The following is a 72,089-nucleotide window of genomic DNA, read 5'->3' on the forward strand; positions in this document are numbered from 1 at the left end:
CCCCCACTTTTTGCTGCTGTTTCACTGTTTTTCGACCTTAGTCTGGCTGTGGCCCTGCTAATCAGGACCACAGCCTAGCTGCTTCCTCTAGCCCCTAGTATATGGTATACTATGTACCTGGGGCATAGGTACCTCAGAGGCCTACCAAGGGCTGAAGCATGTATCATGCCACCCATGGGAAGCACTCCCAAATGGCACCACAGGTAGGCGACTGCAGCCTGGGTAAGGGTGTGCTTGCACCCCTTACTGTGGTATAGGCTACCTATATCACTACTATTATACAGACGCATATAAACCTATAAGCCACTCCTATGGCAGGACTTGACAATCCTGAAGGCAGAGTGCTTGGTTTTATGTGAGAGGGTGCCCAAGCGGGAGCTGAGCCCCTCTGCAGCTTTTGGAAATACCTCCTTAAGGCTGTTCTGTGATACAGCCATACCATATACTCTTAAGTGCATTATGACCTCGCGGTAAATGCTAACTTAGGAATGTCTGCCTCAAAACATGTTGTGTTTTGTGTCAAACGCTTTGGAATACTATCCCCCCCGCAAGCTCTGGCGGCGGGGGTAGCATTCCACCATTCGAGAGGGAGAGACATGTTCACACTGGCTAAACCTGGTAGGACCTTCCTGAGCCCTGGCATCACAAAATGGATTCCTCTGCCACAGACACGGATCTGGCCTCCTCCTGCTCACCAAAACTCCGGCAGGGGAGGCCTGGACAATAGCTTTCCTGTTGAGGGGAGGTGTGATCACCTCCCCAGACAGGCAGGTGTGTTTTGGGGCTGAGAGGGAGCACTCTCTGGTGCTTTGAAGTCCTGCCCTGGGTGCACGTTTGCTGTCCCTGTACATAGGCCACTTCAAACCGGTTGCAGGGGTTACCTGCCCCTGCTCTGGCACGAAACTGGACAAAGGAAATGGGTGTAACCACCCCTCTCTCCAAGACCACCCATAGGTGGGTCCTTACAGTTAGTCCATCCCCTAAACTCACTATAAGTATAGGAATCTAGTCCCTAGGACTTTAGATTACCCTGGACGAAACTCTGCAACATATATCCTTGACCTTCGCTGTTCTACTTTAACTAGAAGACGGAAGAAACCTCCCTTGGGGTCCAGGAGTGACTCCCCAGCTTGGCAGGCAACAAAGAAGCAACTGACCGGTCTGCTTCGCTGAAGCTCCCGCCGGATGCCGAAGTCTTTGCATCACCAGAGGTGGATTACCAGACTTCCCCAAGGCTACCCTGAGTCCACAGCAAAGGTGAGGCCCGTGGGTGATGTGGAACTGTGACCCCTGGACCCCATGATCTTTTGCAGCAACAGCAACTTCCTGGTCCTCCTCGAATTTGTGCTTTGGGCTCCGAGTAGCCCCAGCCTTGAGCACCTTCTGCACCGAAGATTGCTGGCCTCCACTCCATGAGGGACCCGTGTGCCAGCTTAAAGTGCGACCGCTTGATGCTCCTTCGCAAACACTAGCCTGTTGGCTAGCAGGTCCCCACAAAGGCAACTCATTTTATAATTTGGCTTTCCTGGTTCCTCCAGAGATGCCCTGACTTACCCTCGCTGGGTGAGTCCCTCAGACCTTGCAGGTCTGCACCGCAGCCCCTTCTCTAAATTCCAGTGACTTGCCTTTGCCAATGCTTGTTGGGTCCATTCTGGTTGCCCACAATGCAGCACTCGACAGACTTTGTGGGACAGCTCGAATCTGACTCATGGACTTCTTCAACGCCTCCTGGACATCGTGGATGAAGATTGAAGACAACCATCAATTCACATGAAGCACCCGACATCTGTGGGCATTGTTCCATCTTGCCCTAGGTCACTGGCAAGTGACCCAGACTCTGTCTACTCTGCTTTCCGTTTCCTTACATCATAGAACCAGGCTTGGATCTCTCCAGACACTTCTCCTCTTCACGCCAGCAGCACTTTTTGCAGGCTTCCATTGAAATGGATGACGCGACCCGACACCAAAACACACCTATGCACCCGGATTCCCTGGGTGAGGTAACTCGAGTACTCTGGTGCTCATGTGTGTGCTAGCCCTAGAACTTCTTAAGTCCAAAAGGTTTTGGTCCTGACTTGATTACAAGCTTCCCTAATCTTCAAATTTACAACCGCTACATCGCCCATAGAAGATAACGGGAACCTGTGGTTGTGTTCTCACACTGCATACAGTCCCCGTGGGTCCCCTGTGTCACTGCCTTGGGTGGTCCCTTGGGGTCCCAGAGATTCTACAGGCTCTAGGCCTTGTGTCTAGTTCAGTTGTGGTTCGTATATACCTTTTTTGGTATATGTTTTGGTACGCCCCTAGGGCCCAAACGTGTATTTGTGCTATCACTGATGACTGCTATCTTGTAACTTAAGTACTTTGAACTCCAGTCCCATAAAGAGACTAGAGGGGTGTGTGTTAACCTAAATACATATATCTCAAATATATACCTGGTGTGTTTGTCCTTTCATGTGATCATTCAAGACATCATACACTGGGAAAACAATCTGCTTTACAGTCCTTCAAAAAATCGCCTGAAGTCTGCTCTCCATACCTACCACTAGGATAGCTTTCAATAAAGGTTGTCTTTAACCTATCATCATAAGGGGTTTTTTGGACTGATACAAGGTGCCCAGTAGAACTAGTGGACAGCATATATCAGGCCACCGTCTCACAGGGAGCATTGGGGATTTGATGCCCTGTGAGGTACTGGGGCCAGGCCAATACATTCTGCATGATAACCAATGTTAGTTGCATAGCCCTCATTGTAGGTTGACTCATAGGCTAAGTTACACACAGTTGATGCAAGAATACCTCTTGCTGAATAAATTGATTACATTTTTGGCAAATGTGTTTTTTTATCACTCATTGCTTGCCAATGGTGTGATTAGTAATGCTTTCGTAGCAGTATTCCTGGCAGTCTTTATTGAGTACAACTGCAAATCTTGCCACGTCACAGTGTATTGTAAGAACTTGAGGAACAGTGTGTCCTTAGTGGGTTATAGGCTGCCACAAAAAAAACTTATGCTAACTAGTGTGTGTTGTAGTTGGCACCCATGGCCCGTAATGTTGCAAAAAAGTGCAGGGACACATCTCATTAGTTTGTTTTTAATGGAGGACAACACCCTTGAATCACACACAAATGTACACTTGCAGTGATGCCCTGAAATGGTACTTACCACTAAGAGCAACATTACCATTGTGGTGTAAGTACACAGGTCAGCATCAATGCATACCAATTACCAGCAAGACTAATGTAACAATAAGTGGTGCTTTGTCCATTCAGTGGCTCTGAGTCTAAAGTATCAGTCTGCCTAAGGACATAGATAGCTTGAATGTGCCACAAAGATCACCTTTGAAAATACACATGTGATGCCTCTCACAAAACATCTATACAATTGAACATGCAAACCCTACTAACAGATTTGCCCCTTATTTTTCAGAGAATGCTGCTTCCACATCTCAAGAGGTGGATGACAGCAATCTGTTGGATGATATGGATGACAAACCTCCCTCCATTGACAATGGCACACTGGAGGAGCTAATAGCAACTCTCCGGTCATCTACACCACCTCCAGAGCATGACAACAGTGTGATTGCTGCTCAAGAGGAACCCCCAGCCCCACCCCCACCAGAATCAGCCGCCACAAACATGAGCACAGAGTGGGAGAACACACAGCGCGAGTTCCAAAGAACCGCTGTATCTCTACAGCGGGAGCTACTCAACGAGGTACATGTTGCAGTGGTGAGTATGGGTGGCATAATGCAAGCCATACTACGAAGCATAAATCCGGATATGGCTAACATCAGCCCTAGGCAAGCCAGCTCCACCCAAACACCGGGACTAGCTCAATCACTGGCAAACATCTCTAATATCATGAGTCAGAGGCATGTGCAAATGCCACCACAAAGTGCCACCAGGGATGTAGCCCAGCACCTACAAAGCATTGACAACAGAATGAGAGACATGCAGCAACGTCAAGACCACTACATGTCAACCCTCACAGCCTTTCATGGTGAGTTGCTGACTGTGATAAAATATCAGCAACTGATGCTGAATGCCCTAATGGTTAACGTAATCTCCCCTGAACATGTGTTCCCTCACACATCCTCTGCCACTGCTGGTGGTAGCAGTGGGACAACATGCCCTGCAGAAAACAAAGCCAACAAGCCACACTCTGATGACTCGGACAATGAATTTGCAACCCACTTACAGAGGAAGACTGGTAAATAAATGACAGTACGTCACAGGTGTCGTATGACAACCCCCAAAAAGTCACTTCAATGGGAACAATGTCCGGCAGACAAGAGTATCCTGAAAAATTGTATAACTGTGCCACACTACCTATTTTCATTTTCAAAAACTGAAGTCAAATACATTGTGACTTTAACAATGTATCAATCAACAACCTCCGTTTCAAATCAAATATCTTGTTCCCAGCACTCTCAAACATGTCAACGAGTGCTGTTTCTTCACTTGAGTGTCAAGGACAATGTGCCCTTGTGTCCGGTTTGTACCATTCCACATTATCACTGTGTATAATGTATGATGTCAAATCCAGACACACGTGGAATAGTGGCTAGGTACAATATAAATGTTTGTAAGTATGACTAATTAAATGTGAAAATACATGCTGTCACATGTAGCAATTAGTGAATGTTACTCATGAATGTGCTGCAGCGTATCACCACAAGCCCCTCCTCAACACAGAAATGCCACACATATTCAATGTAAAATCTGCATTCCTGTGCTCTCCCCTGTGCTGGTGCTGAAACCTCTGCCATATGCCGGTGTATGCACCCTAGCAGCATTCCTGCGTCATGGTGGGGTGATTATTTGTGCATGAATGTGCACCTCTACACACAAAAATTCTCTCAATTGGCTTTTGGTGAAATGCATGCTGTACACTGCAGCAAAACTTCTAAATCAAAGAAACGTGCAGAAAGTCAAAGCATAGTCATCAATGTGCCCCTATCTGCCACACCTAGTCAGGCGTAGCATGCTGATGCATTAGCAGGATTAGGATTCCTTGTAAATCTGGAATGCCGTCTCCTTCCAGTGTTTTGAGGTGTGAACACCCACAGTAACCCACATGGGACACAACTTTCACAAATACAGCTTTGCAAAAAATGGATGGAGTGACAAGTGCAGCATTGGATGATGTACGTATTGTGGCACTGGTCCCATGTGATCTTTGTGCTGCATTCGACAGGGTCTCCAAACAGATCTCACTGCAAAGGTTGGAGTAGGCAGCCAAAGTGGCCATTGCACTGGACTGGTTCAGCTCTTGACCTCCTGAGAGGAGCTTCCATGGAATGGATCCCCCTTACACCTCCATGCCTCACACTATTAAAGAGGGTGTGCCACAGGGCTCAGCTCTGAGCCCAACACTTCTTGATCCATATGTCCAACCATTAGCTGCGCTGTCCATTTTGTGAGAGTTCACAGTAGTATCACATGCAGATGATACGCACTTGCACTTTCCAATAACTGGGTGCCGGATGGCCACAATTTTGGGATAAGTTTTGCTGATGTTGCTGGGTGGATGACTGCCAACTGCCTCTAGCTCCATGCCAGCAAGTCTGAGGTGTTGCTGGTGAGTAAAGATCATAAGCTGTGGAGTGAATGCTGGTGGCCTTCAACCTTTGTTTGTGCACTCACACATAAACAGGTGGTGAAAGACCTGTGTGTCTGGGTTGGCTCTGCTGGCATCATCCAGGTCCAGACTAACAAAGTGGCTGGAAGGTGTCTTTGTATACTAAGGGGGTTCACACTGCTGTTGGTAGTTATTTTTGTCAAGCCATACATCAGTCAGTTTATTGTCCAGGACTCTTTTTTTCAGAAAAAGTATTACTGCACCTTTCTCCAGCTGGGGGCAAACAATTCTGAGATTGTGAGACTGGCGAGGGTCCCATACAGCTGCCAGGACTCTACTTGGTCCCTATAGAACCTGCTCCAACACCAGCGCCAGTTGTTGGCTTCACTGGCTGGCGGTAGCCAGAGTAGTGAGTACAAGCCTCTCTGCATTGCGTCTAAGGTTTTTAATCCATCCTCTCCTGGCATCTTGCCCTACATGCTGTCACAATACACCACCACTCGCCAACTCTGAGCAATAGGTCAACAGCTAGTGGTTGTCGCACGTGTAAGGAAGGTGTGAGCTGTTGTGTGCTCCTTCTGCACAATAGCAGCTCAACTCTTGAACTCATTTACTACACACATTTGCAGCATGGAGTATTCTCTGTGCTTTTGTGAGCTTAGGTTATCAAGATTCACCTCTTCACTTAAATGTAGGCCTCCTTCTGTCACCTGCCACCTGTTGTGTCTGCTACCAGTGCTGGGAGGGCCCTTTGCTGGGAGAGCTGTGCGCAACATAAGACGTCTACACAGAACATAACATAACAAAGTCTACACATGGTGGATGGGTGAGTCGCTGTAAGAATGGGGCTGAGAAAAGCTCTGCCAGTGTGTCACAAAAAGTCACTTACTGGCTGCGCAAGACGATTTAGATTCTGCACATACACCATTGATGACGTTGTGTCCAAATATATTATTGTTATGCCTTCAACAAGATGGGCTGAATTTTTCACCTGGGTACTTCATACACCATCCTTAAAACGTAAATACGCCTGTATACAGACACTGTGTTGTCCAGTCATATGAACTACCCACTTGTAACACAATGACTACTTTTACATGAACATGGTGTAGCTATTACAACACCGAGGGAGATGCTGTGTGGGGCGTACATTCTGTACATCTGTGTAAGAGGCAAGCAATATTTTACTTACATATATCAACATCGTATCCAGCAGAGACTGAATATTGATAGATACACATGCAGAGGTTGTCCGAAGACTCATAATTAGAATTCCAAACGTATGTATGTGTCAGACCACTATTGGCTACCAAAAAAGCAAAGCACAGATGTTGCATGAACATGTACATCTAGTCAGACATGTAGCAGCAACCTACCAGTATGTACTAATATGATGCACTCAAACATGAACTGGTGGTCACAGTCCATGTGCCCATTAACTCACACATACAACATAGTAAATGCTGAACATCAAAGAATATAGTCCAATGTAGGTAAATAAAGTGTTGATATATAAAAAAAAGGTTGAAGAAAAATATACATAAATAACACCCACTCTAAAATAGCTTAAAAACTAATCTAATTTCCTAAACCTATCTAAACTAACTAACCTTACACTACCTAACTTAACTTAATGTACCTAAGCTAAACTATGATCACGCAGACAACTAAACATCAACCCCCACCCCCTTAACACATCAATGCACAATAGACATACACATACTTAACCTACAGATAAATTAACTATTATTGTATTTAAAAACAAATACATATATTTTTTTTATACACTATCAATACACATAACATGACCCCCACCCCAAAAAGTTATTAAAATCCCCTATGATTAAAAAATGGAATAAGGTATCAAAAATCTACAACTAACAAACCTAACTAATCTAACTATGTCTACATATATTAACTACTATAAAATTACTAAGAAAAGGAATCTTACAGATTAAAAAAAACCTAACACAATAATTATCAAAAAATATATACAACAGCCCTCATATCAGGCTGATCAAATGTTTCAGTCTGTGCTGCACCATGTCCAATTTTTGGTGCAAAATGTCTATTTTATTGTCCATTGCTTCCAGTCTGTCCATCAATGTGTCCATGTCTTTTGGAGCAATGCCCTGTCCTCCTGACTGGCCAGATGTGGAGGGGGTGGGTCCAACAGCTCCTGGTGCTGTGCCTGGGGCCACGGTAGGCACAGGAAGCTGGGGTGTCTGCCTGCCACCCTTTGCCGCGGGGTTGGTGACCCATGTATTGGCAGCCCGCTGTTTCTCATACTGCCAGGAGGTCCACCGGAAGCCCTTTGCCACGGACAAGATGTGTGTGTATCGGGCCTTCCTGATGCGGAAAGCCTGTTCCTCTTCGGCATTCGTGTTATCTGTATGAAAAGAGGGACATGTGTCAGTTCACCAGAACATGACGGACAGAAATTCATAGGAAATGCATGCTATCATGTGTAATGTAACCAACATTCGGGCAAATCATGTGGTAAATTTGTGGCCCACACACACCAATACAGAACTACTGATTTTGGTCTGCACATGCTGTGCAGTCAACTGAATGTCATGGTTGCACGTTAATCATTGCCACACTTGACATAGTAACTAATTAATGAGGAGCCATATGAATGAAAAACGAGGCAACAGGCATCATGGCATTTGATCATTTTCTCAAAGAAATTCCATCTGGCTAGCCTTGTATAAGTCATGGAGTCATGTGGACATTAATCTGCAATGGATGCTAAGTTCTGACAGTGTCACAGTTTGTCATGGATCAAGAACATCTTCCCTAGAATATTTACCACTTGCCCATTCATTTCACACTCCAACAGAGGAATGCAATGTAGTAGCAATTTTCTTTTAGGAACACAGAGATGTGGTTGCTGTCTCAACACCAAGGAGACTCATAATTGATTACAATACTCAAGTTGAATGGCATGCAGCATGCCACGTAGTACTTTCATGGTGAAATTAACGTCTGCTTTGTTTTTACAGCATACATGCAACGAGCACTAAAATGTAGACTATAGTTTTAGTGTGTATTGTCTAATCTACAACACACCAAAACAGTTCTACTGTAGCTTGCAGCTACTTAGTCATCATGACATAGGATCAAGGATGCGTCACAGCATCATGACATAAGTCCTACATTGTCATGAATGTGAATGCAATTGTTGAATACAGGATGTGCCACACTTGTGTGTTGACATACTTTAATAGTGTCACCTACCGTATGCACCAAAGCAAATCAAAGCAATGTCACCATCATCCCTCATCTGTCCCATGGGGAAAAAGGGACAATCAAGCTGTACAGTTCCAAGGATGACATCTGAAGGACTCTTGCACAGCTTTTGAAGTGTTTGGACTCCAGAAATGCTCCCCTGCAGTCCATGCATTAATTGTGAATGCATCAATGCTGCCCAGGGTCATCATGGCACTAGGGCATCTGATTGATTGTTCCATACACATCCAATCATCTGTGGGAACCCCATTGTAAGTCAAGTACAAACAGAAATTTGGAAAGTGGGTCTTTAATACGTCTAGACATAAGATGAGGCTGTCAGCCAAATAATCATCTAGGAGGGTGATTCCTGTCTCACAAACAAATTGCTCTGTACATTGAAAAACAAAAAGCCAGCATACTCTTTAAAGAAGCCTTGATGAAGTCCAGGAGGACGAAATGGGCATGGGCTGCCATCTTTTGTGTTACATGTAGGAAAAGTCTATGCATGGACACTACACCAGCTGTGGAACATCATCCTGGAAACTGGGTGGATTGTTTAAGCCATTTTTTCAACATAAGGAAATACATGCATACTAGTCACATTGCTTTGCTGTTATTCGGTGCATATGGTACATAGTGTCATCTAGACTCCGTCATAGGAATAGTGGATACATATCCAAGGTCGGTGGGTCTTCTAGCACAATGGAACCACATGATAAATGTGATGAGCTACAGATTGAATGCCAACTACATGACTCACAGATATATTGATGTGCAGATCGCAAGGCATATCAACTGGACAGTTCCCTACATTACAATTTAACATTGTCATTGACCCAGCACAAGGATTACAGCAATCAAATACATAATATACTATACACAGTACGCAAACACGCCATCAAACTCGTGGACCTAATCAACACATCCTCCACGGACGTTGCCTTCCTGACGGAGACCTGGATGACCGCCTCCTCTGCGCCCGACATCGCCATAGCCATCCTGGACGGCTACAAGATCACTGGCAGGAACCGCAACAACGGAGTAGGACGTGGACTCGCCATCGTCATCGTCAACAAGAACACCCTCCGGGGCTCAACCAGCACTGACGACACCCTCAGCACCGTCGAACTCCTGCACTTCAAGATCCACAAAGACCACAACACCATCCTCAGAGGAACCCTCGTCTACAGACCCCCTGGACCCTGGCCTCAATTCAGTGACACCATCGCCAATTTCGTCAGCACGCATGCCATGGCCTCCACTGACTACATCCTCCTCGTAGACCTGAACTTCCACCTCGAGAACAGCAAAGGCGGCAACTCCGCCAACCTGATAGACAACCTCGGACTCAGACAGCTCATCAGAACGCCCACCCACTCCGCCAGCCACACGCTTGACCCCAGATTCTCTTCTACCTCCCATGTCACTTTCAGCCACACCACCAAACTCCACTTGACCGACCATCGCTACATCCACTTCACCTTCAAGAAACCCACTACACCCCACCACACTCAACTGATCACATGCCGCAGCTGGATCAAAGTCAACGATGAACAGCTTAACACCACCCTTGCCCAGAGCCCATACGCCAACCCGACCAACACTGACTCCGCCACAAGCAACCGCAGGCTATGGATCAATGACTGTGCCAACACTCTCACCCCGATCAAAAGAACCTCCAACAGACACATTGACAAGAAGGCTGGCTGGCTCACTGTGGACATACAGGCTTCCATACAAACATGCCAGAAACAAGATAAGAAATGGCACCACAAACAGACACCAGACAGTATGCGGGCCACAAGAACGCCATCCTCAGACACCATCACCTCATCTGAACTGTTAAAAGGGCCACCTCCAAGGACCGCATAGACAACAACGCCCCCAACAACAAAGAGCTTTTCAACATCGTGAAGGTACTCTCCAACCCCGGCTCCAACACCAATGACATCCCAACATCGCAAGACCTGTGCGACTCCCTTGCCACCCTCTTCCATTGCAAGATCGCAGACATCCACAATAGCTTCAACAACCAAAACGCCTTGACAGTCACCGACACCTCAGACCCCCCGGCCACCATCCACACTGACCCCCTGCTCACCTGGACCAATGTGAACAACGACGACAACATCCAAATCATGAACACCATCCACTCCGTCTCTCCGTCTGACCCGTGCCCGCACCACATGTGTAACAAAGCTAGCACCACCATCGCACCCCATCTCCGCAAGGTCATCAACATCTCCTTCGAGACTGCGACCTTCCCGGCGAGCTGGAAGCACGCCGAGATCAACGCCTCACTCCAGATGCAAGGGCCCTTCGGCTACTCCAGTCCTAGTGGCAATGGGCACTCCATTTTGCCTTGTGGATAGTGGCAAGGCCTGTCTGACACTGTTGTGGTTTTTAATCTGTCCACACATGTCTCCATGTAGTACAACATTCACAACATGTTACATCATGGTCTTTGGAATTTGAGTGCGAAATCAAGGTTCACACTGCAGCAGGAAGTTGTGGTCATACCATAGTTGCCCACATACAGAGTCTAGCTTCCATCCTCGCACATCATACACATCACTGGTGGCGTTGGGGTCTTCAAAGCTGTTGATCTCCCCCTGTGTATATGGCAGTGGGCCACCTAAAAGAACAGTAACAGATGTACAATTAGGTATTGAATCACATCATATGTACATGCAATTCTTAAAAAAATTTCTTTAGCGTGACACATGCATGTAATTACCAGGCCGTGTCACTCCTTTTACATTGAGTACAGCCATATTTTTCCACCCACACCCGGACACTGTAAACACTTGATTAATTCCACATCACTGTTCACTGACTGTGGAACAAACATGTGTGGCATCCCTGTGATTTTGCACATGCATCAACAGATTCATCAGACATGCCCTTATGCAGATACTGTTGCCAACTGCTGTAAGGATGGCTGTTTCAAAAATGTGTCTGCACATGCACATGTGTAAGCATTTATTTGCCTCAGACACTCACAACACTTCTTCGACTCTCAACATTCCCGCAGCATGTAAAACTCTATCTTGTTCTCTGATTGCCCACTGATATGACCTTGCAGATGAATTTCGCATTGTGGCTCACACATGACTAGTGTTACATTTGGCTGCCTGCTTCACACTCCGTTCAGGATGCTGATTCACCTGAAGTGCATCCACCATGACGAATACAGAGTTCAAGGTGTACATCCATGAAACATTCAAAAGAACATGTAGCTTGATGCATGTACACACTGCAGATGCACAGTATTAGCCCATCAGCCAAACCCCTCTTTAGCCAGCAAAAAGACAAACTCAATCATTGGCCATGCATATACACAATCCATCAGCTCAAACTTGGATCACTTTGTATGGACTGTACCAGTGTCAAATCTATACGATACAAGATTTACATACCCAGCAACACCCATGGACAGTAATACAGACTACAATGCACTCTGGCATTCACCACCAAGTACACGCACACTACGTACACACAAACCTACACCAACTATGGATCATGAAATGCCCCCCTTTGAAGATTAGCCATGGAGATCTGTTTCATCCTCAAAAAACTTGCAACAGATGGAGCGTTACTCACAGGAATCATGGGAAACACTACCTTTCCATCACAAATTTGCAAATGCCTCACCAATTAATAATCCCATATCATGAATAGTTTGCAACAACTGTCTGGAATGTGTACATGCCATTGCACTCAATAGGTACATCAAAATCACAAAGTTAAGCTCAAGCCACAGCACGCTCAACAGCAAACACCTACGTGCACAGATCCGGGTCTGGGCAGGACAACACCCCTGTGGGAACCTCGTCCAAATACCTTCCTGCCCCTGAGCACATACATCATTGCCCAACATGCAATCACATACATGTACCACATACTTGTGACATAGCTCAACTCACATCTTGACTACATCAGTGTCAACAGATGTGCAAAATGCATGGACAAGCTTGTAAACATCAGACAGTAACAACTTGTCACAAGCCACAGCCACAAGGACGGTCCCAACATCAACACATCCACCACACCCAGACCACATACCCCCATGGACTGACCTGTCTGACGTACACCTCCATGTCAACTAAACAGCTGCATCCATATAAAACAATTAGCACCCCACAAAGGAAATGACAGAAGATTGACATATAAAAACTATTATGAGCCACAAACCAAAATGCCAACAACACCTTGCACTACACAAGCTTGGTTCTCAATGGACCACACAGATGGTTATCGTAATGTGGAGATGATGTTGCACCAGTCTCCAACACCGACACACAGCAGCACAGGAAGTCAACATGGTTCACAAACAGACCACATCATTTGTGAGGCACATGCAGACACCATTTGGCAAAGATGAATAACGGCGAGGCTAAGACACAGGAAATCCCCTTAAGAAGGATCCAAACCAAGAACACCATATCAACAATCCACCCACACATCATATTTTTTAATGAGCAAGTGAATCACCCAATCAATCCTCACTAACTCCTGAAATGCAAATGTAAGAATCCACTTCACGAGTTACATTTGCAGAACTTGCATTGTGCATACTGACATCTCCCCCTCATAGGACCACTACAACAAGCTCTGCTCATACTTCCACATGGATGTTATGTGCCTCCAGGATAATTTCCAGTATGAGACACAGGTCTATGAAAAAAAAGAAATCTTCATGCAAACCCAGCTACCCCTCCATCTCATCTTGGACAACATTAAGCACCACAGACAACGCATCTACCATGAGACTCATCCACTGATGATCACAAATGAACCCCTGTCACAAACCTCTCCTACCAATCTGCCACACACGTCACTCCAGCATTAAGCGTTTACAATGAAGTCGGCTGTGTAATAGTGAGATTATGCACCTTAAGTGTAACTGCGCCTACTTACGAACCACATTCAATGAGCTGACTACAATCAACCTGCGCAGACCACACCATGCACCTCTCCTTTTGAAATGTATAGAACAGACTCTGCAACTGCAGCTGGATTCCAACCCTCACATGTAAGTAGCCTAATAATGATTCTGATGCCTGGTTGATTCATCGATTGATGCCTCATGCTTACATACACAACCAGAGTCATGTATATCTTGAAATATGCACAGGATATGGACTGAAATACAAGAGTGTGCAGCAATGATGCAACACCAGACCTTTGTCTGCACCACACTGTTTAAATTCCCAAGCACTGGAATACAACATGGACATTTTCAAGATTCCTTGTGCAAACAGTACTTCACTATTTTCAACATACTGGTGGTGCTGGTTTGTGCTCTACATTGACAATGACCTGCAAATCCAGCCAGCGTGTCTTACCATGCCCTTGTGATCATGCAACCTTTCCACTCAATTGTTTGCAAGGAAGCTATGTTCCATGTTGTTAGCTGTGGATGTTCACACACAACACCCATAGCCACTGATGCATTGCCAGACTTACAAAGGAGCAATAAACTGTGAAAGCATCAGAATGGCACTCCACCCTAGGGCTGGCATAGTTTGTCAAAATAAATGTGAATATTTATTCATTTCCTTTTCCATCGCTCAATGCATGCTGCATTTGACTGCACACATTGGGGGAGTTAATCTGATCAATTGTAACATTAGGGTGCATGAAGGTGCCCCTTCATGAACAGACACTATCGCCCCATGACGTAGGCAGCCATGTTCCTGTGTGCAAGGTTGCCTGCACCTGCACATGGTGGCAGGTTGTGTGCCAGCACAGGGCTTGGCACAGAGATTCCACATGTGGTGTAAAAGATGTTTGATGCCTGCAACTTGGAGGTAATTCTGCTTTGCATAGTCAAATGTCTTGCAGCACCGTGCAGCGTTTGTATCCTACTGATCCGCCCCATAGTTTAAAGCATCACAATAATATTTCCACTTTTGGCACTGGTGCCTGTGTGTGTGTGAATACAGACAATTTCTATTGCAACATCATATAAATTGGTTACAACATATGTGTCTGTGACCACACAACAATCCTTTTTTTGACTGAGATCATATGTAATTCCACCCAGACCATTGCAACGCCAATTGATCGATCATACGATTTGTACAGAGGGAGATATGGCATAGCTTGTCACCTCTGAGGAAAACAATATGAGTACCAACAAACATTTACTTACCAACTGGACAACCAACCTCCAGGCCAAGATGGTCAAGCAGGTCAGCCTCCCTGGTGATGACATCCTGCCAGTGGTGCTTGATTTGGTGGGGTGTGCGTTGAACATCAAAGAGACGCCCCAGATGTTGCTGCACCTGGGTCCACCGCCGCTTGCGCTCCTCCGTGTCGTACCCCTGGCTAACTCTGCCACCCATGCTGATCTTCCTGAGCAGGTAGTGAAAGATCAGCCATATGAGGCCGCCAAACTCCCTGTTGGTCAAATTTCTTGACCTTCCCAACATATTAATTTTTTTCTTTTTGGAAAAGGAAACTTACAATCACTAATAAAGGAAACGTATACAAAATATTAACTTAGATAAATAAGCAATTACCCCACCTGTATATGAACACTAAAACTAACTACCCCTATTAACAAACACCCCAAAATACAAATATTACTGACACACACAAGACTGACAAATGACTCAAGACAGACAAACAAACTTCAAAAGACACAGAGGACTGACAAATAACTCTTGAAAAGACAAATAGAAACAGCACAGACTCCAACAAGCTCCTCCACCAAGCACACACCTAGAGATAATGAGTGGAAGGGAAAGTAACTAGGCACTTCCTGGTTTGGGAGGTTCTGGAATCATTGCATCATTTCCTGCTTAGATGCGACACGTTTTGACGTTTTGTGTCACGCTTCCGTCGATGCATAGATTTCCAGCTCTTGCTGTTCATCTCACGTATGCATGCATGACGCTTCTTTGTTTTGCGTGTTGCATCATGCATTAACATGCATTATTCATTACAAAGCGTGACGTTTGTCACAGTGCGTGGCGCATTATTGAGATGCTACCCGTTTTTGTGACTTTGCGACACTTTACATGTAGATGCGACTTGTTTCTGGGGGCTGAGTGAGTAGAGTCAGATTAGTAGATGCTTTACTCGTGGGAAATTGCGTCACTTTACACGGGATGCAACACTTTTCATGGGGATTATTGAGGCAGATTATAAAATGATCCACGCTTGGCTAATTGCGACACTTTACAGTGAGATGCAACACTCATCTGTGGTCTGAGTGACTCAATCCTAATTTGTCACTGTATAGATGTGTATGTGTGGGGGAAGAACTACCAGGAAGTGTTGCATCGTAGCACCGTGCGCATTTCGCCTGCGCAATGCTGCGGCACTCCTGAATGCACAGGTATGCCACGTATTCACAGGAATATGTTGCATTTCCATGCTTCACCCTGCGCTGGTGTACGCGCTAGGCCTGGACCCTTGGAGCCTGGTGCATGGATGCGTGCGTCACGGGATATTATCTGTGTGCATGAAGGGGCACCTCCCTGCCCATGAACAATCAATACAGGCATTATCCACTTGAAATGAGTGCTCTAGACTGCAGCACGGATATGAAGCGGGAGAAGGCAAGCTGAAAATACAAAGGGGCAAATTTACAAGCCCTTTACGCCATATTTGTGGGGCCGTTGCCTCACTTTTGTGACGCAGTGGCGGCGCTAAGCCAGCGCCATACTGTTGTCTATTTACAACATGACACATCACTTTTACGGCCATGCTGCGTCAAAACCCTGCGCCTGCTTGATGCATGCATAACGATTGACGCAGCATGTTAGGGATAGGGGCAACCCGAGCCTTGCAGGAGCTGCGTTTCTCTTGCAACGCAACTTCAGCAATGCGCCGCATTTCCACAGGAGGATGCGAAACGCATCTGCCCATCCGTGCACCACGGTGCACCACATTGTCAATGCGGCGCATCAGTGTTGGCGCACGGGTGGGCAGATGCGTCGAAACTCTTCTGGTGCATCCCTGTTGATTAGCAGAGATGCGCCAGAAGTAGAAAATCTGCCCCAGAATGTCTCCTTTTTGCAACTCGTTACGCCACCTCTAGGGTGGTTTAGTATTCAAATGCATCTACAGGATATCAATAGATTGGTCAATCTGGATATGTATCTTGTTCCATGTGTGTTGTGTGTGAACTACCACAGCAACGGACATGCAACTCACCTTCTACGCTAAGTGCTGCATGTGAAGCGGATGTATTTTGAAGGAGATGTTAAGTCACACAGGGTGGCTTTTCCTCTCCCTGTACATATGGATGGTCCCCATGCACCACCATTACGTCAGACAAAGTGACGTTGTGGTGTCTCTGGGGGCTTGTCATTCTACCCGGAGTTGTTGTGCATGGGATGTGTAATGTATGGTACATGTGTGTATTCTGTCTCAACATGTTGCCTTATTGAATGTTGACTTGTGTGGTTAATTGTCACCAACATTTCCATATGTAATGTTATATGTGTCTATAATCACTGTGAATTAGGATTGGTTTGTGAGTGGTACTTCCAACTTGCACTTGCACAGCAGGTGCCTAACATTACATCACACATTGTTGGCACTGCCTGCATGTCATTGCTTAACATGTGACTGTGCGCAAACATGTGGCTTTTGTTCTGCTCCATGGCTGGACTGCTGCATCACTTTTCACATGTCCATACGTGACACATCAGCATCACAAGGAGGTTTTGCTTTAGCACATGTTTTTAAATGGGTGATATTCGGGGCCACTTTCGGCAGCTATGCTTGTCAGGCACACCACACAGACATCCTTAACTCATGTTGCAAGTGTGCATGATTCACTGCATGTCAGCTATTTGTGCAAAATAGGGTTGCACACAACAATGAAACATGTTTTGGAGCTGATGTTTCATTCCTGTGCTATGCCAGTGCCACAGCTTGTCACAACCAGGGTGCTTGGACTGGCATGCAGCGGCAGTTTCATGTATATCGGCACATGTATATGTGTATCATATGAACTTGAAAGTTAATGTACACGAAGTTGACGAGCCAACTTTAAATTTTAATATGTAATTTATTGAACATTGTAACAAACAAAGTTTCTAAATCATGTGAAGAATTGTGTGACTATGTGTGTGCGGCGTCGTATCCCTGCTGCGGTGTGGTGGATGCCTTGGACTTCGGGTTGCCCTTCATCAACATCCTCCACCTGTCCAGGCTGCTGTTCCTCCTCCTCCCAGGGCACATTTGATTTACACAGATGTTGTGTAGGATTGCACAGGTCATAATCATTTTGCACACAGTTTCCGGCGAATACAGTAGCCTTCCGCCTGATAAATCAAGGCAACGGAATCTGGACTTCAGCATTCCAAAGCTACGTTCAATGATGTTCCGAGTCCGGCAATGGGCATGGTTGTATGCCTTCTGTTGTTCAGTCTGTGGATTAGCAAATGGTGTCATCACCCACATCTGTAGTCCATATCCTTGATCAGCTGTAATTGGAAGGTAATAGATACGTGTTACTTTAGGCTGACATCAGTATACATGGCATATGTCCTATGTCTACTATGGCTACCTGCGCAATGTTTGAAACTACTCAAGTACATGTTTATAGGATTCATGTGTGGTGTGGGTGGACAGTGTGTGGCCTTGACTCCTCTGATGTGTGCACGCTAAGCGGGGGATGGGCAGTTGCTTTTTTCAACACATATCATCTAGCAGCCCAATTTAAATGGTGCATGCAGAACATGGGTGATTGTTTGCAGGACACTGTGGAACAGGGGGAGAGGGCCCTGGCCTTCAAATACTCTCTCAAATTGTACTGTACCTCCATATTCCAACAGGCAGCCTCCCAGGGGAACTCAAAACAGCATGGCGTGGTTAGATGGGGAGCTTGACAGGGGCAAAGATTGATGTCCCATATGCACATGACATCGCATTATACATGTGTGAGGTATCAGTTCACTGTGGGACCAGGGGCGACTGTCTGTTTGGTAGACAAAGGGTATGACTGATATTGTGTATCGGTATGAGGATGGCGTGCTCCTTCCCTTTGCTGACCTACATGAGCGATCAGGGAGCAACTTTTAGTTGCACACAACACTTACTATGGCTCTTCGTCGACACTGGAAGGAGGGCCTCATGGCAAACAAACCAGGCCTGGGATGTCAATACATAGTAACAGTGGTGGGAAACTTCCATGCGGTTACATGGCAAGAGATGCTGTTGCCCCGGACAGAACTGCGGCATGAATGGAAACTAGCCAGGGGTGAGGATATAACAGATGTAACATGTGACAATATTGTAGGGTGGTCATGGAAGGGCACTAGGGACACACACTTTCAGTTGGTGCACTTTGACATCTTGCATTGAGCTTACCTCACACCGGCAAGACGTCATAAATAATATTTTACAGGCAGGCTCAGCATCCACGTTGCTGGGGGGAGGGTGCGGAATTCCGCCTCATCATCAGGGTCTGCCCACAATTGACTGCATATTGGATTGCAGTATTGACCTCATTGGACATACTTAATGACAGAGACTTGGCATCAGATATGGGACCTTGCATACTACATTGGTTCCCCCACGCAGCTCAGAATGAGATCACTAGTACATTTATTGATATGGTACTCCTGTTGGCTGAGCACGAAATCACTTTACATTGTAAATAAAAAGGTGCCCCACCACAAGTAGATGTAAGGAAGAATTAATCATATGTGCTGAATGTGAGTGGGTGGTTACTTTGCAATAGGCGAGGAGAGTGGGAACTGAGAATGCGGTAGATGTGTCTAAAGCATGGGACACATTATTATTGCTCTTGAATGTTCCGGACAGTGATAGCGATGAGTATCCTGTAGGTAATGCTCCAAGTGGGGAGGACTAGGCACACTCTCCCGGGAACTGCAACAGTGCAAAGTGAACAGGGCCTTTGAGCAGCGTAACCTCCCAGCCATGGTGAAGTTCCCATTGCATTGTTATCAATACCCTACTAGCAAAGCTTCAGCAGTACTAACTCACACTGTGACACTTCATTAGAGCTGAGAGTGACATGTCTGGGTGGAGGGATGGGAGGGGAGTAGTAGTGGTGGATTAGATTAGAATTGATCGCTGAGTATAGTTGGAACAGATGCTTGTGTAAAACAACACACTATCGGACTTTCCTTGATATCTGTGCTACTCATTTAGGATTTTGTGAGGAATGGATTTTGAAAGTGCAGGAAGCTTATCACCCAATGGTTTTAATGTGTTTCCACTGTTCCTTCAGTACTATGTTCGTATGCAGGCAATATTACACGGATGTATGTATTTGCAATTGTTCAATTCAATCTATTATGTATTGAAATAATAATGAGTAAAATGATGGATGTTGCTGTGGATGTTCTCATACGACACACATGACACAAGACACAATTTCAAATTTGGTGTGATTCGTAAATATGGCGATGCGTCTGAATGCTACAACACCATAGGGCTGGTGTAGCGTGGCGCAACAAGGGGAACTTTTTCAGTTCTCCTTGTAATTTTACTTTCAATGCATGCTGCATTCTACAGTACACTTTTGAAGAAGCTAATGCCTGTGAAGAATAACTTGGGGGCAGCATTGTGTCACTTTGTAGACATTGACAATCTCACCATGACACAGGATGCTGTTTTTACACATGCACAGGGGAGAGCACAGGCATGCTACATGTTATGTTTTGCTTTATTGCACACTTTCAAACATTGTGCATTGCACATCTGGGCACATTACAATGTGTGGGTACAGATGACGTTTAGTCTGTGCACTGGAGAGTCAGTAGCCTGGCATTGTGGTCCCAAAAATGTTTTTTTTAAACACTGTTTTGATGTTTTTGGGCCTGCATTGTCATTCATTATGCTTGACATGCCCCTGAACAGGTAAGTTTATCAGATGGTGCACCAATACATGCTTACGGTGTGTAATTGCTATGTGCCCTTGTATAAACATGGTTGCCCATTCTAATAGTATTATTTTGCTATTTACATGCATTTCTTACAGCACCTTTCAATAGTTAATTTGAGTTAGATGCCATGTGTGCATATGTCGTCAGTGTGACTTGGTGATCAACAAAGTTTTATGTGTGATATTTCCATGCATTCCTATCTGGTGTCCCTTGGGACTTTAAGTTATGTTGCTATTTGTGTATGCAGCTTTGTACTGTATGTTATGTGGTTATAGTGTATATGTGGCAATGCATTTTCACATTGATGTATTGCATCATTTGGACCTAAGGGCATGTAATGTGGCTGTAATGTGGCATAGTAGAAGCTACTGTTGCAGAATATACTTGTATATACATTAATTTGTGCTTACATACAAGAAGCCCATTGCCATATTGTCCATTTTCGAAACGTTCATTGATGAGGCTGTTTCGGAATATATAGGAGTCATGCACACTCCCAGGGTATTTTGCAAGAACATTGACGAATTGTCCCCGATGGTCCACAATGGCCTGGACATTGATAGAGTGTGTGTGTTTTCGGTTGCGGTATAAGTGTGACGTAACTGCAGGTGGTACAAGCTGTACATGCGTGCAGTCCATTGCTCCAAGCACATGGGGGAATCCAGCAATGGCATAGAAGCCTTGTTTAATGTCCATCTGCTGCTGGTGTGTGTTGAGAAAATGGATGTACTGTGGTGTGAGCCGAAGGATGGCATCCAAGACCGAAGGGAGGAAGCCGGAGAAAGATGCCTGTGAGACCCCTGCCACTTGTGCAGCTGTTAGTTGGAAGGATCCAGAGGCCAACATATGTAATACCGCCAGTAGCTTTGACAGTGGTGGGATGTTGTTGCCCCTTTCAGTTGGAGCCTGGATCTGTGGTGTGATCTGCCACAGCAGATTCAGAATGGACACTTTCCTGAGCCGATACAGTTTGATAACTTGTTCGTCCCGGAGTCCAATGAGGGTGGTCCTTGGACGGAAGATGCGCTCCTTTCTCCAGCGCTGCCTTTGTCTTAATGGTGGAGGGTGAGGTTGTGGGATTTGTTGTGGGGGTGGTTGTTGTCTTCTTTGTGCAACTCCCAGCTGCAGGATTAGTAGGTCCATATTGCTTGCTGTGCTTCCAAAATCATCTGCGGCACTTTATTTCAAGTTTTGGTGTACTTGCATCATTTCCTGCGCGTGGGTTTATGAGGCGCAGGTTTTCTGGCGCATTATCCCATTTGCGTGATGCATTACTTAGATGCGTCGACGCGGGGAAATTACATAAATATGCCTATGTTGGAAATTCGTCGCTTTTTGGTTGGGAACACCTACCTTGCTTATATTAAAACGTACGCGACGCAGCCGATTCTGACGCAGCTCCATTCCGTCGCATCTCCGATTACGTGACGCATCTCCATGGATGCGTCACCTTATAAATTTTGCGCAAAAAAAACCCGCCAATGCGTCACAAAAGTGACGCAACGGCGGCGTAGAAGTGGCGCAAATCCAACATAAATCTGCCCCTGCATGCTTAGTGGAAAAAGGAGGGAGTTTGACGTTAAGTGGATTGGGCTGAGGGAAGCTGCAAGGGCAGAAAACTCAAGAAAGTACTGGCATCTGATCGCGGAATATTGTGATTCCAGGCAAAGGGTTCCACCCATAACAATCCTAGAGAGAGACTGTGTGGACTATATTTCTCTATTATATAAAAATAACAGTCTAGTACCTCCCGTGATGATCAACGGGGCCAAACCAATTTTATTGAATTTGCTGAATTTGGCCCCCCATCAAGAGAGGAAGTGGTAAGATACATAAAGAATGCTAGAACCTCCGGCGCCCAAGGGCCGGATGGAATTCCAACTGTATTGATCAAAAAGGAGCCAGAAGCATGGGGTGATATTTTATAGCCACTGTTTAGCTATTGTTTTTTTTATGAATAAAATCCCCCTTTCTTGGAAGGGGAGCATTATAGTCCCTTTGTATAAAAAGGGACCAAAAACCCTGCCGGCCAGTTTAAGACAGATTGCCCTGTTGAACGCCTCAGGCAAACTATTTGCAAAAAGTATATTATGTCATCTTCAACAATGGGCGTATGATCAGAATATTCTACCACCGGAACAAGCTGGTTTTAGAAAGAATCATGGCACTCTGGATAATATAGCAGTCGTTCAGACTATTGTGGAGAAATATGTTTTCTCACGAGGTATGTCAGTGCATACAGCCTTTATTGATTTCTCCACAGCGTTTGACAAAGTGGACCGCCAAACGCTGTGGAGAAAGCTTCTTCTTCTTGGCATACCATATCATCTTCTGGGCCTTATTATGGAACTACACACAGATACCTGGTGCCAGGCTCTGAAGGGAGGTTCACAGGGGTTATCATGCACAATTAGAACACACAATGGGATTAAGCAGGGTTGCTTATTAGCACCTCTCTTGTTCTCCCTGTATATTGCTGATCTCCCCGGTGCACTGATCTCGGTGAGGGAATATGCCCCTTGAATTGGCGCAGTGTCCGTTGGCTCTCTATTATACGCAGATGATGTTACAATATTTGATCTAACGCCTATTGGCTTGCAACGTCGTCTAGATGCCCTAAGTAAATATGCAGAGGCCCATTTCCTAAAAATTAATATTGCAAAGAGCAAGATTGTGGTCTTTCGTAAGAAGGGGCTTAGAATAAAGAGATGTCTAAAATGGATGCTTGGCTTCGAAAAATGTGAATTAGTCGATTCGTACTTATATTTGGGGAAAGTTTTTTCAAAAACAGGCCGAGACTTGGAGCACATTAAACACCGTGTTAGTAAGGCTGTCTCCCAAGCGTGTGCATTAAATAGATTTTATAAAACTTGCGGGAGAAGCCATTTCAGCCATGTATTATCAGTTTACAAGGTAAAAATCCCTCCCTCACTAATATATGCTGCCGAGGTATTAGATATGAATTATTGGTTCTCCTTTGATAAGGCAGAAGGACGAATTCTGCGTCAAATTTGCAATTTAAATTCTTTGGCCGCTCCACATGTACTACATCTTGAATTTGGTTTGGCTTCGTCTTTTACTTTATCCTTGGCTGAGGCTCACCGGTGGGGAAATTCCCTCTCCTGGGGGGAGGAGGGTACACATAGGGCTGCCCTGAGAATAGAGATTTTTGACATTTTAAAAGATCAATCAACGTTTATTAGATCCTATGCCCAAGTCTGTTTTGAAACAGATTTTAAAGAAGTCCATTCCCTCTATCAGTTTGGCTAGAGATGTTGCTTTAAGTCAGTCCAGGCCCAGAAATGAGGTGGTCAGTGGGAGTGCCTTGGGGAATAAACCACAGCCTAACCTATCTTGGAATATGCCTCATGGGACTAGAAGGCTGATACTCCTACTGAGACTTAACTTGCTGCCTCTAAGAGAAGTTACTGGTATCTGAGAAAAAATATCAAGAGAGAAAAGAATCTCCAAAATGTGCCAATTACAAATTCAAGATCAAAATCATGTTTTATTTATATGTATAAAATTGTGCTAGGCGTGTATTCTTAAAGCCATTTTTTATCTAATTTAATATTCACTCTGCCCAGGAAGCGCGATCTCTGGTTCTGTCTCCCCCGAATGAAATGGCTTGTCATAAGATATATCAATTTTTTAAAACATGTTTCTTTATTTATTAGGAAATGTTTTATAGTAGTTTTATTCCAATGTTATATTATGTGAGTTGGTTGGATATTTGATTGTTTTATGTATTTATTGTACTATTTGCACATTATACAGTAGACTCAATATAAGAATTATCCTTGGGAGGTAGTGATGTATAAGAAAGAATTTTGTATAATATGTAAAGTTTGTCTCTTTTTTAAATTAATTGATGCGTCTTTGTGGACCACCGTAGGAGTTCCAAACCAAAATAAACAAATTGAATTGAATTGACAGCTATGGTAGAGCTAGAGACTGAATGGTGTATCTGGCGAAAAGACCCTGCCTTTAAAGAAGCCTTCAGTGTACGGCAGCACACTCTTGACCTGTGTTTTTATGAGGTAAGAATTCTATGAAGCTTTGAGACTAAATAACGTAAGCACAAACCATTAAGGACAATACAAACTGGATTAACATACTGACAAAAGTACTTTGGGGCATATCATCAAGGCCAGGCGATAAAATTATCGCCGCTTTAGCGGCGATAATTTTATTGCCTTATCAGCAAGGTCACGTTATCGCGTGAATCCTTGCCTTATCGCCCTTTTCCCCAACGCCGATCTTTGCATCTCTAATGAGATGCAAAGTGGGCGTTCCACCCCAAGATAACGGGAGAAATGTCGCTAAGCAACATTTCTCCTATTATCTATCCACACGCTAACCTGCAGAGTGACAAGAAAAGTAGCGATAAACTCGGTTATCGCTACTTTCCTTATGCCTGCTTTTCAACTGACTTAGCCATGATATCCTATGGAAGGTGTATATCATGGCTAAGTCTGCCTTGCCCTATCAGCAAGCTTTCGCCAAACGTTGTGCGATCATTGCTGGATTTCCAGCGATAATCGCACAGTTGGCAGCTTGCGCGTTGAATTTTATCGCTTTGGAGATAAGCGTTGCTGATAGCACGCTGTTATGTATAATGTGGTTGTCTGTGCAAAAGTAAACATGTACAAATGTAAGCATGTTGTTAGCACGGACCCTGTTTAGACTCTATGGATGTTCTAGAGTTTTGGGTCTGTGCCGAGGGGGTTCTCAGAGAGCAGTTACTAGCCTGCCTGGGTCGTATGCGGATTTCATTTGGTGGTGCTGCGTATTATTTGTTTAGGAAACACACCTGTGGGCATGCTTTCCCGATGCATCACCTGCGAACCGGAACCAGCAAGAAGAATCGACACATTACTCACCATACAGACTGGATTCGACGCAACCCTTCCTCTGCGTGCAGCTGGGCTGTTGCATCGCCTCTCCAAGGTTTCAGGAGTGTTGCATCTCTTTGTTTTCCGACTCTGCGGCTGTTTGGCTTGGGAACTTTTGACGCATTTACAGGTACTTTAGTGAAAAGTCAGGCATCCCTAGTTTTCTACGGTACAAGTTCTTGAAAACTCTTTAACGTCATATTTTTATCTGTGTATGTTGGATTTTTGTCGTTTCCCTCTTGTTCAGTTTAGATAAAGATACTTTATTTCTCTAAACTGGTGTGATGTCCTTTTGTGGTGTTTTCACTCTGTTACTGTGAGTGTTGGTACAAATACTTTACATATTGCCTTTGGGATAAGCCTGTCTGCTCGTGCCAAACTACCAACGGGGTGAGCAGGGGTTATCTAAAGTGTGCATCCCCCTTACCCTGACTAGAAGCAAGGGTCCCTATTTGGATAAAGGTACCTACCTCTGCCAACTAGAGACCCCCATTTCTAACAACTAGTGATTGGTATTAGACGCCATGGGCCTCATGTAGGTAGCCAAATACCGGTCGGTAACGGCCGATTTTCGGTAATTATACCATTACCGACCGGTATTTTGGCTATTGGTATGTAGGGGGTCAATTTCTGAAATCGGAATTTACCGAATCGGTAAAATTACCGAATCGGTAACGTTACCGATGTGGTAATTTTACCGATTCGGTAATTTTACCGAATCGGTAAATTCCGATTTCAGAAATGATATGTAGGGGGAGTGTGTGTGTGTGTTTAGGAGTCGGTATTTACCACCAACTTATAGTTGGTGGTAAATAATTAATGTATGTGTGTATGCATTTTGAAGCGCGTAGCAGTGTGCAATGTGGCATACATACATGCCCTTAGGGCATGTATGTGTGCCACATGTGCACACATGGCCGAATCAGGGGTGCAACAGGGTGTCAATGTGACACCCTGCCACTCTTGCATTTTCTCCACCATTACTGAATCGGTATTTACCGATTCGGTAATGAGGCATACCTTCCCCTCAATGGGAAGGTATGCCTCATTACCGAATCGGTAAATACCGATTCGGTAATTACCGAATTGTAACGAATCGGTAAAAAATACCGACTCATTACCTACATACGAGTTACCACTTCTAAAATACCGATTCGGTAACGTTCGGTATTTTAGAAGTGGTAACTGGTATGCTACCTACATGAGGCCCCATATGTGTTACACAGGCCCCCACTTTTATCCCACGCAAAGAGCTGGAAATGCCCATGTAACACTTGTACCATACTGCTCATTTTACGGGAATGTCTTGGCAATACAGAAGTATTAGGCGTCGGTATGGAATAACCTACCTACCAAGGGCTTTTCCCAATATAGACATTAGTACTACTGGCTTTGCTCCAGCATACATGCAACATTTCAAACACACAGACACAAGCGCAGAGATGGTCGGCTGCACCTCTACCTGCAGCAAAACTTTGAATACTTCTTCACTGGGGTAAAGATACTGTCCTGACATGTGAGGAATGGCTGACTGAACTAAATCCGATAGCACACTGTTAAAATGTCACCTACAAACTTAACAATAAACTGGACATCTGTTGAATCGATTTGAGGAAATTTTAAAACACAATAATGATCATTTGGCGACATGCCAGAGCGTAGGATGAGGCAGATAGCCACAAGTTGGTCAAAGTAGTTTTCAGAGTGCATCTCTTGCTTAGATCTACGTCACAGCCCACTCACTGACACTAATGACACCCGGGACAATGACAGACTCTCCCAATATGGGGTATGCAGGCAGTCAAGTGACGAGAGCAGGGGATTACATATTATTTCTCTATTGGTTCCCCATGAATGGGCCCCTCCATGGAGGTATGTATGTGCCACTGCATTGTTGAAGACCTTTTCATTGATTCTATTGATTCTATTGGTGATTGACTGGTTCCTTCTATCGTCCTCACTCCTTACACATAACAGTTGGGAATTTATTGTGTATTGTCGTATGTACCTTCCTTGGCCTTAAACTGTTACATGTTTTCTGGTTGATACTAAGGAAAGATATATTTGCTTTATTAGGAAATGTATATGCTTTAATTCATACTACTGGTGTTAGCGACTTATTGATATATACTTGCGCTCTTTAACTCCATCACATCTTAATTCTAATCTCCTTTACTTCACTTACTGTATCTTCAAGTGTTAATATTTACTTCTTTATTTATTTATTTAGAGGTTTTGTATAGCGCTGGCTAGACCCAGAGGTATCAGAGGGCTTTACATGAGTATGAAGGTAATAACGGTATAAAACAATATTTCAACAGCATGGAATACCAATAGGTTAACAACAGAGAAACAGCTTGATTATACACAGATCAAATAAACAGATAGATAGAGCAAGAGCTATATACATATATACATGAATATGGGAAATAAGATTTAGTATTATGATATGAAATGGAGATAGGCATGAAAGGCCTACAGGTAGTAAGTAGTTGGACGTGACAAAGGGGGTGGGAAGCAGATGGGGGAAGGGGGAAATTTGGTTGGAGAGGGGGGTATGGGAGGGGATGGAAAGGACTGGGAGAAGGAGCGGAGAAGAGCAGTGGGGGAGGGAGAAAGTAGAGCCAGTGGAATGTAGCGGGAGGGGAGGGGGTGTGGAGGGAGACAGTAGGAGACCAGGGGGTGATCGAAATGGTGGAAGGGGGTGGGGGAATTCAGGGGGTAAGTTAAGACCCCCAATATTTATTGAGGAGGTGCATTCTGAGGTCTTTCTTAAAGCTGATGTAGGTCTTTGGGGAGGGCATTCCAGATGTTTGGAGCATTTCCGGAGAAGGAGTGGGATTGTGTGGTTTTCTTTTTTAGCAGGGGTGGGACTAGGAGGAGAGCGTTGGTGCTTCTCATTGGTCGTGAGCTGCCCGCTTTGCTGAGTTTATTGGCGAGGTACGGCGGTGTATTTTGATGGAGGGCATTGTGCAAGCAAGCAGTTTTGTAGGAGGATCTGCCTTTGATGGGAAACCATTTAAGAGTTTTGAGGGCTGGGGAGATGTGGTCGAACCATTTGCAATCGGTGATGAGCCTGACTGCAAGGTTGAGAACCGATTTGAGTGGAGCTATGTAGACTTTGGGGATTCTGGTGAAGATGGCATTGCTGTAATCAATTCGCGAAAGGACCAGTGATTGGACTACTAATTTAAAATCATCAGTTGGAAAAAAGGGTTTAATTTTCTTGAGATGACGGAGCCAAATTTTTTATGTGGACATTGAGAGTTAGGCTATTATCGATGGAGATACCAAGAGATTTGGACAAGGAGAGTGAGCAGTTGATGGCATTAAGGTCGGAGATCCAAGTTTGGATGGGAAGAGGGTTGTTTTTAGGGGAGAAGAGAATGATTTCAGTTTTTTTAGGGTTGAGTTTGAGATGATTAGATTGGAACCAGGATTGGATCTTAGTGAGGGTGTTGTTAAGGTGTAGGACGTCCGAGTGGGTTTTGATCTTATAGTAGAGTTGGGTATCATTGGCATAGAGGTGGTAGTTGATGCCTGCTTGTTTTAGGGTGAGGGGTTCCATAAAGAGGTTAAAGAGATAGGGAGAGAGAATAGATCCCTGGGGGACTGCTTGGGAGACCGGAGTAGGGTTTGATAGGCAGCCTTGAATTTCATTTGATGTGTTCGGTGTTGGAGATAGGAGACAAACCATTTATGGGCAGTACCATTGAGGCCAAAGCGATCTCTGAGCACATTAAGTAGGGCAGAGTGGTTAACTGTATCAAACGGTGCAGAGAGATTGAGGAGGATGAGTAGGCAGGTCTCACCATTATCAAGGGGGTGGTGGATGTCATCAACAATGTTTAGCATGGCAGTTTTAGTACTGCAGCCTTTCCTGAAGCCTGATTGTAGGGGGTCCAGTAAGTTAACATTTTTGATGTGTTTGTCTAATTGGAGCAGGACACATTTTTTGAGGGCTTTGGAAAGAAGGGGGAGGTTAGAGACGGGGCGGAGATTGTTTAGGTCATTAGGGTCGGCATTAGGGTTTTTAATAATGGGAGTGATTTGTCCAAGTTAGAGTGAGATAGGGACACACCGCGTAGCAAGGGAGGTGTTGATGATTGTAGTCCAAGATGGGGCAATGATGTGCTTTAGGTCTTGGCCAAGATTGGAAAGGGAGGGTGTCTTTAGTATGAGAAGACGGTTTTAGTTTAGCAATGATGTTAAAAACTTCGAGCTCAGTTACAGAGTGGAAATTATGCCAGGAGGCATTGTTTTTTATTTGTGGGTTTGGGTGTTTGGTTTCAAGAGGTGTAGTTGTGGGTAAGTGTGGGGAGAAGTTTAGGGGAGGTGTAGTAGTAGGCAAGTGTGAGGAGTAGTTCGGGTAAGGTGAAGTAGTGGGCAAGTGTGAGGTGGAATCAGGGGATGTAGGAAATGTGGTATGAGCTTTTAAGGAGATGTCAGGAGTATGTTGGGAGTTGGTTGGGATCTGAGTTGAAAGGAAGGATTGATCTATTTTGGTGATTTTTTCCAAGAAGAAGTAGGCAATTTCTTCACATCTAGCAGTTGAGGCCATCGGCTTTGGAGGTGGGAAGGATGTTTGGTTACGAACGATGTTGAACAGTTCTCTGGGTCTATTTTTGGCCCGATCCAGTTGTGTACCGAAGAAGGAAGCCTTTTCGTTAAAAATGTGTTTCCTGTATGTAGGTCTGGCTCATCTGAGGAGTGCCAGATGTGAGGGAGAAGGATGCTGTCTCCATGTTCTTTCCATCAGTCTTAGTGAGCGTCGTTGTTGAGCTCAGAGTTAAACCATGATTTGGGATGGGATGTTTCTTTGATTTTCTAGTTTTGGTGGGGCCATTTGGTCTAAGACATCAGTGACAGCTTTATTAAAGTGTTTAGTAAGCTCATTTGAGTTTTGGGAGAGAGGAGTGAGAAGAAATTGGTTTGGAGTTTAGACTCCAGTTCTCCAGGAGGGATAAGATTAAGATTTCTGGTCCATTTCCTAGGTTTAATGATTTTGGTGGGTGGGGGTTGGGTCGTGGTAGAAATGGAGAACAGTATGAGGTGGCGGTCAGACCAGTCGATAGGGATGATATTGGACAGGAAGGCCAGATCCTTATTGGTAATAATGGCGTCCAGAATGGCTCCTTTGGTGTGGGTTGGGGACTGGCATAGTTGTTTGAGGTCATTAATCTCAAGAAGATTGGTGAGGAGGGTGATTGTGGGATCATCAATATCATTCCAGTGAAGGTTAAGATCTCCAAGGAAGAGATTTTTTGAGTTGGATAATGAGGATTGAGTCAGAAGGTCGGATAGTTCATCAACGAAAGGAAGAGGATCTCCAGGAGGGTGGTAGATATTATGTAGACAAATTGGGTGGGAACCTTGGACTTTTAGTACAGCTGCAAGGTATTCGAAGGTAGAGTGGTCGGAGTTATGAACAAGGATAGAGTATCCTTGGGGGAAAGTAGGTCAAGTATGCTTGTTGAGTGGTCATTGAGCCAGGTTTCCATGAGGAAGGCGATGTCTATGGATAGTTTCAGAAATTTCAGTCGCATGTCGGGCAACAGATCGACAGTTCACAAGCAGGCATGCGAGGGGTTTGGGGTTGCTTTTGGGGGGTGGGCAGAAGTGGAAAATGGTGAGTTGAGGAGGGAGTCTGGGGGAGACGGGAGGGAAGGGGATTCTCTTAGTCCCCATAATAACTGAGATGTTGGAGTAGGGAAGAGGAGAATTGTTAGTTGAAGAACTAGGATGGTAAGAGTTACATAGGTCAATAAGGTCAGATGGGGAGAGAGGGATTGAGGTGCGGCGAGGCCTATGAATGCGGCAGTGGAAAGGAGTAGTTCTCCAATGTTTGTAGTTAGTGGGGGGGTTTCGGCTAGAGTAGGGGGAATTTTCACAATTTGGGAGAGTTCTAGAGCTGAGGGAAATAAAATCTTTGCTAAGTCGAGTGAGTTCTATCGCCAATGTAGAGAGATTGTGTTCTATGTTGCGTAGAGTCTGAGTTATTAGAGTGAGGGGGAACACAGTTGGGGAGGAGTAGGGGTATTGGGAATGTTCTGTGTGTCTAACACCAAGTCTTCACGGAGGCAGAATGCTGCTAGTTCCCAATGCCCGCTCTCCAGAACACACTGCAGTTCACGCAGCTGCTCCAGAGGGGAGGAAAGGGGATTTGGACAGAGAAGAGAAGAGACACTCCAACTACTCCTGGACTTCCTCCAACTCCGTCAGCTTAGTCTTCAGTTCTCTACACTGACTGCTGGGATTTGGAATTTTCCTAATGCACACAGGGAAACAGATAACCTGATAACTCTTTTGCATGTGGTACTAAATACTTTATCCTTCTGCTAACTATTCCTTCCCTACCAGGTTCTTCTGGAGTTTAGCTTCTCTTCATTTGATGTGGCTGCTTCAGCTCGCTCTCCTGGAGACTGAAGGTTCCTAATACACACAAGGAGAGAGAATCCTTTGATTAACACACTCCTTCCCCTCCCCACACCAATTACTCTCTTACAAGATCGTTCCCACCTAAAGCATTCTTGTAAGCTCTTGCAAACATTTGGTAGGCAGTTGTATATTGGATATCTACTCCAAAAGTCTTTCACTTCTGCTGGTAGTGCAGTTCATCACAGAGAAAGGTTTAGAAAGTCTCAGGTTTTCAGTAGTGCGCGCAAAAAGGAACAAGGTAGGTAAAGTAGGAAGGATAAAAGAGGGGAGACGCAAGGAAGCCAGGGTATTAGATCTTCAGAACTGTCTCCTTTGCGCAGTAGCATTAGATACTGAAGCCATGCAAATAATACTGGAATTGTCTTACTTTATTATCACTGAGTACTGAATCTCCTCAGGAATTTCGAGTCGCATTCACTTCAGAATACTGAAGTAGTTGAGCGTCCTCTCGAGCTCAAGAATGAAGAGGTAAACTCATAGCTCTGAGGAAGTCTGATTTAGAACACTTCCTCCCCAACCTGTCGCCTGAAATCTCCACATCCGCTGGGAAGCGTTCAAGGACTCAAGCCTCCAGGCGGTAGTCGGAAAACAGCTGAGCCGATAAGTTCGTCTACCTCAGTGACGAGAAACGAGAATAAGTTACTGCCGCTTGGGAGCATGCAAGGGTTGTAGGCTTCCCCTAACGGCTATGGAAATGCAGCGAATTACCAGACGCCCTCTCGAATTGAGTTATTTCGCAGAGGGTTACTTGACCAAACACTCGTCTCCTCAATTCAAATTGAAGTGCGCAGATTAGCGCACAATCTTGCGGCTCGAGACCTAAAGTCTCGCGGGATTTAAAGTTCTCCATTAGTCTCTATGCAGTCAGATGGAAAAGCAAGCGGCCATCTTGGAAAAGGCAATACACCTAAATGTTCAACCACAGATTGCACCAGGAAGGCTTCACAACGACTCTAGAGCTCTTACTGAGTTTCTCACGAGTCACACAGATCTGATTCCTGGCACTGTGTTTGTCGAGGAGGGAGGTCTGTTGTGTGAAGGGTGTGAGAGGCCAGAGGGAAGGGAATGAGGAGTGCTGTAGCTGTTGGGCGTGAGGGGTGGCGCCATGGGGACTGGAGATTTAAGACCTCAGGGAATGTGTTTTGAGATGTTAGAAGGGGGTGGGGAGTGTGGAGAAAGACCGCATCAAGGTTTAGGGGTGATGTGTAATTCAGGGCGGGAGATAGTTGTTTCGTTGAGGGAGATGATGGGGCCGGAGGGGGAACAGTAGGGGATTCAGGGTGGAGGCGTAGGGATTCAGGGTGGGGGGGCAGGGAGGAAGGAGAGGGGTTAAAAATAGTATTAGGAGTTGGAGGGGACAGGTCGTTAGAGTGCGTATGGGTTTGGGAGAGGGGGTGAGCGGTAGGGATGTCAGGAAGAGGGAGAGTCGTTGGGGGGAGAGAGTGCATGTGAGTTTGGGAGAGGGGTGAGCAGTAGGGATGTCAGAAAGAGGGAGGGTCCTTGGGGGGAGAGATGTTCCAGAGATCTTTTTAGACAAATGCATCAAGGAGTTAATATTAAAATAAATCCCTTTGTTCATGGTACTTGGATGATTTAGATTGTGAATGACTAGATGACATTTTCTAAGAAACATATGCTGAAAATGCCTAATTTTTGGTTCTCAATAAAAACAAAATTGAAAAAAATAAACTGATGCAAGCATTACGTCAAGCAATTTTACCCAAGAGAACCGCATTCCCTTACTGGCCTCATTGGAGTAGGAGGGCCCAAAGTCTTTACAATCATTCATTTCCTTTAAAGAAGGCTGAAAGCATAGATGAAAATGGTTCTCATTTCTGCATCTAAATGTCACTGACATGACTAAAACCTATAATTCCCCCACAAATAGCAGATTTCATATCTTTCGTAACCCCTCCATGCTCATTAATATCGGCCAACTTCTATTCCAGCAACTTCATGTTCTGGAGTGCTCACCTTTTCATGGATATAGCATGCTAGAGCTCTATTTGTTCATTGGAACTCTGTGGTGAAGCTGTAATAGAACACACAGGGATAAAATGACAGACTGCTGATGCTGTTTGATGTACCTTTTACCATGTACGTACACATTTTTTCTCACACTGAAGAGCAATAAATATTTGAATTATTAGCTTTTGGAGCACTAAACATAATTTCCATGAGAGAATCTTCAGAGAGAACTGTTTCCCTCAAAAATAGTTAATCAAATCCCAGCAGAGAATTCACATTTTATATCAGCTTTCAACCCACCACAATTCCTACAATTAATATCACACCACCAATAACACCCTTTCTAAATGCTCCATGTAGTGCAATTTTACATTTGCATAATTAAACACATTCATTAACAATTGTTATTTAAAACATTAAATAAGGTATGCATATTAATCATATAATTTGTAGGAGGTGACGGTATTTGACAATTATAAGTAACTCACAAGCTAATAAAGTTGAAATACATTTAGTCAGCCTAATTTTATTGCCGATTTTACTCGTCAAAGGGTGAAAGGCCTGCACTTAATGTATCTGTTGGTTTGCATGTCATTTTATTTTCTTCCCACTGCAGCTGCTGTATTTTTCCGGATGCCGTTTCTTTAGTTAGCCAACAGATATGTGTTATGCATTATACAACTGATAGTGAGGCTCTCATTGGGAGGAGCAGAAGATGCCACGATGGAACACTTGTGGGACTCCACTTTCATATGTGCCAATGTGATATTCTGTTGCTAAATGCTTTCTTCTCATTTTATGTCATCACTGATAACTTATGGATACACTGGTACCTAAGTCACCCATCCGTAACTTCTTCTCAACCACATCGCCCGCATTTCACACTGCCTATCGTCTACATCCTGTAGACACAGCTGCCATGTATCCATGTTTACCCCATGTAACTATAACTGCTCCATATGTAACTAAGGGTGGGCGTAGTTCGCGAAGTAGCACTTCGCGAAGCTACGCAAAGTGAAGTTCGCACTACGCGAGCTACGCGTAGCACTTCGCGAACTGCGTAGTAACATGTTCGCACTGTGCAAGATGTTGTTTTCAATGATTGCACAGTGCGGACAAGCAACCGGCACTGTGCAATTATTGAAAATGGCATCTTGCACAGTGCGAGCTGTAGTTTTCTGCTGCTCGAGTAGATTTTTACTCGAGCGGCAGCTTTCTCAACGCGAACTGGTAGTTTCTCATCGCGAGCAGTCGCGAGCATACGCGACCCCTCGCAATGAGAAACCTGACCTCCTCGCGTTGGGAATCTCGCCGGGAGGTTTATTTTCCATGCTCGCGATCGCGAACAAGGAAAAAGTCTCGCCGGGATGTCATTTTGCTTGCTCGCGGTCGCCAACTTGAAGTTGAGGACCGCGAGCAAGCAAAAAATGACCGCAGCACTACGCAACACTACGCTACGCGTGTTCGCACTGTGCTACGTGCAGTTCGCGTAGTGCGAAGTAGCGCGAACTTCGCAAACTACGCGAGCGTAGCGTAGTGCTTCGCCCAGGCCTATATGTAACCCGTGCAACTCCTTCTGTCTATCGTATACTGCCTGTTTACACTTTAGCATACACATTTACCTCTGCAGCATGGGGATTGGATGGGAGTCTGGGTCCCAGGGGCTGCTGGGACCCAGGAAGAGGTGAGGCGGCGAACATGATGCGAGGCTGGAGGCGCCTGACGGCAAAAGGTAAATAAAAAAGAAAAGAAAAATGTATTTGGAACACCCCCTCCGTGCCATCCATTCCGTGCGACCGCACCCACCCTGCCACCCTTTGTTTATGGCGGCCACCGATGAAGGCTGCAGCCCGACCCTAAACTAGGTGAACAGCAAAATTGGACATCCAAGCTACAGACCTCAGAAGAAGAATATATTCAGAGGGTTGTGTGTGACGGGATTAACTCTCAAGTGTGAACCACCATTTTGCTCCCAGTTATAGTGCTCTCACAAATTATATCCCTAAGTTCCTGAGATCTGATGGAAAGTTGCATGATTAGGGTAGGAGCACACCCCACAGTCAGAAGGCATGTTGGCTGAAACAGCCTCCCCAGGGGGAAAAGCTATATATCTGCCAAACATTTCCTATAATTCCCATAAAAGGGAGTTAAATGTTTTTATTTAAAACATTTACAGTTTTAGCCCGCTACATTTTCTGTGATAAGATATTTCGGAAGAGATACTGCCAAAAAGTACGCTAGAATAAAGCAGATCTGGGTTTCATTTGTAACATTATGAAAGGTACCTGAGGTTAAATTTAAAATACAGTATCAGTTGTATCTTGACTGTAGTGACTGTGCATATGCCTCCTCTTCTGACGTACTATAATTTGTAAATGAATCTGTTTCTTTAATAAGAATTCTGCAAACATAAACATAGCGACCTATTATCAAACAGCACCTGCAATCAGTGGCGTAACAAAACTTGAGGAGGCCCCCCTGCAAAGCACATGGAGCCCCCCCCCCCTCCCAGCAGCCCGGCCCACCACCTACCACTTTACCCCAGCGACAAAAATAAGTAGTCACCTAAAGCCGTATTTTCAGCACTTATCTGTGCATACTTAGAACAGCAAATATAAATAGAATGCACTTTAATTGTGTTCTAGGGCTGCCGGAATGATGAGATTCATGACTGACAATTAAAGGGAACAAAGACAAAAAAGTCACATTACAAATGAATACATACTTTTTTATTTATAACCCTATTTAGTGCCAAGACGAGGCCTTTTCAGGTTCTTTAAACACATGGCTGGCATTTTTCTCTTGGCAACCCTACTTTATATTCCTTTTCATGAAATGCATTCTCACACTACAGCAGAAAATGTAAATTTCAAATGCAAGGAATCGGCAGTGTGGGGGCCCAGGGAGTATTGTAACCAGAAAAAAACTAAGCCTTGGTAACCAGTTTACAAAGGTATGTTGACTGTGCACCTCAGATAGAGCGTACAGCTGACTGTTGTGGTGCAATGTAGCACCCAACAACACTTTTCAATAATGTTAATCACATGCCCACATGTTATAGCGTTCACTGGGAAGAGCTTATATAGCACATAGCTCAGAAATACCATATAGATGGATGGCAGGCAGCTCCTAAGAGAATTGTAAGTAGTTTAAAACACATGCAAGCATCGAACAGAATGCTCTGGACAGACCTTGCATACACCTCACATAGCGCAGATATACTATTCAGCTGGCTGCAATGTGGCCCCGAAGAGCACTTTTCAATAGCATGGAACACACACAAACTTCCAACACAACACATTAAATAGAACATTTTGCTTACATCTAAATAAGCACAGACATGGCATTTGGGCCGTGGGCCATATTTTCCATAGAATGCAGTATATAAACATAAATAACGTAACATAACATGTAATTGCTGCTCCTATTGTTGTGTAACTCTATCTATAACTTGGTCATCAGAATGTGCTACAACAAAGACAATGATGCTGGGATGCTGAACAGGACAGATGGCCAACCCATCTTCACTACTGAGAGGCTCAGAAGCGCACCATTTAATTTATGAGGCAGACCGCCTGGCCGCAGAACTGATATGAGGCAACTGGTGCACCCCTGCTGCAGCTGCGCACTACAACTACTGCGCTGATGGCTCGAACTCTACGCCACTCTACTCTATGCCACTGCACTCTACTCCACTGCAGTCTACTTTTTACCACTCTGCACCACTCTAATCTGCGTCACTCTACTCTACGCCATTGCACCAATGCACTCTGCGTCAATACAGTCTATACCACTTTACTCAAAACCAATCCAGTCTATGCCAATCTACACTGCACCACTGTACTTAATACCAGTTCACTCTAGGCCACTTTGCTCCACTCTGTAACACTCCACTCTTTGACGCTCTTCTCCACTCTGTCACTCTGACACTACATGCGCCATTCCACTCTACACCATTGGACTCTACGTACTGCAGTCTACTCTGCACCACTCCACTCTACTCTATTCTGCACCACTCTACACTGCATCACTCTACACCACTCTACGCCAATGTACTGTATGCCACTTTGATAAAAACCAATGCACTCTAAGCTACTTCACTCTAAGCCAGTCTACTCTCCACCACTGTACTTTATGCCACTTCATTCTAAGCCACTCTAATCCACTCTACAACTCTCCACTATATGCTGCTCTAATCCACTCTAAGCCACTCTGAGGCACTTCTCCACTCTATGACACTCTATGCTACTCCCTCTACTCCACTTCATGCCATTTTACTCCACTATATTCTACAGTACAGTCCAGTCTACGCCACTACACTCCATGCCACTCCACTCAAACACTCTATGCCGCTCCACACTACACTACTCCACTCTATGCCATTTCATTCTACTACACTACTCCTCTCTATGCCACTCTACTCTACAACAATCTACTCCACGTCCACACCACACTACTCTATAACACTGTACTCCACTCTACGCAACACACTCTATGCCACTCCACTCTGCTTTTCACCACTCCACAACACTCTATGCCACTACACTCTATGACACACTGCTTCACTCTACAATACTCAACTATATGACACTCTAATACACTCTACACCCTTCCAATCTACAACACTCTACTACCTCCATGACACTCCACAACACTATGCCAGTTCACCCTATGCAACTCCTTGACACTCCACTCAACTCTACTCTACACCACTCCATGATTCTACGCAACTCCATAACAGCCCACTCTACTCCACGACACTCTGCATTACGACACTAACTATCTTATAGCCATGCTGAACAGCTGCCAAGCTGGTGTTCAACAGGGCTAAAACATATTGGCAAAACCAATAGCTCTTGCATTGCGGAGATCTACTGGATTTGCCAGTACTTGTTTAAGAATAAGCAGTGGCACGTGGTACCACTGCCAGTTCTGTTCAAAAAAAATATTTTGTTAAACATTTTTAAACGGGAAGGGTCCAAGAGGTCGCTCGCAGCCCCCTTCCTATTTGTGAATGGTTACCACCTCCTTCGAAGTGTCAGTAAAAAATTAAAGTTTTGTGACTGTAATTCAGTCGCAAAACATTAATACATACCACTGCGATTCTGTAGCAAGTTAATTAATAGCAATTTGAATTTTTTTATAAATGAAAATGCTTTGTTGCAGTTGCAAATGGCCTTATTCTGTGAATTGGGCCGTTTGCAACCTCCAAACAAGTTTTGTGCATCTGATCGTTTGTTCTTTATTTTACTAAAAATAATTGTTTTAGCTTTCCAAACCTTGCCTTTCAAGACATTATTGGAATTGATGATTGTACAGGTCGAGAATGAGGTACATTGGAAGAGCAAGGTGTCGCACTGTAACAGAAGTGAATGTCATGTCAGGATTTCGGTACATTAGCAGAGCCGTAAGATCTCTGGACAACTATAACCGTAGGTCTATAATCATGTTTCCAGGGGAACATTCTGGAGAAAGTGCTTGCCTTCCAACTTCTAGATGTGTTATTTGAAAATTTGTATAGTGCTCGAATGCCCAAGGACGTCTAGGCGCTCTGCTGTTGCCGGAGAGTAACTTCTAAGTAATAATCCCCAACCATCTTCAGATAATTATGCAGCACTGGAAAAGCCACCCTCAAGGTGTTCTCTTGTTATGGGACGACTGCGATGTGACCCTACTTTTGAAACACTACCAGCTCAGCAGCTTTTGAGAACACCCACTCGGGAGAAAATACCTCCCCAGTCTTAAATGGTCGCTGAACAGTTCGCATCTTCCCTAGAAAGCTGCACCCTAAACGTGTCGTGACAGGTCTTCCTGCAGACCAACCTCATAGACGTTCAAGTTTCAATAATCTATTCTCTCGCTGGTTATCTTTAAATTAATAAATGGAAACTCTGGCATAATTAGTGCAACCATGCACCAACTGCCAAGGACAAACGCTCAGACACCCAGAACAGTGTGGTCCACGAGACTGGGCCCTAATGCAAATCAACCTCCTTATGTACAGTCGTACTTCGTGGGGCCCTCAGGATGCACCTCGGAGGGCCACTGGCAGCATGTCTTCCAGGGGCGCCTCCCTGTCCATCTGGGCTGCTTGGAGTGTCTTTCAACTACTCAGCAGGATACGGTCTCACAGCAGAGCTCTGAAACCACCCAGGTCACCATGAAACCTCTGGCTCTCAGCTCTCCAGCCCGTACTAAGCATTAAATTCCAAACAAAGCAGGCTAGGTATATGTTTAAGGTCTAATGAGCATCTTGCCCTCTTAGGAGCTACCGCACAGGGAAAGTTTATTATTGGGTTAAAAGCAACCAGTGATCTTGAAAACTGTGAAATGGCCTTGTCACGCTATACCAGTTCAACAAGACAACTAACTGTCCTAGTAAAGAGGATGGAGTATTCTGGGCTCAACTTTCCTTCACCCTTAAAGAATTCCATATAATTCAAATTGTATAATTTATTATGCCATATAACTAATATTTATTTAATTAAATATGAATGTTTACTTTAATGTAATACATTTTTAATATGCTTTAATATTAGTATTAGTATTATATTAATATATAATGAATTCCACATAAGTTAGAGCTATGTCCAACTATCAGCATCTTGAGAGTTCTTGCTTCCAAAGAGCAGAAAAAAGAGTTTACAACCTAAACATGAGAATAGTCTGAGTACTCTACACGGAGGGCTCTGCTCTTTGTCAGGAATCAGTGTCATCTACGCAGCAGTAGCCTCTGGCTGGCAGGGTTAGAATTCTGATATGGCGGGTAGATTCCTTCATTACTCCACTCAAGTGGACTGCTTTCTATGAGGCATCCCTGCTGACTCTGTGTAATCGTGCTTTTGGCTAAGACTCTTTGAAGTGGCGGATACCAGCATCACAGATTCTTCTACTACGCTCAGTGCTTAATTTGACCCGGTGGTTTCTTGTGCTCGGCACTGGCAATTAATTGTCAGCACTGGTTCTAGTGATAGTCCACCACATGGTGCACTATCTGTCCAATTATGAGATGAGCACAACAACAGTGTTTAATAAGTCAATATCCATTAAAAAAGAAAAATACATGTCGCTCATATAGCTTTGGGTGGCCTGGATTAGTCTGAATTATCACACTTGTAGGAGTGTGATGGTTGGTTCTGATGGTACAGTCATTGGCAGCGCTTTCTGGGGCAATGGGTGGTGCTGGCTGTAGTGGCCTCCTGAGAAGGGCCCCTGCACTTACGTTTTTTTTTTTACAAATTAAGCAATGTCCGCACTTGAGGAACCCCCACAAGATTTCTAAATTTACCCCTTGTTGGACATCAGTTCCAGGACAGGTGCTGGGGATATATTCTCCTTTTTTCGCTTTGGTTTTAGAAGAATCCCTCCAGACAAAGGAAACTCAAAGACCTGGACATACGAGTGTGCAAAGCCCTCAAGTGTTCAGAAACGTCTCATTGTTCCATTACTCGGCTCCCTTTATGCACAAAAAGCCCTCAGCTTTCACCACAGAACTGCCCCCACATGGTTTCCTCAACTGGCCAGCTTTGTAAAAGGAGCAGACGAGTGTACGGGGCACTGGGAACGTGGGTTTGCTACTTCACAAAATGCTTCAATGGAGTATTTTATGGTATTGTCCACAAGACGGCAGTACAGCCACTTGTTCCAAAAGTGGAAAGTTTAAGGTTTTAAGATACACAAATTAGTAGTTTTCTTTCACCTGAAAGGTTTAAAAGTAGTTGTTGGTCTCTGACCTGGGAACTTTGAGACCTCTGAGCAAGGCCATTATTCATTCAAAATGTAAAAAACAGTTCAGTTAGAAACTAAAGCAAAACAAATAACAGGATTTGTCTAAAAATGATGAGGCATATATAACCATATATAACCAAACAATGAAAGGAGTTCAAAGAAAAACAATATATGTTCACCGGGTCTTCGTAGCTGGTATTAGAAAAGAATATGCACTGTAGAAAAGGATACAGTGTTTGCGAGCCTCGAATAGTACCAACATGCCACAAAAATGAAAGCGGCACTCCCAGCCCATGCTGATGGCGGTGGAGTGGAGGAAATATTTGAAACGTGAGGAAGTATAGGCAACAGACTGACTCACCTTGACATGAGCCTTGGCCTGCAGCTTCAGTGGTAGGCGCAAGGCCGCGAGCGGGTGGCAGAACACCGGACAATAATTAAATTAAGGCCGCACCAGTCCGTCCTGGGCTGCACGGTCCCTCTCAGCTGCCTCACCCCCACGCGCACTTTTATTTGCGCAAAGAGGCATGCGCATGAGAATTACTAGCCTCGCATTAGGATGAAGACTGCGCATATGCGGCTGCGCACCATTCCAGTCCTGCACCATTCAATGTATGGGGAGGCCACCGCGTGTGTAACTACTGCGAGCGTAACGTAACTCCCAGCATCAGAGACAGATCGGACCGGTTGTGCGGAGTGCTAAGTGTGGTTGCTGGCTGTGCGGCCGCGGAGGGGGCCCCTGGAGTGTGGGGGTCCCCCCACTGCAGGGGCTGCGGGGGCCTGTGTTATGCCCCTGCCTGCAAAGTATCATTATTTTTTGCGGAATGAGCAACACCAATCAATCAATCAGTCAGTCAGGAGAATTGTAAGCGCGCTACTCACCCGTGAGGGTCTCGAGGTGCTGGGATACCATGGGATAGTTACACACTAAAACAGTGATGTAGAAAAAATCTGAAACTCCTTGCACAATATTAACTTGGGTACAATCTTTGGTAGTGTCAATTGCACACAATATTCCATGTTTCATTCTTTTAATTTTTACTGGTTGTGCGATCCTGATTAAAGCAATTTAGACAGATAACTTCCTACATTTTTATTTTTATTAATGTTATACAGTTAGAACAAGCTTGAATCAGCTAATGATTTTTCCTCATGTAAACAGACACTGGACAAAGATTCTGAAGACAGGCAATTCGGTCACTTTTTAAGTTTTAGAGGTCTCTAGCCTATTTGGATGTTTCTATTTATAGCTTCCAACAAGTTGTTAAGACTTTTTTCTCATTAGAGAAGTATATCCAGTGGCCAGATGTCGACAGTCACATAACCCTTTCTGTGCCCCTTGTTACTTTAATTGTTTCCGGTTTGATTTTCACGAAAGGAAGTAAACTCAGATGCTTCACTCAGCTTTTCAATCCCACTAGATTTGTAATCACACTTTTGGAGAACACAAGAATCGATTTAATCAGCTTTATTTATTTGTACACAATTATGGTTTAAACGTGTTTCTTCAACAAAGTACAGTAGAGTTAAGAGTTCTGATAACTTTCTTATAGGAAAACACTATTGGAAATGAGGTTACTGATCGAGGAGAGGGGGTTGAAAACCTCAAGTAGCAACCACAATTTCTGTCAGGGTGAAGTCACAAGCAAACCAAATTAACCTGTGCTTAACCATCTGGTACCTTGGCACAAAGCAGACAGGCTTAACTTAGAGGCAATGTGTAAAGTATTTAGGCAGCACTTCAAACAGTAATAAAGTGAAAACACAACACAAAGAAAAATCTCACATCAAGTTATAAAATTAAAGTGAAATGTAATAAATCATTTGAGAACAACACCACAAAAATCGAATCAGTAGAACCAGAGATATTTTTAAACACGTTAGTGAAAATAGTGCCTAGAACCACAAAGCACCAACTGTGATGATCTGGTTGTACAGGACTGGGACAAAGTCACAATTTCAGGCTGACCGCAATGAAGCACGGGCCGGGTACAGGGACCAAGTTAGGGCCTCTGAACAAAGTACCTTAAATCCTGGTTGCAGAGCATTGCGATATCCTACATTGAGGATGCGTCACACAGCTGCAGTTCTGAGGAGCTATGGGGCTGTGATGTGGAGTTGTGTGTCATCATTGAGGATGCCATCCATGATGGACTTGTGATGCAAAATCTATGTTGAAGATGTGTTACGCACCTGCATTCTGTAGACGCTTCGGGGCTGTGATGTTAAGTCCTGCGTCATTGACAAGGATGACATCGATGAGGAGCTTGTGATGTGAAGGCCTGCACAGATGATGCGGTATGTAGTAGTGGTTCTAAGGAGACTGCGGGATGAAGACCTGCATCGATGATGTGTCAAGTTGCATGGGTTCCGAAGCAGAGCTGTGAGGATTTGCATTGTGCTGCATCCACTCTGTCCAGAGGACCATAGCTGGACTGGCAGAGCACCTTCAGGACCAGTTCCAAAGGCCCAGGACTGGGTTGGCACCACTTGAGGAGTAGGCCTCACAGCAGACAGAGTCCAGGTGGTGGCTCAAGGTGGTTGGAGCTTTTTCTGTCCCTGAGGCTCTGATCAGGAGGCCATTTAAGGGGCTACTTAAGTGTGTGGCGAAATAAGTGCTGCAGGCCCACAAGTAGCAATTAATGTACAGGACTTAGGCACAGGAAGTACCAATGTACTAGGAACTTACAAGTAAATGTAATATATGCAAAATTGGTTTATTCTACTATGTTTAGATGAGAGAGCACAAGCACTTTAGCACTGATTATCAGTGGTAAAATGTGCAGAGTTCTAAATCCAACATAAAATCTGCAAAAATGGAGCAGTAAAGCTAAGAGTCTGGAGGAAGACCACCCTTAGGCTTACAGGTCTAATACATCATCCCCCCCGACACTCAAATAAAATCAAACCATATAACTGTCAATTACAAGCTCATGAAATTAGAATTCTTCAACTATTGATTCTGTGTGCCTGACAGGAAAAGGGAGAAAGCACAGTGAGAAAGAAAAAGAAATCATGTAAGTGAACTGTTTAAACATAACCCTTGTGCTACCTTGAAAGTGACTTCAATGCAGCCCATCTGAAGAGAATCACAGAAGGGCCAAGTCTATCACACAGAGTAACTAACACCCCATTTGTCCACCTCTAATCACACATGAAAATGCTCTCACACCAAGAGATCATTCACCACCAGAGAAGTCTTTACTTCTAAGGCAAAGATTCAAAATGTAAGTCTCGAATGAACAGGAGTTGTGAATTACCCACCATCATTTTCTTCCCCCATAATACAGCCTTCGGTAGTACTTGCTCCATTCTGCCATTGCTATGGTAGATATCACCATGTCACCAGTTTCAGTATGACATTTCTAAGGTCTGTGGAACAACCAAAATGCACCACTGAGAAGCAGCGCGGCTGTTGCAAGTAGGAGTGGTGGGGCTGGCTGAGGGGATTTTGATTACTTATTACATTTTCCCTTGTGGTCGTCTCTCAATGTCCCCCACAGCGTGCCCCACTTCCTCACCGTTCTTACCTACAGCGGCCGTTGCTGCTGAGAAGTTATCTTACTCTCTCCGCATCCAGGTTTAACAGGTCACTAAACGCTTTACTTCAAAAGAGCCAGAATAGATCGGTGCCGGAACCGCTAGCACTCTTGGATGCCCTAAATTATACACGTTTTCCATTTTCAGATCCTGCTGAGAAATGCCTTCAACTTTGTTGGTGTTAAATATGAGCAGGTCTTGCATTTCCTCGACAGTCCGCTTGGCCTGGCTGTCCAAGGAATGAAGTCTGCTCTCAGCGATTTCTGAACTTGGAACTTAAAGCTGAGTCCTCTCACTGTACAATGAAGTACATAACAAAGCCTTTCAAAGTGTCACCAAGATAACACATGGCATGTAGTTTGCAATAGCTCTGCACTGACATATTGGAACTACCCATTTCTTGTGACACCCAGTCATAGTAATATTCCTGAGAAACTAATTACATGTTTCCTTGAAAAGTGCAAATGTATGGGACAAAACATCTATCAGATGTTCTATCAAAGTAATTTTGTAACATCTACATGCAACAATAATAAAACAAAAGATCCTTAGGACTGAAGAATATTCTCATGCCATTCATCACAAACTTCCCAAACTTTTAATTCCTATGTGTGCATGTGCTGTCTTTGAAGTTGTAATTTATAGACCAGCTTTTTTTCTCATTTGGAAGAAAAAGCCAATGAACTAGTCTAATAAGGAGCAGGGATTTGGGGTTTAATAAAACTATGGTCTGGTTTCAATATAAGGGGACAAATGTTTTAGAATGCTTTGCACAATACTAATGCCATCCAGCTTCCTTTAGTTCTGTGACTGCATACATCATAGTGATGACATAGATCAATGTCCCTTTAGCTAGATAATCATTATCTCTCTATATCACGCTGACTGACTCCCATGGGATAGTCTGTAGCAAACCTCTTTAACTAAACTCAAGGAGGGAAAGATCACAGGTAGACTATTAATTATGCCGGTGACATCAGAGAAATTCCCAAGTTTGAGATATGTGAAAGTCAATAACAAACATGATTTTCAATAACATTTTTACCAAAGCGTGTACCTCCCATAGAAATGTCTCGCATGATACCAGCACAAGAGTGGCTTGTAGAAAAAATTTCAAACTGAGAAACGTTTTCTGCTCCAATCAGTCTCCTTTCGGTGTCTCCTGAGTCTTAGTTTTACACGAGGAGCACACTCGGGTAAAAAAGTGACACAAGATACAAGAAACACACATTTTGCAACAAAAACGTAATTTTGTGAATTTTGTGTTGAATTTCATGAAATTTCTCGGGAAAAGGTTATGCGGTTTCACACACCCTTAACCAAAAGCTTAATGTGAGCTGAAACTGACCTTTCATAAAGACCAAACAATCAGTTTCACTATAGGTGAACTGGATTATGTGAGGACTATCTGGTTTACCATTAGTAGGTTGCTAGAAGCAGCAAGGATTTCCTCAGGGAGAAATGTATTTGGTATTTGTGCAACAAGACGTAAAAACACAAAAACAGGATTACTGTTGAGTACTAAAGAAATCAAAATTTTAAAACCCTAAAAAGAGAAACATGAATTAATCAAAAGGATATACAAATAAATATGCAAAAGAAACAATTGATGGACAGAATGCTGGACAATGCAGACATTCACCCTCAGTCACAAGGATCTGGGTTAAATCCATCCTTCTTTTGCTCACCACACCACCCCAGATTGGACCCAGCCTATGCAAATCAGTCTTGACCCTGTTCCTTGTGGGAACAGTCCAGCCCGAACTGCCAAGCCAGGTCCTCCCTGGACCGGAAACAAACATCCTGGGACCGGTTTCAGGGCATCACCATTCATCAGCCAGGCTAGCTTGAATCCAGTGCTGTAGTGAGCACGGGACCAAGTCTTGGCATACCCTTCACACTTAGGGCGATATATGCAAAAGAAACAATTGATGGACGGAATGCTGGACAATGCAGACATTCACCCCCAGTCACACTGATCTGGGTTTAATCCATCATTCTTTTGCTCACCACACCACCCCAGATTGGACCTAGCCATATGCAAATCAGTCATGGCCCTGTTCCTTGTGGGAACAGTCCAGCCCAAACTGACAAGCCAGGTCCTCCCTGGACCGGAAACAAGCATCCTGGGACCGGTTTCAGGGCAACACCCTTCATCAGCCAGGCTAGCTTGAATCCAGTGGTGTAGTGAGCACGGGACCCACATCTGGGCAAAAGGAACAATTGCCTCTGGAGTCAAGCTATCCTGGCTGATGAAGACTGAAAGCCCGAAACTGGTCCTAGGATTCTTGTTTCCAGTCCAGGGAGCACTGGCCTGGCAGTTTGGGCTGGACTGTTCCCATTGGGCGCAGGGTCAAGACTGATTTGCATATGGCTGGGCCCAAACTGGAATGGCAAGGTGAGCAAAAAAATGATGGATTTAGGCCAAGATCTCTGTACAGTGGTGAATGTATAACATTGTTCTGCATTCTGTCCATCAATTGTTGTTTTTGCATTTGTCACCCCAAGTGGGACGGGTATGCCCAGACGTGGGTCCCGTGCTCTCCATGCCACTGGAGTCAATCTATCCTGGCTGATGAGGGCTGAAAGCCTTAAACCGGTCCTAGGATGCTTGCTTCCAGTCAAGGGAGGACCTGGCCTGGCAGCTTGGGCTGGACTGTTCCTTTTGGACGCAGGGTCAAGACTGATTTGCATATGGCTGGGTCCAAACTGGAATGGCATGGTGAGCAAAAAAACGATGGATTTAGGCCCAGATCTCTGTACTGGGGTGAATGTATGACAATGTTCTGCATTCTGTCCATCAATTGTTGTTTTTGTATACAAATAAATACAACAGGATATAGGGTTGAGGAGTTAATGTAAAACAATAAAAACATTACCCACTGCACTGGAAAGAGGGTGAGACCAAATTTGACCCAAGATGGAGGCTATTAAAGTAAAAGCTGATTGTCTATCCCAATCGTAACACTTTCCTTCAGACTTAGGGGCCAATTACGTTCTCATCCGGAAAGCATTCCTATCGATTTGGTCCCTGAATGCTTTCCGGACGACTTAGATCGGGTTAGTCTGAATGAGCGATTTGGATGTATCCGGATGCTTCTTGATACCATTTGGTCTGATTTGTCATTGACATTAATGGGAGCCTGTGTTTCGAACGAGAACACAGACTCCAATTGAAGGGGGTGGCTGGGAAAAACCTTGCACCCTGTAGCAGGCACCCCATGGTGCCTGCCACACTGTGCATGGTTGGAAAGGGAGGGTCCCTTGGTTACCCCCATGGACCCGATTTGGAGGGCCTCGGGTGAATGGGGGCCTGCTAAGATCCCCCAAAGACAGATTCTGGCATCGGATTTCTTCCGGAGAAATTAAATCGGAACGGCTATCCGAATTGGTCATCGGAATCACTCGCTTGAAAACCGAGTCCATAGAGCTGTACGATTCGGCTCCAAAAGAAGCGACCTGTCTGAATTGCCTTTTGGAATCGATTCAGACAGCCCTGCCGGTTTTCAGGCATCGTAATCGATTGCTGGGAACTGTGTACAATTCAGTCAGAAACAAGAGTGCGAATCGGCAAACCCAAATCCAATTCGTAGCCCTTCCGGATGAGATCATAATTGGTCCTTTAGTATAATTATGTGTGTGAAAAAAACTTTAGTGGGGCAATGTTATGCTAAAGATACTTCTAAAGCACCATACACCCTAAAGTTTCATGGCGCTGGAATCCAAGGGACACTACAGCTAAAAGATTCATTTATGCGCCTGGCGGACCAGCCAGGTCTTTAGATGTTTCCTATATTGAGAATACGATGTCAACGATCTGATATCCAGAGGGACAGAGTTCCAAAATTTAGGGGCAAAGACAGTGAATCTTAGTCCACCCAGTTTTCTGCGTTTAAAAGATGGGATAGCTAGAAAAATTAGTTGGAAAACCTAATCTCCCGAGAAGGGGAGTTTCGCTGTACCAGAGAAGATACAAACACTGGGGATTTGCCATGAAGTGCTTCAAAGATGATGCATCCCAGCTGAAATGCACTGTGTTTGACTACCGAGAGCCAGTGTAGTCTTTCATCAACGGGGTGACATGGTGCCATTTAGGCTTGTGGTGGATAAGTCTGGGAGCCTGATTTTGCACCAATTGTAGTTTGATTGATATACCAAAGAAGAGTGTGTTGGCATAATCAATATGAGAGATGACTAAAGCCAATACTACTTGGGTCTTGGCTTCAGTCATAAGGAATCTGCTGATCTTTCTGATCTTTGAAAGCTGAAAGAAACAGGAAGAAACCCCCATCCTAATCTGAGATTTCATAGACAGGTCACTGTCAATTGTGATGTTTCAGTAAGCCAGAAGTTAGAATTGCAGGGGTTTGATGGCCCACCAATTAGGATCAGTTCTGTTTTGTCTGGGTTTAGTTTCAGGTGGTTGCTGTTCATCCGGCTGCTTATATGTTGCATGGTGGATTGGAAGTTAGAAACGGAGGCGGCTGGATTGTCAATGTCAATGTCAAAGATCAATTGGAGATTGCCAGCATAGTTGAAGGTGCAAACCTTACTTTTGCCTAGGGAGTGAATAAGGGGGAGTAGGTACAAGTTAAAAAGGTGCCGTGAGAGGGAGGAACCCTGTGGCACCCCACATGTCAATTTAACCCTGGGGGAGGAGAATTGGGTGAGGCGTACTGCTTGAGAGTGATCCTCTAGAGAGGATGTGAGCCAATTAAGAGCCAGGCCCTGTATCCCAGCGTACTGACACGGTCAGCCAGAAGTTCATGGTCGACCGACTCGAATGCTGCAGAGAGATCGAGAAGTACCAGGGCCTGCCTGGTGCCCTTGTCGGCCCTTTTCCTTAGTTCGTCCAGGACCATCAAAATGACAGCCTCTGTAGAATGGGTGGGGCAGAAACCTGCATGGTGGGGCTCAAGATAGTGGATCGTTAAATAAATTAGGTGAGGCAATTTGCCACATGAGCTTTCTGGACCTTGGCTAGAAAGGAGAGTAAGGAAATGGGCTGATAGTTTGTAAGAGCTAAAGGGTCTGCCCCTGATTTCTTCAAGATAGGAACAATTTCTGCTTCTTTGAATACATTAGGGAAAGTGGCCTGAGTGAGGGAGTTGTTCAGAAGCGCAAGAGGGGGGTCTGGACATCTGAGGAAGGCTTGCCTTAATGTATATGGAGAGCAGAAATCCGTTGGAGAGCCAGGTCCAACTTTCCATAGTAGGTTTGAGAAGGCTTCCCTGGTGATAGGAGGGAGAGTGAGAGTTCCTGAGCATAGATGGTTGAGCTTTAGGGGCAGGGGGCATTAGCAGGTAAACTAGACTTGATGGTGATAATTGTTTCAATAAAATGAGGATTGAGTGAGTCACATAATGCTTAAGTGTGGACAGATTTCGCTGTGACTCTATCCAGTTTGGATAGCTCGGCAACAATAGCAAAGATTTCCTTAGGTTTGTTGGTTGAGCTCAATATCTTGTTGGAGAAGTTGGCTGCCTTAGTTTGTAAGATGGCATTTTTGTACTGTTTAAGATAAGTTAGATATAGAGTAATTTCATCTCCAGTCACGTTCTGCTTGGCGTTGAGCAAGTTTTTTAAGTTTTAAATCTTTAGAAAACCAACATTGGGCATCGTAGTGTCTCACTATTTTGACTTTCTTAAGAAGTGCGAAGCTATCACTGGTGGTCTCTAGCCACAATTTGATGCTTTCTTCATGTTTATTAATCAGAAGCTCTTCAGGTGGGTCTGTAGTAGCTAGCAAGTGACAGACGTTTCCGATGTTGAAATGTCTCCAATTTCTTGCCATATGGCTTTCCTTAGTGAGGGGCTTAGCTAAGTGCAGGTTGGTGAGGGAGAATTTGATCAAATAATGGTCAGACCAGGTGCAAGGGTAGATCCTTAAATTGGAGACCGTCAAGTTGGATGTCCCAACTTGGTCAAGGATGTGGCCTTTGATGTGAGTGGGAGCTGTTACATGCTGGACATAGTTCAGCCCAGTAAATAAGTCAGTCAATTCGACAGAGTTAGTGCCACCCATTCTATCATTACCCCAGTAATTGAAGTCCCCAATTATTAGGATTTTGGCGTAATTGATGACTAGGTGGGAGATTTTTTCACCCAGTTGTTGGAGAAATGATGGTATGTGATAGGGGGCTCTGTAATTTAGTACGCAGATCAAGGGGGTGCATGGGGAATCAAGTTTTAAGATTAAGCAGTCGACTGACGGCATGCCCAGCGCAGTAAGAGAAGTAAACTCTAGCTTCTGATGAACTATAGCTACAACCCCTCCCACTACTTTCCCGGGTCCCTATAAGCTGAAAAATGTTATAGTTACTAGGGAGTGCTGCTAATATGTCTGGGGTAGACTCTTCAGAGACCCAAGTTTCGGTGAGAAAAGGTATAACCGGTTTGTCTGAGTCCAGAAGCTGGAATATTTCTAGTTGGTGTTTTACCAAGGAGCGAGTTTTTAGGTAAGTGACTGTTAGTTCAGTCCACCCATGACAGAGAAGTGTAGAGGGATCTTTACTTATGAAGTTGTTTTGCCTGTTGAGTTTGTCCGGGCAGGGAGGCCTGAGAGTAAGTTCAGGGAGGAGCTCTCCATGCTTCATGATACTGAGATTAATACATTTAGAGCGAGTAGCAGTTTCAAGCATATATTTGCTGGCACACAAGCGTTTCAACTCAACTGGGGGAATAGCTTAATATTTGAGCACAATGTCTGGCCCCTGGCCCCGGTTGGCTGCAGATGGGCTTGCCTTTGGCAATAATTGGTTCCTCGTAAAGAGTGTATCCGGAGTAATTTGCCTGACACCGGAAGAGAAGGTGCCGAGCGCATATGGCCTGGTACTTCCCGAGACCCCTATTTACCTTTTGTACCCGCAGCCCTTGTACGGATAGGGTTTCCCTCCCTCCTTCAAGACAATTAATAAGACCACACCAACTTTACTTTTTGGATTAGGGGGAGTAACCCCCCGGCCGTATTTATTACAAAATTAAAAAACATTATTTATTCACATTATGTATAATTACGCAGAAAGTCCGGATACATTGTTAGACAGATGATGTAACGTCGCTAAACTTAAACGCTAATACACACGACACTCCTACCGTAAATCTAACAATGCATATATTCACTTTCTGTGTGTCCCCTCTAGAGCCTACGGCAAGGGCAATGACTGGCAGCCTCTAGAATCCCAACAAACTACAATTTACTCTGCCGGAGTAGGCTTGTGCTTGCGCAGGGGGTACAGCTTATCGGACGGATATTCTCCCCCGGGCCCCCCCTACGCCCTGTGCCTTAAACTCCATAAACAGGGGCTGCAAAATTCTGCATACTTGCGCCCTGATGCGCCTGCACATGCGAGGGTGGCCACAGGCCCACTGGGAAGAGTGTCTTCCCCGGCCCCGCACCCTGACAGCCTACCTACCAGCTGTCACTGCCCCTGGAGTTACATGGTTCTGACCGCTAAGGACCGAAGACTATGCTTACCAATCATGACCTTACCGCCACAGGACAGCATAGTTGCCCGACTATCTGTCCTCCCCCTCAGCCCACTAGGAAGGTCATGCCCTGTTACTCGCCCACCCCTGGACTCAACTAACCCTTTGTCCCAGGCGAGCCGGGTCATTACCCCCCAGGAGCAAGATCCGGGCTGCTGGTGGTCCCTTACTTTCTATTTCCAGCGTAGCTCCCCAGTCCCCTGCATGGCTCTGCGTGCCGTCTGCCCTGTCCCTGAAACTCTATTCTTGTTCCTGACTTACGCACCCTGGCCTCTTGAAACTGCAGGAAAAATGAAAATAGAACATCCGTCAATGTATTGCCCCACTGACAGGCTAAAATGTACACTACTGCACATGATACTATGTAACAGTATACTGATGCAAAACTTTCCCTGAGTCACAGGTTAGAGAAACTTGCAATTCATATGAAACAGACACAATGGGCTACAGCAAGTCAGCTGAATCCAAAACTGCATCTTGGATTGGCAAAACCTGTCACTCTTCTGTCCCTGGACTGGACTCAACTAAAAACTCTTCGCCCCAGGCGAGTCGGGTTGTTACCCCCTAGGTGCATGTCCATGAAACTATACTCTCATTCCCAAATTACGCACCTTGGCCTAGTGAAACTGCAAGCAAACATGAAAATAGCACATCCGTCTGTGTATTGCCCTACTGACAGGCTAAAACCTCCCTACTGTACATGATACTATGTAACAGTGTAATGATGCAAATTTCTCCCTGAGTCACAGGGTAAAGAAACTTGCAAGTCACGTGAAACAGAACCAATGGGCTACAGCAAGTCAGCTGAAACCAAACCAGTGTCTTTGATGGCGAAAACCCATGACTCTTTAACTGAAAGATAGTGAAGCGTAACCCATCGCCACGTAGCAGAAGTCGCCCTGACAGCTCGCCGTCATTGCGGTATGGGTCACTTCCCAGGCGTCACCTTCATGGATCCACCATACATAAAGGAACCTAAAAACACAGATGGTTAGTGCTCCTAGCCTTTGGATAAGAGATACCTTCTTGGTCCCTTACGCTTTTTCCTACCCTCAGCCCAGGTTGCAGAGGTATGGTGTGACAACGCGGACATGGAATGCGCAAGCAAAACGGCTGCATAGGTACTGTGTGCCACCGCATATGTATCTAGTGTGAAAAGGTCTCCCCCTGTAAAAGCACAGGGTGCGCAGGTATTGTATGATATGACCTAGCCATCTAATGCCGGAATGCGCCCAAGCGTAGATACCGTGACACGAAACACGGACATCCACTGCATAAGTGTTCGGGCACAAGGGCGCCGAGGAACTGTTACACAATACCTAATAATATCAGTGTATGAGCACAAGGGGGGTGGGGGTGACAAACCCCAGGTAAATAAAGCTTGATCACACAAGTACAAAAGGGGGCACATAGGTACCATGTGGCACGACACAGACATACTAATGCCTAAGCGTTCCGGCCCAAGGGTGCCAAAATACTGTGTGATACAATACATAAGTGATCACGAGTGTATGAGCACAAGGGTGCATAGGTACTGTGTGACAAACCACAGGCATATCTGGTGAACATGCACCAGCACACAGGTGCAGAGATATAGTGTGACATAACCAGCTTCCAATGCATATACGTCCACGTGATGGGTGCATATATGCTACTTGACAACAGACTCCTAATTCCTATTCATACTTGTAACAGCACCCGAGTGCTTATGGCTACCTGACAGATTCCTAATTCACATTTGTAACCCCCCACGCGTGCCTATGGAACTCTTGAAGGTCTAAGGCCTGGGGTGTAGTGAAATTACAGTACCAATACTGTACATAATTGACCGAGGCAGGTGCCTTGCGAGACTGACATCAAAGACTTGGAGTATATTGACGTGACCTCACCCTGGCTTGGAATGTCTTGATGTAATGCCCATAGTAAGCAGTCATGCTTTTACTCTGGAAAAAACGTCAATGACCATCCCGTGGCAAACTATTGGACCCTTCATAAATGCGCAGCATCGCGTTCCTCGCGCGTCATATTGACCAGACACATTCTTACTCCACGAGCAAGTTCTAGCTCAAAATTGTGGCTAGCAATTTGAGAGAGCTAACCAGCCTGTCTACACGTTTTAACAAGCAGGGATATGTTCGCATTCGCAAGGCTTTGTTTGTGGAACTACAAGAATAACGGGTAATATACCGTATATATATATATACCTCGCTGGCTGACTTGAAGCAGGGCTTTTAAAACTTTACATTGACATAAGGAGCGTTGCATGTGATTTTCCATGAGAGCGCCCAGCATAGCGCCATTTGCATTAAGTGAAGGAACATTGAAAATCATATTATTAATTAGGAGCGCCTAGCATAGCACCGGTTATATTTACCTGAAGAACATAGAAATCAGACTTTCAGTTCTGACCACTTAGCATAGCCTACACTGTGCCATTTGCATTAGGTGAGGCACATTGAAAATCATATTACCAAATAAGAGCGCCTAGCATAGCACCTGGTACATTTACTTGTGGAACATTGAAATCAGACTTTCAATTCTGACCCTTTAGATTAGCCTAGATAGGGAACATTGTGTGTGACTTTCAATGAGAGCGTCTGACACACACTCTGCACTTTTCTATTGAAATCAAACTTCCAATTAAATTAAAAACGCCTAGCATAGCACCAGTTGCATTACGTAAGGAACATTGAAATCAGACTTTCAATGAGAGCGCCTAGCATAGCACCAGTTCCATTAAGTGAGGAAGAGTGTAATCAAAAATCCAAGTAAGAGCACCTAGCATATCCAGCTGTATTACCTGAAGAACATCAGATTTTCAGAGAGACTTAGAGAGTGCTAAGCCTAGTACCAGTCCCTCACACTTCCAAATGAGAGTGCTATCGTAGTATCAGTTGCATAACCTGCGGGACATTGAAATAAGACTTTTCAATGAGAGCACTAGTGTAGCACCAGTTGCGTTAGCTGGTGGCCTTGAAATCTAGCCATGACAAGCTGAGACCCACTCGTGCCCACTGCACAATTGGGGCCAGATCACAAGATCTGGGCTCAGAGCGTATTTGAAATATAGCCTAGCTGAAATAAGACATGGTATTGGAAGCACTTTAGCATTGCTTTATAGCATTATATGAGGACACATTCATATTTGTTAGGCACCGGTAGATTACACGACCTCCTGTCTAACTCCTTCAAACAAGGTGTAGACACCCCCTGACCACATGAACAAATCTTTGCTCGAGGGCCTGGTCCACGTATACATATAGCGCATCAGTAATTACCCGGAGGCAGGCTCTTAAACAAGTGAAATCCCTTTTTAGATCAAACTTTCTGTGAAGTTTCTAAGCAGCTATTGCAGTGATCTCAACACCGATGTTACCCCCGATAAATGGCTGCCCAATTGTAACCCACTATGGGCATACTTACAGCGCGTCAGTAAGTACAGAGGCAGGCTACTAAAAAACTGAACCCCTTTGAAATTAAACTTTCTGTGAAGTTTCTAAACCGCTATTGAAGCGATCTCAACACTGATGTTACCCCCGACAAATGGTTGCCCGATGAAAACCGATTATGGGCATACATACAGCGTGTCAGTAATTACAGAGGTAGGCCATTACAACAAAAGTGAACCCCTTTCAAATTAAACTTTCTGTGAAGTTTCAAAGCAGCCATTGAGGTGATCTCAAAAAACTGCTGTTGCACCCGACAAATGGCAGCCCTATGGCCTACATGGGCACACTATCACGTGCAAAAATACCACAATACTGGGGGCGGTGCTGGCCCACAGCACTGGCATGCAGCAAAGGCACGCATGCCATTTAGTGTCCACAGCTAAAATTGCTTTTGATATCAAAACAGTTCTAGCATGCCATCTTTCATTCTAGTACAGAATCATATTTAAAGAAGTTAAAACATAAAAACTTTTCAGAGCTCTGCTGCTACCCAAATTTAATTTCCGAGTCATAAAAACCACATGACAAGTCTCTGGTCGCAGGCTTGGCACGCATACACATACAGAGCGTCAGTAATTACATAGAGTCAGGCTTTTAAAAAAAGTGAAACCCCATTGAATCAAACTTTCAGTGAAATTTCATAATAGCTAACAATGCGATCACAAAACTGACATTACGCCCGATGAATAGCTGCCCGATGATAACCTCCCATGTTACACAGAGGCAGGCTAATACAAAATTAAACCCCTACTTTTGAGCAACACTATCACTTGCAAAATACCACCACACTGGCGGCAATGCTGGCACACAGCACTAGCTTGTACCAGAGGGACGCATGGTAAAACGTGTTATGTGAGGGCGGTAGCAACGAACTGGTTTTGCGACCCAGACATCACAGCAGTTAGTGGAAGTGCACTGAGGGGAAAACACTGCTAGTTTATTTGGCACGAAGAACAAAACCACACGACTGACCTATATGCCAGGAACACAAGTACACTGGCATCAGATGTTAATTACTAAATGCTTTACTAGAGGTTACAAAGGGAAACATAATTAACAATTCCTATTCAAATATTTCACGTTTATTCCTTCACAGTCCCCGCATGCTACGGGCTGCATCTAGTCACGGGTCTGCAGCAGCCACCCACAATTGACTAGATGACCAGGCGCACTACCACATCTGCCTCGAAACACACGGGCTAAAGTTTCCACTAATGTACAATATGCTCACGCTGTCGTATGGCTGCCCAGCCATAACACAAAAAGGAGGTTTCCTCTCCCAAGCGCTGAACCACGGGAAAAAACGAAGCCTCGGTATAGCTAAATACATGTAAGGTCTCAAAGGCGAGACCGATTGTATTACACATGCTTGTTAATTACAACTTGCACTGAAACTTGGCAACAAATAATAGAAGTACCTAAATGGTACTGTTTGCAACTGCGTTAAGGACATTGAACAATCCAGTTTATGCCCCTAATCAGACAACCATCCAAAGTTCTCAACTTCACAGCAATTACATTATACAAGATATTTCTTCGTTAAGTTAAACTTCGGAAACTTGAGCCGCAGCGCCACCTAGTGTTAAGAAGTGTGCTTTTTAAAGCTGGGGCTCCAACACGGAACCCCAGCTCCGCAATCTGCAGCTCTGCCGGATGTGCCACGTTCTCTCGCTAGACTAGCTCCTAATGCAATTCCGTGCCAGGGAGTCCACAAACTGCCCAACCCTGGGGGCACTAGAGTCTGCTTTGTAAATGAGGGGCCATGGTTTCATACGCACAATCAACTACTCGAAGATTACCACTACAAAAGGCAATAACACTTTGACTTTCTTTGTTTTGAAGATCTTTCTTTTGAACGGCTCCTTATATACAAGCACACAACAAACAATTACGGAAAAAACGTTGCTTTCTGTGTCTTGACCGATTCCACTCGCTGCCATTACTGAAAAATTTCTAGCATGGCCAGTTCCTGAGACTCAGACACAAACTGGAGCATTATACACGTTCTCACAGACAAGCGCTTATATTTGAGCAACAACTAAAAGGAATGTAGTTGACTGGATGCCAGGCACGCAACACCCATTGGACTTAAAGGGCTTCAGGCCCCCCCCATCGTGTGTGGCAGCCCAGGATGAGACAGCTTCCCGGGAACACACACAGCCGCACCGAGCACTTCACAGGTCTTTAAAAGACCATTTACATGTTAATGAGGCCTCGCTGTTGTTTCACCCCTTCTAAGAGCCCCTGCAGCTCCACTTTGCCTATTGCTTAAAGATTCAGCCCCCCGACATTTTTTCTTAGCCTCCCCCCTGAAATTTGGCTCTAGTTGCGCCTCTGCTGGATGCCATTATTAAAGACGTGGACGAGGGAGCGCAATCATCACAGGCAGGCCCTCACAGATTCCACCAACCATTAGGATGAGAACCCTACCCATTTAGGCATACCAAATCAAGTAAAGAAAATTAGTTGAAGGACCCAACCACGGCGCGAAAACAGGCATAGCAACAAATAAAACGCGGCTGGAGAGGGAGCATTCATATGCGCCCACCGATCGCTACAAAGCTAGCGTGAAAAAATGCGCAAAACATGCCAGGCGATCTTACGAACTATCCCTCGCCCCTGCGCCCACTGCAACCTTCAGCAGGGCAAAATGGTGTGCCACCAGGGGCCGCCGCGACGAACGGTGCTCCCACGTTGACAAGGCTGCCCACCATGCCGCGGGGCTTCCGGCTGGAATCCTTCTCCGTTTGCTGTTGTCCGCTCGAGTTCCAAAAGCTCCTCCGCCACTCCCCCGCTGCCGAGACCAGTTGCCGGCTCCACAGCTACGAGACCACAAACCTGTAGAGGAAACAAAAGAGGGTAAACAAATTACGGGCCGCTGGTGGCCCGGGTGCTGTGCCTGCGGGGAGCAAAGAACAAGAGACTGTTCTGCTCCCCGCACCCCCCTTTTAAGGGGAGGCACAGGCCAGGCTGGAGTAAACTGGTCATACCCCCCAAAGTTGGGTACCCTAGTGAACCGGAAGCACTAAAGTGCTTCCGGTTCACGCCCCTCCGTACCCCGCCTATGGGACCCACACAGGAGGTGGGATTGCTCCCACCTTCTACTAGCCCCTGGGGACCGGTGTGACCGCCATAATGGCGGCACGCGCTATTCTAGCGCTCGGCCTTATCCAGTGCATGTGCCAAGCAAGTCGATTCAGATTGAACAAACAATTTAAAATAAGAGAGTCAATTCTAAAAGTTTTTTTAAAAAATAAGCAGAATAAGAGCTAGTTAAAAGAACAGCGTGCTGAGCAGCGAGGCGGCAGTCATACCTAGGATGGCAGGGCTGGAAGATGTATACAGTAAAGGCTCTACATTGCCAAATACCTCTTTTCTGGGGACATGCTACATCTTTAAACCTCATGGTTAAAACCTGAACACGAGAATTTTAGCAAATTAGGTAATATGTTTCTAAGGGTGACTTTGCATGTTGTCCCTACCTCAAAAATTGTAAAGTTTCAGTGTCTGCAAAACGCTTTGTAAGATTTATAATAAGTGCTCCCAACATCCAAGAAAGGTTCCTTTGACTAAACTCCAACCTTTCAAATTGCAAGAAAGATACAAACACAACACTAGTAAATGTTCACAGAAAACCATCTTGCCATAAATGTTATTTGGTATTCCTCCGTTCTCCAAACCCCTACTACACTCATCAGATACAGGTTAGTGAACGAGGATGCTTAACAGGTGAAGGCAGACAAAGTGTACATTTACAAGTTGTCTATGGGTTGTCTCCAAGGCAATGAAAACGTCGTTTTTCTCTAGTATGTTCAAAACCCTTTTGCTTCAGACATGTTACACAAGGTAAGTAAGCATGTTTTCTTTTCCACAGGAGAGTACTTGAAGCTGAGGCTTGTTCTGCCATCCTCTGCTACGAGAGAGGTCACATACCCAATTTTAAGAGGAAAAGCTCCTGCAATAAATACAAAAGGGAAATGAGTACACATAGGTAGGAGAGTGCTCCTTTCTGTTTGCTTTGTGTACTTTGTGTCACATGACTGTTTGCTCACCTGTGCACCAGTTCTAAAGAACTGTGCTTGTTTAATATAATTTTCTTGACATAAGCACCATCCACAACCACTCATCTTTTATTTTTCCATGTATATTCTATGTGTAGTTTAATTGTTTTTGGAAAATGTTATGCTACTGTGAATTTCAAATTGGATATTTAATGACACAGTTGTACTGCATACTATTAAGATGCATATCCCAATTTTAGACAAGAGAAATGTGCAATTCTTCTTGATCAACCGAACAGTTAGAACCACCATGTTCTTCCAATGCCATTAATGGCTGTGCTTCTTAATCTGGCAGCATGGATAATACCATCACTCTGCCTTGTTAATAGGCTACAATACATGTAAAGGAACACATTGAGTAATATCTGCAAAACTATAAGTGGACAGTAAGCCATGAGTGAGCATAGACTACTGTGGTTAAAAAGAGTTTAAAAGAAAGCAGAGTGTATGGACATGTTGAGAGACTCTTACTTTGTAGGAAATTGCCACTCACACAGAGCACAAATGTCCTTGTCAGATACAAGGACAGTCCAAGTGATGCACCACTCCACTTGTAGTGGAACAGGTATAGGCAGGCAGAAAATAGTTGGGTGATCAGGGAGCAATTCTCAAAACAGTGGTGGGTCCTCTTATGTAATGAGTAGCTGGTTATTTCAATTTTGCCTTAATCATTTTGATTATCTTTCATTGTATCTTTAATGTTGTGGGTTTCCCCTCAAGATAAAGTAGTGCATAATTGAACTATAAATGCCCTAAGATTATTTCTTTGGACTCTGTATTTTTTTACCATAAACTAAAACAGCATAATATAAATTTTTGCTTTCACAAGTCAGTGAAGTGGTGCTAATTTACGCTCGTACAACATATTAAATATTACAATGTTTACAGTGGTGGCAGTTTCAGTTTCCAGGCTATTTGAAAGTCCAGGTGTTTCTTCTGGTAACCAGCATAGGGATTTGTTTTCTGACATATCCACTGTTACAGGTAGATCTCAATCAATCAATCAATCAATCAATCACTTCTGCTATTTTTGTAGAGTGCGACTCACCACCCGTGAGGGTATCCAGGCTCTGGGTTGCAGGTTTCAGTCAAGGAGCCAGGTCTTGAGCTTCTTCCTAAAGTCTGTCAGTGAGAGTGATGTTCGGAGGTATGGGGGAGGGTGTTCCAGGACTTGGGAAGGTGGTGGGAGAAGGAGCATCCTCTGGTGCGGCAGCAGCAAATGTGCGGTGTCTATGTGAGGGTGAAGTGGGCAGAGCGGAGGTTCCTGGAAGGTTGGTAGAAGTTCAAGCATTGGTTCATGAATGCAGATCCTAGGTCATGAAGGGCTGTAAGTGTGGGTCGGCAGTTTGAATAGGCATCTTTTCTGGATGAGGAGCCAGTGGAGGTCTCTCAGGTATTGGGTAATGTGAGTCCTTTTTGGGTAGATTGAGGGTCAATCTGGCTGCTGCATTCTGTATCGTCTGAAGTCTTCTCATTAGTTCGCTGGTGTTGTCTGTACAGAGAGCATTGCCATAGTCCAGATGGCTGGTGATAAGCGCCTGGGTCACTGTTATCCTGGTGCTGATGGGGAGCCATTTGAAGTTTCTGCAGAGCATGTGGAGAGTGTAGAAGCAGTGTTGACCTGTTGTTTCATGGAGAGTTTGCTGTCCAGTACGATGAAGAGGTTGCCTGCAAGGTCTTTTGATGAGGGATGGGTCCAAGTTCCGATGGCCACCAGGAGTCATTCCAGAGGGTGGTATGGCTGCCAAAAATCAGCACCTCTGTCTTATCGGTGTTGAGCAAATGCCAGTTGTCCTTCATCGAGGCTGAGACGTTCTTTATGCAGTTATGGAAGTTGAATTACTTGGCGTTGGGGCGGCTGTGAGCGAGAGGATGAACTGGGTGTAGTCGGTGTAGGAGATGATGTTGATGTTGTGGGCCCTCATGATGTCTGCTAGAGGTGTCATGTAGATGTTGAAGGGATTGGACTGAGGGACAAACCTTGAGGGATGCCGCAGATGGTGCACTTGGGTTGTGAGGTGAAGAGAGGGAGGCAGGTTCTCTGGGTGTGCTATGTGAGGAATGAAGCCTTCCATCTGAGAGCATCCTCTTTGATTCCAATCTGGTTTAGATGTTTGATAAGAGTGTGGTGGAAGACGTGTCGAAGGATGACCATTTTCTTTTCGTTTAGCAAAGTCATATCCTCTTTGGCAGAGTGTGTGGAAGTAAGTGTCCTGAATATCTTTTATAGTATAGCAGTGTAGAAGAAAATGTTCAAACTTCCTCTGTTTATAAATGGTAAAATTGCATCAGAATTGAAAGATGTGCATTAGGATAATAACCAACTGTAGATCTCACCAGTTCTGCTTGGCACTTATGCATAGGAAAGTGTCTTTTAATATAGAGAAGATGTCTGATCTGTGAATGTGCTACAATGTCCTTATTTCTCTATGATCATCGGCTGTACGCCAGATGCCCGAAAAAATCTAAAAACAGCTGAAACATGGAGGGCCTTGCCATTGCAGAACAGGGCCCGGGGTTATTACATGCCTGGAGCTTGGGCATGAGGTCTGAAACATATTACATACCCTTTTCTGTCTTATCCATAAGTGGACTAAACTTCCTAGACATTTAAACTAAGAATGTCTGGGTGCCCCTTCACTCACTGGATTGTAACTTCCCTCTATGGCACTGCACTTTTTCTTACCCTGTAAGAAATGTGGTTATCTGTCATTGGGTTGACCACGCACATTGATTAATAATCACAATTGTCAGGGTGAATCCTCAAAGTCATAATATTAATTGAGCTCAACCTCCCCATCCACCCTCCCCCCCCGGTAGCTTTGGCACAGAGTAGACAGGTTTAACTTAGGGCAATGTGTAAACAATTTATGCAGTACCAACACAGTAAGAAAGTCGTAATCCAACACATTAATAATCCCAAATCAAATAGAGTAAATTTTAATAAATGAAATGACACCATTACAAGAAAAATACAGTTTTAAATAACAATAGTGCCACAAAAGCATTAAGTGTCAACTGTAGGCAACTGGTCATGGTAGACTATGGCCTAGGCATGGTTTGGGGTTGATCACGATGGAACGTGGGTCAGATACAGGAGCTAGGTTCACCCCGTTTGAACAGTATCAAAACAGTAAGAAAGTCAAAACAAAACACAATTATAATACTAAACCAAATTAGAAAAATAGAGTAAAGTTTAGTAAATAAAATTACACTAACACAACTAAAATTCATATTTGAATAACAATAGTGCCAAAAAGTGTTAAATCCCAACCAGTCAACTGGTCATGGTAGACTGAGACCTAAATGTGATTTGAGGCTGACCGCGATTCAATGCAAGTTGGACTCAGGAGCTAAATTCATCCCAGTTGGAGGTTTTATCTTGGGACTTAATCCCAGATTAGCAAACACAAGGAGATGATGGACGGAGTGCTGAAACTTTTCAGACACTCACCCCCAGTCACAGATCTGGGTTGAATCCATCATCATTCTTTAGCTCACTTTGCCACCCCAGTTCAGACACAGCTATATGCAAATCAGTCTTGACTCTGTGCCTCATGGGAACAGTCCAGCCTGAACTGCCAAGCCATGTCTTCACTGGACCGGAAACAAGCATCCTGGGACCGGTTACTCGGTAACACCCTTCATCAGCCAGGCTAGCTTGAATCCAGTGGCAAAGTGAGCAAGGGACCCACGTCTGAGCATGCACTGCCAACTTAGGGCGAACAAAGTAAACACAAGGAGATGATGGAAGGAGTGCTGAAACTTTTCAGACACTCACCCCCAGTCACAGATCTGGGTTGAATCCATCATCATTCTTTAGCTCACTTTGCCACTTAAGCCCAGATTAACAAAGCTGTCACCCAACACAGTGCAGCACCCAAAGGTGGCAGCAACCAATGTTGCTGTGCTGTGGTGCGTGACAGGAACTGATCAGGAAAGTACCATATCTACAGAGATGTGGCACTATCCTGGTCTCTCCCTAGCGCAGACGCATAATGTGTCTGCTGAGTGCCCTCGCTCACATGTTTGCAATATAGTACAAGGCTGTGTGTGTGAGTCTAGCCTAGGTACCATTCCAGTGCAAAAAACATGCCCAGACAAACTTTAAAGTTTTTCCTACTTCGGATGTGTACTGTACAGCGCAGCACACCTACAAAGTAGGATGAGTTTGAAGAAATAAAAGCATCATTTTTAAAGCCTGCTTTTAAGTATCAATATGTTTTTTGGTGCAAAACCCTGTCTGCTATTGTTAGTAGAAAGGATTTTGCATCAAAACCATGGGTGGTTTCATGAGAACACTCCTGTTCCAGTGCCTAATTTGAGCCGGTGGTTTCCAATGCTCAGCACCAGCACTTAATTGTCAACACCAGGACTAATTACAGCCAGCCACAAGGTGGCACTGTTTTTCAATTTTGTGATGAACACAACAACAATTGTTTAATAATTTGACATACATTAAAAAAGACTAAGACCTGCCACCTAAAGCTATTAAAATAGCTTGGGTGGCAGGTATCAGTGATTTTTAATGTATAAAAAGTCTGAATTGTCATTAGTAGCGCAATGGTGATGCAAGCTGCTTTGGTCTCTGGAAAGGGCCCTGGCACATATTGTTTTACAAATTAAGTACTGTAATGTGCCATCAATGGAACACCCTTTTGATGCAGACTAATACAAAGCAACACTTTGTGCTGGTTTGTGTTACTTTCAGGCAACATTCAAGCGCAAAACAAGTTTTGCTCTGGAAGTAAATTAAAAAACATTGTTCAGGTTCTCATCACTATTGTGATGCAAACCCAGCGCAAAATATTTGTCAATCTAGGCCTTATTCTCAAAAATGGAAGTCCGAAATGTTCAGCGGTTAAAGGCAACAGACTATAGCCAAAGAGGACTCCACGAGGTCAGGTATCAGTCCTGGTGAAGCCCCTTGTTGGATGGATACTTTTGGCACCTTGACTGGGTCAAGGTCTATTTTTGCACCTAGTCAGAGCTTGAAATCCTACAGCTGACCAAGGCTACAGACTGCAGCTGAAGAGGGCTCTACAAGGCCAGATACCTTTTCCATGAGGTCCTGCTGAATCAGATTTGCTGCTGCAGGGTAGCTCTGAGAGGGATAAGCCTGAATCTTTAGCTCATCTCCAACGCACCCCAGTCAGGTTGGCTTATAGAGTAAATAAAAAAAGAACTAATGATGGACGTAGGGCTGAACAAATCAAACACTCACCACCAGTCACAGATCTGGGTTTAAATCATTGTTTCATTGCTCACAATGCCAGCCCAGTTTGGACCTAGCCATATTGAAGTCAGCCCTGACCCTGCTCCCCATGGAAACAGTCCAGCCCAAACTGCCAGGCCAGATCCTCCCTGGACCGAAATAAGCATCTTGGGACCAGTTTCTGGGTATCACCCCTCATCAGCCCGGATAGATTGAATACAGTGGCACAATGAGCACTGGACCCACGTCTGGGCATTCCTTTCCCATTTAGGGCGACAAAAGCAAAAAGAAGGAATGATGGATGGAGTGCTGAACAAATTAAACACTCACTCCCAGTCATATTGTCTTGACCGATTTGCCCCTGTCCTCTGGAAGTCTTCAGCTGACAGTTTCTAAGTCCCAGGTTCCCAGGGATGGAAGAAGAAATTCACCCAGACACAGCCAAGGGTTATAGACCTCAGGAACAGCACTTGTGGGCTTTTCCACTCACTCCAACATAAGCCAACAGGAGAGTCCAGGGCAGGTCTAGTTGGAACTGGTAAGTGGGGCAGTTGCAGGAAAGGTCACCTGTATCTTGTATTCCTGTAGCTTGAACAGGAGATCAGCCTTATGACTCTTGGAGTCTGCTTATTTTTTCTGGGTAGGGGAGGGAGCAGATCTAATCCATCAGGTTCCTCTGAGGTCACAGACTAAAAGTCCAGTCTTCTTCTGTTCTTCCTCGGGTGCAGAAAGTGTTCTGAAGAGGGTGCCAGACGATGCCACTTTTATGCTTGGCACTGTTCTGAAATCAGAGGAACTGCAAAGTCTTCACCGACCTCTGAGTACCGATTCTGTAACAGTGGCTTCAGTTGTTGCAGAGGGGGAAAGCCACTGACTCCGTCACCGAGTCCATCGCTGGCTCTGTCTCCTGAAAGCACTGCAGAGGGCACTGTCTACATCTTTCACCGCAACTCTGGTCTCACCAATGACGACGACCGCCACCGCCACCACCGAGCTGCTGCTTGCACCGTGACCTGTGGGCACTGCACTCCGCACAACCTTGCTTAACTCGCCACCCTGGTCTCACCGACACCGTCACTGCACCAACCTCCATGACTGCATCGTAGCTTGGGGGCACTGCTCGTAAGTCTCACGACGCACCGGCCCACACCGCAGTCAGGACCGACCGATGCCACCTCCCCGCAACCGTATTGCCTGCACCATAAACTGTCAGCACTGCATCGAGCACCGCCTTCACTCCACACCGCAGTGCTGGTCTCACCGATGCCGAGGGACGACCGTCACCGAGCCACTGCCTACACTGCGACTTGATGGCACCGCTCCACTTCACAGCGCAACTGCGACGATTGCCACGACCAGCCCGCGCCAACGTGTCAGCTGCAACACAAAAGTTACTGTTTACGAGTCTGCCGACAACCCTGTCCAACACAGTCAGACAGAACTGTTGGATTCTGTGGTTTTCAGTACCGCAGTAGCACCGGACAGAGCTACCTACTTCAAGGAACCGCCTTTTTAAAGTATTCTTGCAAAGTGCATATCTTTAAGTTGCTGTATGTTGGAGTTTTATCATTTTGGTCCTGTTTTAAAATATATAAATTATTGGATATTTACTGGTTTGAAGCCATGTTGTAGTGTTTTGACTGTATTACTGCTGGCTATTTGCAAATACTTTGCACACTGTCTCTGAGATAAGCCTGACTGTTCATGCCAAGCTACCAATGGGTGAGCAGGGGTTATTTTAGGAGTGTAACTCCCTTACCCAGACTAGGAAGATGGGTCCCTAATTAGCCAAAGGTACCTGCCTCTGCCAAGTAGAGACCCCCATTTCTAACACCGCTTATTAAGTGAGTATTTTTGTTTCAGTGCCCTGATAATTTATGTAAAGGTGAATGTTTTTATTTTCAAACAAGAGAGATTAGATTGCATACCTAAATCTTGTTTACTCCTTGGTGGGAGTGTACCTTGTCCTCGTGAACTCCTTCTGTACTAGGAGGACTTCGGCCCTTTATTTATTGTAGTAGGTTTATCTTCATCTCCTCTACTGAGACCTGGGTACTAGGTAACTTGCACACCTTTCCTTTGCGTGGATAGGTCACAATATATTTTATCATGTGGCGTGCCTATTGGATAAATGAGAAGTCTTTCATGTGACACATGGGTAGTTAGTGGGTGTTTTCATCTCTTGCAGTTTGGGATACACTTTTTTTCTTTGCACTATGAGCACTAGTTGTCGGCATATTCTATTTTGCTCCCCTTTGTTTCAATATTCTTTCTGTATTTTTAAATTCATACAATTCCTTTCTGTTTTTAGACATTCTCTTGATACTGGAACAGGCCCCACATCCTTCGTTGACATATATGGTTGTTGCCATACCCTTTATATTCCCCTGAAAAAGGTGGTTTGCTTTTCGGCTTCACTGCAATGTGCGTTGGCGCAAACTTTCTACCTGGATGGGAAACCACACCTTACAATTATAGAGGATATTTCAATGTATTATTGCCTCTTATGTCCTATGAAGAAATATATTCCAAATAATATAGTTAGTGTATCTCTGCATATAGTTTGGTGACCTGTAAATCCTAAGAGAAACATTGCTGATGTGTGAATGTGTGGGTATGGCTGATGTTTGTCAGATGTCAGAATGAGTGTGAAAGTTTAGTGTGAGTGGAACGATGGAGATCCTGTCACGATAATTGCATGTATATGTATATTCATAACTTTATCTCTCCCAGAATGTAATTGGGAGACAGTTGGCATTCTTCATATGAAATATTTCGATGTAACATATGCTTGAAGGGATGTACACAGTAAATACTATAGACATAAATGAGATTAATAAATTAACCCTTGAGAATGTCTGATTCTTGATTGTATCAAATGTGTGGAGCTATCCCTAATAATCTTGTGGAGTTATACCCAATGTATGCAGTATAATGTATGATATTGTTTAAATTGTATAGTACCTCTTTCTAGCACTAATCTCTGGTTATTTTACTGTTGATTTTGCCATGCTGCTCTCTCTTTGTGTATGATCAATACAACTTTTGCTTGTCAAAGCATTTGTTTTAAAGAATTCAAAATTATTTTCATAAAAAGTAGGTGATCATGAACCCTCTGGACAGCATCCTTTGATGCATTATGTAATTCTATTGTGGAATGATCTGAATGCTGCAGAATGTATTTTCCAGGAATCACGGTGTTTCACATGGAAGTTGTTATGTGTTTTACATTTACTTCATTGGTGCTGGTGAAATCCACTCACAATATTTCGGATTACTTTTCGTATTGCTATTCTTTAAGGGCCAGATGTATGAGGCCTTTTAGGATGCGCAAACGGGTCTATGACCCGTTTACGCACGCTAAAATGCATGGGCCCATGTACAAACAATATTTTCCGAGTTGCAAATAAATTGTGACTCGCAAAATACTGTTTTGCGACTCGCTATTAGGAAGGGGCGTTCCCTTCCTAACAGTAACTGCAAAGCTATGTACAAATGTTTCAAGTAGGTGGTAATGCATTCGCAAATGGGAAGGGGTCCCTAGGGGACGCCTTCCCCTTGGCAAATGCATGCTATATTATTTTTTAAATGCAGCCCGTTTTCCTTTAAATTGTGAGAGGCTCATTAATATTTATGAGCCTCAAAATTTGCGACTCCATTGGGAATCGCAACCAGTGTTAAACACACTGTTGTACATTCTAAATTGTGACTCGCAATTTGCGACTCACAATTGAGCGCAAATTGTGAGTCGCAATTTAATTGCGAGTCGCAATTTGGAATGGTCGTACATCTGGCCCTGAGTTATTATGGTACATACATCTATTCATATTGAACTTGGAGCTTAGAGCCCCATAAGCCCCATATGCACTACGGGCATGCAACTATATTTTTATTCACAAAGTGGCTTTGAATGCATGGTGAAAATCGGTGATTTGGTGGCGTAAACATCTATCCACAGTGTACTGGGAACTCAAAGTCCTTTATCAGCATCAGGCTCTATTAGAACGTTTGTTAAGTTTAAGTTTCTTCACGGGACACCTTTTCCTAGTTTCTAATTTGTCCTTACTAGGTCACTGTTCATCTATAGTTAACTCAGTGTTTTTTTCTTCTTTATTAATTGACCCCATTTAAATTTAAATTCATAGATCATCCCCAGACGAAGGCCAGTAGGCCGAAATACATTGGGACTAATGAAGATAGCAAACCAGTAGTCATGCATTCTGGGAATTGTAGTTCAAGCATTTGGATCATGAACATATAGTGTTGTGATGAAACAATACAATTGAATATTGAAGACAACAATTGAAGTACTGTGCTTTATTTATCATTCAAAGAATTGTTGAAGCCTCATCGAAGGACCATTGACCTGTGCCCAGGGGACATACCCCACTTGAATGGGGATGGAGAAAGGCAGAAATATACTCATGTACAAAAGGCATTTATATAAGAAGGCCTCAAACTGCAAGAAAGATTAAAGCACTGCCATCAGCATTAGCTTGAATTGAGAAATAGCTATAAACGATAAACCTACGAGCAAATCTCAAGTTAGTCACAGATGCCTTACAAAGCTTGCTTGGGTTTATGTTGTGGTCTGTATAGTTTTAGCTGGAGAACAGTGCACACAGTTTTTTAAAGCAGGATATTAATGTCCTTGTGCTTATGAATGAATATCAGCACAGTGCGTTTGTTTCATTGATGACGCCAAACATGTCCTTAAATGAAAAGGAACTTAACACATTCAGGAATGTGTGAAGGACAGTCCTCAAAGTTTACACGCACTGCCTGAAACCAAGCACTGATATGATAGGACCAAGGTTTCTTAAATTCCATACACACAGCTGTGTGCAGATTTCCGGCCTCCTGTAGGAAGTGCAGAAGTTACTCTGCAGTCAGTTCTGAAACCTCTGGCGAACCAAAGCTCAAATATAGTTTGTGCAGCAACGCAAGATATAATAAAGTGCAGTGTAGGGGCGTAATGCAGGTTCCTGCAGCCCCGCCACCACAACCCTCCAGGAGACCCTGAACACTACAAGGGGAGCCACATTCAGTCCAAGGCCAATGAATAGCTGTGAGATATGGTTGTTTTGAGACCTCCTCATCACATTCTGCCAGTGGCCCCGGCATTTTGAGTTACAACTCTGGTGCAGTGAAGGCAAAGTGTAAATAATGCCAGTTCCAGATGATGCACCATTGGCACTTCACTATTCACTACTATGTTTCTTGCTTAAAGCACTAAGGGGCATATTTACGAGATTCTAATGCAGCACTGCACAGCAAGTCACCTTGCTGCACTGCGCCGCGCTGCGCCAAAGGGAAAGGGCTAGCAAGCAGGCATTCCTGTCCTTTCCCTCCCCAGCGCTAGTGTCATTTCAGCAGCCTAGCGCCAACACAGGCACCCTTGCACCATGGTGCAAAGGTGCCTGTTTTGTAGGCAGGATTGGTTTTGTGCAGGTAGGGGCCCCTTCCTGCACAAAAACAATCCCTAGAGGCGTTTTGCTCTTTCTAAGTGTGTGACTGAATGCAGCACACATGGAAAGAGGAAAAAACGAGGGGAAGTAAACATATTTCTCCTTGTTATGCCCCACCTGGGGAGGTATTTCTTTTTGGCGCATTCCCAGGTTTGCCAGGTTTGGTAAATCAGGAAATGTGTTAAAAACCATGGGATTGAGGTGGGGACACCTTACCAATTGCCTCTTCAATCAACCCTATTTTGGATACTATTTTAGATGAAGAAAGAGGCCTGCAGCCTTTTTATGAGTGCTACCAATAAAAGGCTGCAACAGATTGAGGACCGATAGATCGCAGGATGATGGAGATGGATCAATGTATCAGTTCTTTGCAGGATATGTCGATGAGGGTACCTCTCTTTGAACAAGAGATCCACAAACTTAAATTACATTCAGAGGACTTGGAAAACAGAAGTCATTGTGATAATCTTTACTAATATGGTCGCCAGAGGCTGTTGAAGCTCCCAATCTTTTTGAATTTCTGAAGAAATTCCTTCCTGACCTACTCAGTTTATCTGCTTCCTCTTCTCTCAAACTACAACGTGCTCATCATCTGAGTGGACATCATCCTCAGTCACCAAAACCTCGAGATAATATAATGCTTTATGATATGCAAGCGTCTAAAGCAAAAAAAACACTCACATTGTCTGGTTATAACATATTTGTCTTGCAAGATATTTCTGCTGCTACCAATGTGATACGTCAGAAATGTCTCACCTTGAGACATCAGATGAGCCACTTAAACATACGTTATGGAATCCTTCGTCTGTGCTTCTGCAAGTTTATCCATGCGGGAAACACAAAATCTTTCAATGATCCTGCTGAACTTAAACATTTCTCCAAAGTGTTTCACCTCATGCAATGGAAACCAATCTTCAGAAATGTTGATGTTCGTCAATTTGTCTCCCCTCGATTTGGCTTTTTTCGTTTACATGATTTGTTCTTTGTTCTGTTGACCTTAGCTTGGTTTTGACAGGTCTCATTTGCTTCCTCATTATCTCTGTTTTAAATCTGGACTTTTATCCTTTGTCTACTATTCTTTACTTGTCTGTCTTTTTATGTCTCTTCTTATCTCTTCTTCATCTGTCACTTCTTCTGACACTTT

At 44.5% G+C, this 72,089-nt stretch overlaps 1 long non-coding RNA gene across 1 annotated transcript; it reads right to left on the reverse strand.

Moving 5' to 3' along the window:
• Positions 1 to 17,892: 17,892 nt before the first annotated feature.
• On the reverse strand, positions 17,893 to 59,197 carry LOC146864173 (uncharacterized). Its single transcript, XR_014970064.1, has 3 exons — positions 58,805 to 59,197; positions 34,003 to 34,060; positions 17,893 to 18,265 (listed from the first exon to the last, which is right to left on the reverse strand). It is a non-coding gene; the product is annotated as an uncharacterized LOC146864173 (long non-coding RNA).
• Positions 59,198 to 72,089: the final 12,892 nt, after the last annotated feature.

The sequence above is a fragment of the Triturus cristatus genome, chromosome 2_1 (assembly GCF_964204655.1).
Source record: "Triturus cristatus chromosome 2_1, aTriCri1.1, whole genome shotgun sequence".
Taxonomy (NCBI): domain Eukaryota; kingdom Metazoa; phylum Chordata; class Amphibia; order Caudata; family Salamandridae; genus Triturus; species Triturus cristatus.